Source organism: Eulemur rufifrons, chromosome 29 (assembly GCF_041146395.1).
Source record: "Eulemur rufifrons isolate Redbay chromosome 29, OSU_ERuf_1, whole genome shotgun sequence".
NCBI lineage: Eukaryota > Metazoa > Chordata > Mammalia > Primates > Lemuridae > Eulemur > Eulemur rufifrons.
The window spans coordinates 2,487,523-2,559,611 of NC_091011.1; the positions used below are offsets into that span (position 1 = coordinate 2,487,523).

A 72,089-nucleotide genomic window follows, 5' to 3' on the forward strand; every position below is an offset into this window, starting at 1 on the left:
GAAAGCTACAGCAACAGACTAGACCAAGCAGAAGAAATAATCTCAGAACTTGAAGACAAGGCTCTGAAACTAACCCAGTCAGTGACAGATGTAGAAAAAAAAAATAAAGAAAAATGAACAGGCCGGGCTCGGTGGCTCACGCCTGTAATCCTAGCACTCTGGGAGGCCAAGGTGGGCGGATCGTTTGAGCTCAGGAGTTTGAGACCAGCCTGAGCAAGGGCGAGACCCCATCTCTACTAAAAATAGAAAGAAATTATATGGACAGCTAAAAATATATATAGAAAAAATTAGCCGGGCATGGTGGTGCATGCCTGTAGTCCCAGCTACTCGGGAGGCTGAGGCAGGAGGATCCCTTGAGCTCAGGAGTTTGAGGTTGCTGTGAGCTAGGCTGACGCCACAGCACTCACTCTAGCCTGGGCAACAGAGTGAGACTCTGTCTCAAAAAAAAAAAAAAAAAAAAAGAACAATCACTCAGAGAAATAGTGAACTATGGTAAGCAAATCCATATAAGAATTATAGGTATCTCTGAAGGAGAAGAAGAAAAAGCAAAAAAGGCATCAAAATCTATTTGAGGGAATTACTGAGGAAAACTTCCCTGGTATTGCCAGAGATTCGGACTTCCAGATACAAGATGGTCATCGAACACCAGGAAGATTCACAGCAAATAGGACATCTCCAAGACACATTGTCATCAGCCTGGCCAAAGTCACAATGAAGGAGTAAATTCTACAACCTGCAAGATGAAAGCAACAACTAACCTACAAAAGAAAACCCATCAAGCTAACAGCAGACTTCTCAGCAGAGACTTTACAAGCCAGAATGGATTGGGGACCCATTTTTAGTCTTCTTAAACAGAACTGCCAGCCAAGAATTTTGTATCCTGCAAAACTGAGTTTCATAAATGATGGAGAAATAAAAACTTTTCCAGACAAACAAACATTAAAGGAATTTGCTACTACTAGATCTGCCCTTCAGGAAATACTCAGAACTGCATTGTACATGGAACAGCACAGTAGACACCGACCAGCGTAAAAACACCCAAAAATTAAAGCTCACAGCTGTTATAAAACAACAGCACAATAGGGAAAACAAAACAACAAGGTATCATCTAACATGCTGAGCAGAACAGTATCCTACATATCAATACTAATACAAGTGAGAATGGTAATGCCCCACTTAAAAGACATAGACTAACTGGATGGGTGAAAAAACACACCCCAGGTATACGCTGTCTCCAAGAAACACATCTAACTCACAAGAACTCACACAGACTCAAGGTAAAGGGATGGGAAAAAATATTCCACAGAATGGCAACCAAAAGAGAGCAGTGTAGACATTCTCATAATAGATAAAATAGACTTTAAATCAACGACAGTACAAAAAGACAAAGATGGTCATTATGCAATGGTAAAGGGAGCAATTCAACAAGAAGACATAACAATTCTAAATATATATGCAATACATACGGTGGTGTATAAAATGTGATATATGTATGCAACATGGAGTACTATTCAGCCATAAAAAGTATGAAATAATGTCTTTTACAGCAACTTGGATAGAACTGGAGACCATTATCCTAAGCAAAGTATCTCAGAAATGGAAAAACAAATACCACATATACTCACTAATAATTGGGAACTAAACATTGGGCACACATGGACACAAAGAGATGTAAGGGACATTGGAATCCAAGAAGGGGGGAAGGGCAAAATCTTACCTATTGGGTACAATAAACTCTGTTCTGGTGATGGGCACACTAAAAGTGCTGGCTTAAACATTACGCAAGGTATCCATGTATCAAAAACATTTGCATCCCCTTAATACTTTGAAATTTTTTAAAAAAGCAAAAGGGCACTGAAATTCAAATAAGGTGCATGGATGCATTCCTAGTATTCTGTCAATTTAAGTTCATTCTTTCTATGGTTATTGAGGACTGTGACATTTTAGAAAGGTGGGAGAAGGGTATACAGGAATTCTTTGTAGTTGTAGTTTTTCTGCAACTTTTTGTAAGTATGAAATCATTTAAAAATAAAAAGTTAAAAAGTAGTGAATCATTTTTTAAAAGACAAACACATACAACAGCACTGGAAAGAACAGTAAGTGACTGCTAGGCACACGATAGTTACTTAATGAAGGTGGCCGTGGAAACTCCCATCAGCTGCAGCGCTGTGGAGTAAGGCTGAGAACCCAATCAGTAGCACGCAGGCACGCTGTGGTCCACATCAAACAGCCTGACAACCCGGAAAGAAACAGGAAGATGTATTAACCATTTGGAAGGGGCGAGTTGTCCAGCCAGCTCCATGCTGGAGTGCAGAGGTGAAGGCTGAAGCTACAGGAGCCCCGAGGTCAAAGCCCCATGCAGAGAATGATGCTTCAGAAGCGATGACCCGAGACCTCCTTTCAGATGACATTGTGTGGCTGCCTGATGAGGCCTAGACTGCCTGTATGCAGGCTGCTGCTACGTGTGTGGAAAGGAAACACCTATCTTGTTCAAGCTATTGTTATTTGAAATCTGTCTTTTTCTGTTAGCCAAAGCTGATCTTACCTCTGTTGCCATCTTGCTTGCTCAAACACCCGGGCTCTGACTAAGTCAGAAAACCATGCCCCCTCCACCACTCCAGAGTGGTTGGTTCTCTGACCTCACAAGACCAATCTGTATCATCTCCATTCCATACCCCAGGCCCCCAAAGTCATGAGGCTAGACTTCTGGGGAGGCGGTGCACATCACTTTTCTGGAGGTGCTGTGATCACGAGCAAAGTCCCGGGGAAGATGGGAAGAGGCTTTGCACGGCATTGAAGGCCCTTCCGCTGCTCCCAGTCCATCCCCCACAACTCCCCCTGTCTGGTCCTGTACTTTCCACATGCTGGTCCCTTGCACGTCCCTGCATTCCGCAGGCTCTCCGACACCTCTGAGCCTTTGACATACAGTTTCTTTTGTCAGGAACATTCTCGGTTCCACCTCTTCATCTACTCAAACTCTTTTATTCTTCAGGTCTCTGCTTAAATATCTTCTCTTTCCAAAAGCCTTCACTGACCTTGGAAGATGGGGTTAGATGCAACTCTAGTGTGTTAATATCTGCACTTCATCTCAAGCCACCCCAGTGTCTATCACGTGACATCGCATTACAGTTACTTGTTCGCTTGTCTTTCTACTCCTCTCGACTAAGGGGTAGGGACAGTACATCCCCAGAACCTAAGGGAACACCTGGAATATAGTGTGATTTCAATGACTACTTGAATGGGTGAACAGCGGACTGTATGAAGACATGTGTTGATCATGGCTTATCCTGGTGGCGTGATGTTGGCTAGCCCGTGACATTTCTAGCCTTCTCAAAGCTGTAGCTATTGCTGGCCTCTGTGAGACCACCCAGAGCCCACTGAGCCCAGCTGCAGCACTGTTTCATAGCAACGAATTCGCTGGTCTGCGTCCCGAAGAACTGGTGAGCTTGGGAACGGGACGCCTTCCTGTGAGCCATGATGTCATTCATCTCATCCCCACTACTCGCACCATCCGCTAGAACAAGTAAGGCCAGTCACATGCACTGCTGTATCCCATTCAAGCTGTAAGGTAGAAAAAGAAGCAAGTGTTCACATTATTAGTGGAAACAAAGGAAAAATAATGGTGCTTTAAAAGAGGTCGGACATTTTAACACCTCCAGTTCACACTCAGTACTGCAAACCCTGCTTAGTAAAGTAAGACAAAACATGTCCTATTAAAGGAGCACACAAAACATTTGCATTTGAATGAGTACAATTCCAAACTGTCAGTACTACAAAGAGGCAGCTGTGGTGTGGAGGAAAAAGTTTTGGACAAGGAACGGAGATCGGCCCACTGTGCCTTCCAGCAGCCCTGTGATTTTGTCCAACTCCGCCAGTCTGGGCTTGGGTTTCCTCTTTGGTAAATGAAATGTTGGACTAAATAACCTTGAAAATCCCAAGCCAACTTAAAATCTCTTTTCTCTTCTCTGCAGTAGACATAAACGGCAGTTTCCAATCATCGTCCCCCTCCCCACCCAGCCCTCACCCAGCTGAGCCTGGTGGTCCAGGGAGTGCATCTGCAGGGAAGGTTTAGTCACCTGTATTTCCCCCAATGCTTCCCAGGTAACTGGCAGTGTCTGGACGTACTTTTAAGCCTAGAAATCCCTGGGCATAGGGGAGAGGGTAGCCTTAGACTGATCTTATTTAAAGATCATAAACATCTGTAACAGTTCCTCACTGTTTTTGCTTCATGCAGCAAAATCTTCTTTTTTAGGAGCTGAGGAGTCAGAGAACAGTGGGTGTGTGGTGCTGCTGTGTCTAGGTAAGGGTTCCCTGTCTCCAAGTTCTCTTCATTCCAATTGGGCTCCCCCAGGGATGGCTGTCAGCACCATTCCTTAGTAGGCAGGGTGTATTTCTTCTTGGCATTTCTATGATTATTTCCTTAAACTGTTATTTTAAGCTATTCTTGACATTTTACCTTTCAAGTATAAAAGTCTTGTGCTCCGAAGTAGTAATAGTCATGACTTGATGAGAATCTTCCATGGGTAAATTTCTGGGATGGAAACTGTGTGTACAATATTATTTAACTGTCAAAATGTCCCTTTCAGTGAGAGATTCTTATCTTCATTTTACAGATAAGGAAACCAAAGCTAAAATAATATAAATATCTTGCCCAGTGTCAAATAAACAGTGGGCTGAAATTGAAACCCAGGCCACTCTGACCTTTGTTTTTCACTCACTCCCCTCCTTCTGGAGGCCAGGATTTATATTTTTCATTTCCATGGTTTTTATTTCCAAATTCTCATACATTCTTTATATAGAAGTATTTGTTAGCATTTTTTATTTCATGCTGATAATCTCTAATTTCAGCGTAATGTGTGTAGAGCCTGTGAACACTGAAAAGGTCCTGGGAGGCCTGAAGGAGAATCCTGAGCGCCCTGCTGACCAGGGACCGCATCTCCCGCTGTGACCAGGGAGAGACCAGGCGGGCGCTTCTAGAATGAAGATGTCAGGAAGGAGGAGATAGGAAAAGATTTTTTTGTTTCACAGTATTAAGGAGGTACAAATGTTTTTGGTTACTCCTAGGCTTGATGGCTGGGCTCAGAAAGCAGTGGTGGGTGAAAAGCCTGGAGAACAGAAAGGCCCCCGGGCTCGTAAACGGAAAGGTGGATGATGCTGGTCGCGACGCTGAATCAAGGAGACAGGCAGCGTTTGGTGGTGGCTGGGCCGCTGCAGGGAGCTGAGTGGGAGGAACTTGCAGGACAGTCAAGGGACACATGTCCTGTTTTATATGTGACTACACAAGTTATTCCGAAGTTTGACTTAAAGCCTCTATTTAAGTGAAATTTAGAGCTATATGACCAGATGAGGTAAAAAAATGTAAAGTATGAGAGGAATGGTGGATGGACTGCGGAAGATCATTGGTGTTTAGGAGGCGACCAAAGGACAGAAAGTCATTAAAAAGCCCAAGAAGCAACTGGAAGAGAGTGGAATAAAGACTGGAGAAGGTGATGCTGAAGAGAATTTTAAGGACAGAGTAGTCAAGAGCGGAAAATTTCAGAGAGTTTAAGATTGAGCTAAACTAATCATTAGTTTAAGAAAATCGCTTTAAAATTATTACAACAGAATATGTGACTTGTGGAAACACATGTTGACCTAATTTGTGCAATTTCTCCATTATATGAAATTTTTCAGCTCCTAAGGGACCCGAAGCACAGATGTTACACAGGTGGAGAAAAATGGTTCCAATAAGTGACATGGTAGAGTGTGCTAAAGGTTTGTTTTGTTTACCGTACAGTTTTTATTGACATTTTAAAAATAAGTTTTATTCATTTTACAAGTCAATAATATCTTTTCCAAGGATTTATATTTGTCAAATTAGGGCAACTAAAACACTGGCTTAATCTCCAGGGAAGTGTCTTATAATGAGAAATCCTCAAGAGACCGATGTGGTCAGTGCTTGACGAGTATTTTACGTGGTGGTGTTAATCATATTCCTCAGGCTTGAGATCATCATATACTTTTCTTTCATTTAACATTTTTCAGTTTTCTAATTTAGAAGCATCTCCCAAATTGGTCACGATGTGGTAAGCATTACCAGCATTACCATGTCCACCTTGTCACAGTGGACAGGACTTCATGAGCACTCTTGCTGCCAAAACCAATCCAGGCCAGACTGTGATCTTGGTTTGAGGTGAACAAAATAGTCAGAATAAATAAAAAAGATTTTCCTTGGTAGTAAGGGCAATTGGAACATGTCTCCCCCCAAATCCAATCTGTGTCTCTGACAAAAATGAACATGAATTTTTTGTTCTGATACCAAAAAGTGATTTAAGAGACAGCACATGTCAATTGGATAGAGAGAATCCCGTACATAGCCAGGTGCTGTGGCTCACACCTGTAATCCTAGCATTCTCAGAGGCTGAGGCAGGAGGATCACTTGAGCTCAGAAGTCCGAGACAAGCCTGGGCAAGAGTGAGACCCCGTCTCTAAAAAATAAAAAAAAAGAATTCCATAGATGAAGCTGTGGACGGCACGAGGTTAGCATAGGTGTGTATTTAAAAGCAATGGTAGAACCCCAAAGAGTTGGGGTCACGTGGGTGACTGCTGCTATTCTCAGTTACAGGCTGTAGTACACTCAGACACCCCCTCACCCATCAGCTCCCAGTCCACTAACAAGATGTAATTTCAAGCAAATATGATCTTTATTTCTGAATTTCAGTTTCACTTTTATCATTTACTGTACCATTACTCATTCTGTTATTCTTTCATTCATGGAGCAAATATTTTTGGTTGCCTTTCTCTGTTCCTGGTACTATTCTAGGGGCAAACAAGATTAAGTCCCTGCCCTGATGGTGCTTATGTTTCAGTGAGAAGAGGCAACGCTGCCTGGCCCTAGAGACTCATTTCCTCCTACTTGTGGTAGCTCGGCAGAGAGCTGACTGTGCAGATCTGCAGTAGTCTAACGGAAGGACAGGTTGTCTACTAGTTGCCAGGTCCTGGAGGATCTTCCTTTCCAGCAAGGCCCCTTCCCCAACCAGGGAACCTGTGTCATCTCACGGATATCCCCTGAGCCCACTCCTTCCCCCAAATACACACCATAAGCTTATAAAGCGTCATGGGCACACCGTCCCTCCTTGCTGGTAGCTTGGCCGTGGTGCATGCAGACCATCTGTGTCCTGCCTAAGCCCCAACAAGTAACAAGAGTTAGGGAGACTGCACATACTCTGCTACTTCTCCGAATGTTTTTCTCCAGCAAACTCTATGTCTGAACTCTATGGTGCTGCAACAAATAAATAGGTAATTTCTAATAGTGCTTAGTGCTACGAAGGAAACAAAGTGGTGCAATGGCCCGGAGAGGGACTGAGGCTGGGCGGTGTGCGGGGTTGGGGGGCTGCTTTAGTCAGGACAGCTGGAAAGAGCCTCTTGGAGGAGACAGTGACAGAACTCGAGCGGGAACCGTGAAAGGCCGGCAGCCCAGCACAGAAGGAAGATCCAGGTGCCGCAATAGCAAGAGTCCAGGCCTGGGTGTGGCACGAATGTGGGAGAGGAGGCCACAGACCATGGCAAACCAGGGCTGCTCCTCCGGTGGTGACTTTGAGGTAATCAGGGGAGCCGAAGATTAGGTTTTATTATAACTATAATAAGAAGCTACGGGGGCAGCTAAAGTGAAGGATTATATGATTAATAAATGCATTTAAAAGCTTAACCCTAACTCTTGGGTCTGGAGAGTGGCACGGAAAGGCCATGAATGGAGGCAGACAGCCCAGCAGGCACGAGGGGCAGAGGAGCAGACTGGCCAGCCCACAGGCCTCCGGGTGAATGCCAACCGGAGGGACAGGGAGGGGAAGGGGTGACCCTGGATAGAGAGAGATCGCAGTCCTGTTAACACCTGGTGTCCATGGCCACACAAAATCATGCAAAAGTAACCGTTGACAAAAAAAGAAGGCAATAGGAAATGGAAATTAACAAAGACCAGAGAGTCTCCCGTAGATGGGAAGTCAGAAAGGCCAATGTTTGCAAAAGGCAGGTGATTCTGAAATATTCTAGAGAAGCTGGTAACTCTCCAGGCTGTGACAGGCTGCAGCCCTCTGCAGGCTCCTGGGAAGGTCCAGGAAACTAGCGCTCCCTGCAAAACTGTGGTGGAATATTCTACAAACCTGGATGTAAGAGGGGAACAGGCAAGATAGCCATGGCTTGTGAGAAGCAAGCTCGCAGACATTCACGAAAGTGGACTTGGGGGTCTGCCCTAGCATGTACTCAGAGAGTGGGCCTTAGTCCCAAGATTCCAGGCACAGCACAAAGTAGAAGTGGGAAGCAAACTAATCGCACAGTGACATCCCACGTGTCAAGCACTTTACACACATCCTCTCAGCTAATCCTCAAAAGCAGCCCTGTTCTCTGGAAGAACAAACCTAAGCTCAGAGAGTCTTGGTAACGAGCTCAAGGCATTCTGACTAGAAGTCGGGAGAAGAACCAGGCTATGGCCCAGAGCTGCCCACTCCACGAGCCATGCTCTTCCCCCAAGTCACGCAGGACCTCAGCCAAGCCACCCAGAGACTCAGGGACACTGCGGTGTCCAGCCTGGGCTGCCTGCAGCCTGCCTTGAGCACGCGTGGTCTAGGGATCTGCTAGAAGTTAGACCACACATGTGGGCTTTGCCTCCGCTTCCCAGCCACGGTGGTTGTTCGGAACTCTGTCCTCCGGTTCTTCAAGCCAGCAGGATGAGGTCTCCTCTCTGAGCTTCCGCCATCCACGTGGCACAGACTGGCATCTGCCCTGAGGGTACAAGTCATATAAAGAGGAATCCACTGGGCGCCTTCTCTTCTTCCGAGTATCAACCTCCCTGCACGATCTGCCTGCTTTTCTTCTGTCTCCGTCTTCATATAGTTGTTTTACATTTTGAGTGCAGAGACTGTAAGTATTTTAAGGAGCGTTAGTCTGATGGTCACAACTTTGTCATTACTGAGAAATAATGTTTTAAACAAAAAATTCGGTATCAAAAGGTGGTTTTTAGAAATACATTCATTGTCTTTTCACCTTTTTGTTTTGCTAGGATGAATGTTTCTTGGAGCTCACTAATAATCTGGTTACAGTCTCCTTTTGTAAAAGGTGTTGGTGCCGCGCTCCAGGGGCAGGAACCGGTCCCGGGCTCCCCGCGGTGACAGCGTTGGCTGCGGCCCCGCCCCGCCCCGGGGGCGGCCGACCGTGAAGTGCACGGCCCTGTGTGTGTGTGTGTGTGTGGGGGGGGGGGGGGGGGGAGGGGCGGTTTCTCAGACAGTTCAATTGGGAGAAACAAATGAGAGTAGACGTGAGTCTTCCCTAAATAAAAAATATCTTACTGATTGCGAACTGTTTACCTTTTTGACTGTTATTAACAACAGAAAAAAGCTGTTTAAAAGCTCTTGAGGTGTTTAGAGGATCTATGGCATAGTTATTAAATGCAGACAGTGATTACGTTTATTGGGCAAGATTCCCCAAAGCGCGTGGAACAGAACGTCCCGCGGGCAGGAGCGTCCGCGACCCGGCGGACCCGCGGGTGGAAACGGGCGACTCGGGCGCGGGCCGCACCGCGTTCCCGGAGCAACGTCGCCATCTCGCGTCACTTCTAGGTACTTCGGACAAAACTATGAAAACCTGCGTTTCTTGGCACACTTCGGAATGTTCTCTAACAGAAGAAATTTGAAATTTTGTTTCAAAGTTCAAACAAGAGAACATAAATACTTATACACCCTTTTGTAAAAAACAACCACATGGAGGCATAACTTTCATTCAATAAAACGCACCCTTTTAAAGTGTATCAATTCAAGTTTTGGCAAATGCATACACACCCAGTCAACCCCCAACACAACCAAGATGTAGGACATTTCCATGACCTCCCGGAAACACCCCTGGGCCCACGTACAGGTCGTCCCGCCTCGGCCCTGCGCGGGCCATCGCGGATCCGCTTCCTGTCCCCGCACAGCGCTTCTGACTTCTTAGAACCTTATATGATGTAATTATGGTACAGCACATACTCTTTTGTATTTCTGTAAATATGTGCTTTTTTCATTCAACATGACATGTTTGAGATCTATTCGTGTTGTTACAGCTAACAATACCTTATTCATTTTCACGTCTGAGTACTACTTCCTGGTATGAATGTACCGCAATTATATCCCCATTCTCTGGGTGATGGGCGTTTGCGTTGTTCCCAGTTTTTGATTAGTATGAATAAGATTGCTATGAGCAAATATGCATAACCAGTGTGTATAAATGTTCTCGTTTCCTTTGGTAAATACCTAGAAGTAGATTGCTGGGTCTTTGAGTAAGTACATGTTCGACTTCATTAAAAAACAGCTAAGGTATTTTCTAAAATAGTTGTATCATTTTATATTCCCACAGCAACCAATGAAAGTTCCAGTTGAGCCATATCCTTGTCAGTATTTGGTATCATCATTCTTTTGAATTTCATCCATTCTAGTGAGCGTGCAGTGGTAATGCATGATGATTTTAATCTGCATTTTCATGTTAACTAATAATACTGAACATCTTTTCACATGCTTATTGGCTATTTGTATGTATTCTTTGTATGTATTCTTTGGTTAAATGTCTGTTTAATTTGTTTGCTTCCCTCCCTTTATAAAATTGGGTTGTATTCTAATCATTGAGTTATTGGATTTCTTTATATATGATCTACAGAAGTCTTTAGCCACGTATATGTATTGTTATTTTTTCCTACTCTGTGGTTTGCCTTTTTATATTCTTCATAGTGTCCTTTGAAAGGCAATCATTTTTAATTTTGATAAAGTCCAATTTATCAATTTTTATAGTTATAGATTTCTTTTACCTCAAAAATCTTGTCTCTACTGAGATCACAACAATTTTCTCCTATGTTTTTTGCCAGCAGTTTTATGGTTTTAGTTTTTACATTTCCATCTATGATCCTTTTTCACATTAATTTTTGTGTATCATTTGAAGAAAGTACTCTGGTTTATTTTCTTCCATATGGATATATAACCATACCAGCACCATTTGTTGAAAAAGACTATTTTTTCCCCGTGAATTACCTTGGCACTTTTCTTAAAAATCAACTGACCATAGTTGTATGGGCTGACTTCTGGACTCTCTGCTTTGTTCCATTTATCTAGTTATTAAATCTTAGGCCAATATGACACTCTCTTGCCTGCTGTCACTCTGTAGTCAGTCTTAATGTCCTCCAAATTAGTCCTTGATTTTCAATTATTTTACTTAGTCCTTTGTATTTCCTTATTAGTTTTGAGATCAGATTGTCAAGTTCCACAAAATAGGTAGCTGAGATTTTCATTGGCATTTCATCTACCAATTGACGTGTCTTTTTTTTTATTTTTAAATTTCAGAATATTATGGGAGTACAAACATTTTGGTGACACATATTGCCTTTGCACCAGCCAAGCCAGAGCTACAAGTGTGCCCATCCCTGAGACAGTGCCCTCTGTACCCATTAATTATGATCTTACTCATCCCTTCTACCCCCACCTGCCAGCATCCGATGAATATTACTTCCATGTGTGCACCTAAGTGTTGATCAGTTAGTCCCAATTTGGTGGTGAGTACATGTGGTGCTTGTTTTTCCATTCTTGTGATACTTCACTTAGTAGAATGGGCTCTGGCTCTATCCAGGGTAATACGAGAAGTGCTAGTTCACCATTGTTTTTTGTGGCTGAGTAGTACTCCATGGTGTACATATACCACATTTTGTTAATCCACTCAACTCATGTATTGATGGGCACTTGGGGTGATTTTAGGACTCTATTTATTTATTTTTACCTTCCCCTTATGGATCACGGTCTTGTACTTCCTGTTTCCCAGTGTCTCAAACAGTTATTTCATGTATTTGGTGCAGTTTTGTTATTTTTTATATTGGGAAGACAAATCTTGTTCCAGTTTCTCCTCCACAGCTGGAAGCTGAAGTCCTTTGTATACTTGTGAGCAAACCAGTGATCTTCCTTCATTGAGGATATCCTGGCCTCTCCGACAGAGCTCCTGACGGCACTATCAGTCTCAAATGTGATGAGTTATGAAAAATAAGATGGGAGGAGTTATTGAAATCCACTGGATCAATACCAGCTACCTCCGAGGACACTGAGCATTGCAGCCAGATGATCCTCTTGCGTGGTGACTAAGTTACATCCTTCCTGGGTACTTAATTCTTAGACTGGAGTGAAACAAACTGAGGGTGAGGTATTAAATTTCTCATTTCTAAAAATGGCTAGAAAATAACCATCCAGGGGGCCAGTAAGACGTGACAGAAAAACACATAGATAAAGTGGAAAAAAATTTTCGCTTGGGAGTTAGGAAGCTTGGTTTCCTGACTTGCTTCCATTTCTGTCTATAAAAATAGGCAATTGAACTCTTTACCCTGTAGTAATCCTTCTGGCTTGCTCATTTTTGCTACTGTTTTGTTTTCTCTCCATTGTTCTTAGCATTATCCCATGTTGGTTGGTATAGCCACAGTGGATTAGAACAGTTATCTTCTCAAGGGTTAAATTACTCCTATTGTACCAATGACACAAAGTAGCTACTAAGAAGTGAGTGGAAGATAAAAATAGAACATATCAAAGAGCTTCTTGTAATAATGTAGAGATCTCTGTATTTTCTAGTTAAAAAGAACTTCTGGGTTAAAAGGATCACAGGACCTGATAGTTTAATCTCCCATCTTGTTATTACAATGACAATGATTGTGAAGTAAAACAGGAGCCCAGAATTCACCTCCTGTAACATCAAATGTAGTAAAAAATAATTGTTAACAGCGGCAAAAATTTCAAGAGCAAGAACCAAATAAGGAAAAGCATGCAACTTCATGGCATAAACTTTAATCAATAGTGAACTAAGAAATTTAAAATAAAAAGAAAATTCTGGCATGACTTGGCATAGCTCCTAATGCCCAGAAACAGAGTGAGTAAACTGTTGAGAATTTCCATAAATATTTCTTATTTGGAGAAAAGTAGTCTGAGTGGTTGAGCAGGAAACCTGGGCAAATTCAAAAAGAAATCTTCAAGAGCAGAAGTTTCTACAGCAAGATAGTCTGAGACCAAGGGTTTGCCATCACTGTTAACTGTGTGTACTTTGAGCCGAGTGAATCACAGAAGGGGGCACTGGGTCAGATTTCAGAGGAGAAACAGTATCCATATCCTTAAGCAAAGGAAACACAGTTGGAGCCAGGCTGATGCCCTTGCCTGCATCCTCAGGCTGCAGAGAAGTGAACAGAACCAGCACACAGCTTGCAAGCTACAATTCTAGGAGGCAAACAGCATTCTGAAAATATGCAAAGGACACTGAGGGGAGTTCAGCCGCACTACAGAGAGGAAAGGGAAAGTTGAACAAGCTGCCCATGTTCTGCATATGCAAGAAGAAAAAAAATGACATGATTATAGTATTCTCTTCATTTTTGAGTTTTAAACTTTTTATTACAAATATTTTTAAAGGATCATTTAAATTTAAATTATACAAATATACTACTGAAAGATAAATACATAGCGAGATATAATAACATACAGAAGACAGATAAAGAATCTAATACAGTAGGTAACTCAAAGAAACAGAAGAAAACTCTGCACAACTACTTTTTGTGACAAAAAGACCATAATAAGGACATGAATTCCATAATATGATTTCTCATCAGTGAACTAATTTAAGAAATAGAATGGAATAAAATGGAAGATTGTACCACTAAAAGAAAAATTGAGAACCAAAATAACATCAGAGAATAAATTTAAAATAGCAAGAAATAGAATAGTTAAAAGCTGAATTAATAAAATGCAAAAAACCTTGAGCTCATCACAGTAAGTACAGAAGGAACAAGAAAGGTAAAACAATCAAGAAAATATATAAAGAACAAAGAAAAGCTAACAAAAGGATAGTCTCCTTACGCAGATACCCCAACAGATCAAACAGAAAACATTAACAGAAGAGGTAAGAACACATTTCCCTCAACTGAAGTAAGAATCTAATAGTCTAGGGGGAAAATGATAGAGTATTACTTTTCACTGAGGCAGATCCTATCTGTCATTGAATTTCAGGGCTAGAGAAAGAATTCTTTAATCACAGGGAGGGAACAAAAGATGGAAAAATTTGAGCATCAGATTTCCACTTAGGAACAATTAGTGCTAGAATATCATGGAATGCTTATATTTCAGCCAAGTTGTAAAGAAATGAAAGTGATGTCCAATTTTATACTTATCCAAGTCACTAAAGTATAAAAACAAATATATTCAAACATGCACGAACTCAGGAAATACAATGTCCCTAAGCCCCTTAAAAAAAAAAAAAAAAAAGAAAATGCTTGACAGTAAAATTTAACTGACAACAAATAATTTTAATAATGAAGTTTAAAAACCGTGATCCCTTTTCCTAACATGAGTTTTCACAAAGCTTTCTTCCTAAAGGATTAACTCTACATTGCAACAATAGAAATTAACATTTCATGATGATTTTCATATTCCTATGAAATTGTGTGTGTCCAAAAATTATACTTGCTTGAACTTTTAATATTTCTTTTAGGAAAACAGGAAGGAAAAAAAGGCAATAAAACCTTGCTCTTTGTATGAATTTATGAGGGCTGCCTTAACAAAGACCCACAGACTGGGTGGCGTGAACAGCATGTTTATTCTCTCACAGTCCTGGAGGCTGGAAGTCTGAGGTCAAGATGTCATCAGGGTTGGTTTCTTCTGAAGCCGCTCTGTACACATTGGCGTCCAGATTTCCTGTCCTCATAAAAGGACACCAATTATATTGGAATAGGGCCCACCCCATGCCCTCATGTTGACTTAACTACCTCTTTAAAGACCCCGTCTCCTGATGCAGTTGCATTCTGAGGTCCGGGGTTAGAGCCTCACATGTGGATGTTGGGGGACACAGTTCAGCCTGTAACATCCTCCACACCTCAAATAATATCTAAAGAAAGTATGGCTGGATGCCATCGTGTTTCATTACCTAAGCCCCAGGGACGGTGATAAAGGTGTCAGAACCACTTGCCTTTTTTAAATAAGTCAATTTGTTATAACAAGGTGTGTGGTCTCACCCATCACTGTCAGCCGCTGTGTCTTGGGAGAGGTGCTGGATGCCCTGAATCTCTATAAAAATAATTCCTGGTCATAGAGAAAAGAGTGCTGGGATCTCAGAGTTGCTTAGCATTCTATAGACAGAGCGTAAAGGAAGCAGTGGGAAGATTCTCTAGTTTTTCCCCATCTCCAGGGGTCTTATAAGTTATTTTAATTTTTTACTGATAGGCTTTATTTTTTAGTGTAGTTTTAGGTTGACAGAAAAAAAGAACAGAAAGTACAGAGAACCACCATAAGCCTTTCCAGATTCCCTCTGTGTAGTTTCCCCTATCGTCTAACAGTAGTGAACATGTTACATGTGATGGACCAACACCCACATGTTATTACTAACTGAAGTCCATGGTTTACATTAGGGTTCACTCTGTACGTTTCCATGGGTCTTGGCAAACGTATTGTGTGCTGTGTCCACCACTGTAGCATTATACAGAATAGTTTCAACTACGCTAAACACCCCTGGGCTACCTGTTCTTTCCTCCCTCCCTCACCTCTTGGGGGTGGGGGGTCCCTGGCAGTCACTTATCTTTTTATTGTCTCTGTAGTTTCGCTTTTTCCAGAGTGTCACATAGCTGGAACCATACAGTATATAGCTTTTTCAGACTGTCTTCTTTTATTTAACAATATGAATTTAAGGTTCTTGTATGTCTTTTGATGGCTTGATAGCTCCTTTCTTTTTAGCATATTCCATTGCTTGGGTTTATCACAGTTTGTTTATCCACTCATCTGTTGAAGGACATCTTGGTTGCCTCCACATCTTAGCAAATTTGAATAAAGCTGTTGTAAACATTTGTGTGCAAGTTTTTGTGTGAGCATAAATTTTCCTGTCATTTAAATACCAAGGAGTGCAGTTGCTGGACAGTATGGTGGACTATGTTTAGCTTTGTAAGGAACTGCCAGCCTGTCTTCCAAGATGTCTCTACTATTTGCATTCCCACCAGCAATGAATGAAAGTTCCTGTTGCTCCACATCCTTTTCTTTTTTTCTGATAGATGTTCTGAGGATTAACGCTCCACATCCTTGCTAGCACTTGGTGTCAATATTTAGGATTTTAGTCATTTTAATAGGCTTGCAGTATTATATCACTGTTGTTTTAATTTGCGGTCCTCAGATGACATGTGATGTTGAGTACTTTTTCATAAGTGTATTTTTCACCTGTACACCTTTTGTGAAGTGTCTGTTCAGATCTTTTGCCTACTTTTTAAATTGGGTTGTTTTATAGTTGTGTGTTATGAGTTCTTTGCATATTTTGGATGGGAGTCCATTATCAGATAGGTGTTTTGCAAATATTTTCTCAGTCTATGGCTTGTTTTTTTGTTCTCTTAGTGTCTTTGATAGAGTGGAAGTTTTTAATCTTAATGAAGTCAGACATCAGTTTTTTCTTTCATGGATTCTGTTTTTGTTGTGTCTAAAACTCATCACCAAACCAAGGTCACCTAGGTTTTCTTTTATGTTATCTTATAAAAGTTTTATACTTTTTCATTTCACATTCAGATCTGTGATCCATTTTGGATTAATTTTAATGAAAAGTGTAAGGTATGTGTATAGGTGCATCTTTTTTGTATGTAGATGTCCAGTTGTTCCAGCACCAATTGTTGAGAAGACAAAAAGACAAAGTCCATTGAATTGCCTTTGTGCCTTTGCCAAAGATCAGTTGGATGCATTTGTGTGGGCCTATTTTTGGGCCCTCTATTCTGCTCAACTGATCTGTTTGTCTTTTCTTTCACCAATATCACACTGTCTTAATTACTATACATTTACAATGTGTCTTGAAGCTGAGTGGTACCAGTTCTTCATCTTTATTGATCTACAGTAATTGTGTTGGTTAGTTTTTGCCTTTTTATAAACTTTACAATCAATTTATTGATAACCACAAAGAACTTGCTGGGATTTTGATAGGAATTACATTGAATCTAAAGAAAAAGTTGAGAAGAGCTGACATCTTGACAAGTCTTCCTATGCACGGACATGGAATATCTCTCCATTTATTTAGAGCTTCTTTGGTCATTCATCAGAGTTTTACCTCTTACAGATTTTATACACATTTTGTTAAATTTATACCTACATCTCAGTGACTCTCTTTCCTGCCTTTTTCCTTCCTTTCTCTCTCTCTCTCTCTGGTACTAATAAAAATGGCATCTTTTATTTCAAATTTCAATTTTTTCATTGCTGCTATCTATGAAAACTATTGACTTTTGTACACTAATGTTGTATTCTATAAATCTCATTATAATTGCCTATTAATTCCAGGAGGATTTTTGTTGATTCTGTGGGATTTTCTACATGGGCAACCATGTCATCTGTGAACAAAGACAATCTTATTTCTTCTTTCCCAATCTATATGCCTCCTGCCCTTTCTTGTTTTATTGCATTAGCTAAGACTTTCAGTAAGATGTTGAATAGGAGTGTAGGGGTATTACAAGTTATACCTTGTTGTTTTAAAAGAATTAAAGTGGGCTTTAATAAAAGAATCATCTCTAATTTAGGCAATTTTCCAAAGGACTTACAGAAATTGGAAGGGGTCTAGGGAGGGAGGAAGTATGTTAATTTTCTCACTATAGATAGGTGCCAATGTTACTATCTGTTAGGTTTGTTCTGGGTGGGAACCTGAAAAGTATGTATAGGATGGAATGCAGTTAATGCAAAACTTAGGCTTGTAGAACAACAGCCGCAGGAGTCTGGAGAGTTGGGGCTTGTAAATCTAAGAGACAGCTGCACTGGCATTCCTACCCCCTCCCTTATCTCTGTAGGATAACACAGATGCAGGGGTCCCAGAAATTGGTTGTTTAAAAAAAAATGTATTACAGTGACTGTTCTGGCCCAGGTTCTCACTCCCCCAAGGAACCCTCTGTAAAACCCAAGGCTTTCGCCTCCACCTGTCTGCACCCAGATGCTCAAAATAAAACAGCATTTTGCTCCACACGAGCCTTCGTGTCTCTTTCTCTCGGCTCCAAACCTAACACCATCTAAAATTAAAACATTTTTAGAATAAATCTTATAACTTCAATCTTTATGTTTTTCACAATTTCTTAACCTGAGTTATAATTAAAGGAGCAATATTGCTTGTGGAAAGCAAATGTTTATCTTACATTCAGAACGTTAGGAATTCTTACATTTTCATTTCAGTTCATTTCTCTCCTGTTAAACCCAAATAAAATAAATTTAATCTGAGGATGAGGGTACATAAAGAAAAAATAAATTTATTATTTTATACATAATTTTAATATGATCAAATTTTATTATGTATATTTTTCTAGGTGTTTACATAGATATCCTTCTGTCTGCATATACCATGGAGAACCAGAGTGAAGTTTACCTGTGAATGAAGGTATGTACTATGTGAAGAATTGTGGTTGACTTTTTGACATTTTTCTTTGTACTTATCCGTATTATCTCAATCTCTAAAATAATCAGAATGTATTATTTTAACTAAAATATTATTTCAAAAATATAGTCATAAATTCTTTAAAAAGAGGCACTCAACAAGAAAATTAAGAAGTAGCCCTATGTCCATACGGATGAAATTTGCTCTAAATACACACTCTATAGTTAGTTAGATATTGACACTAATGTTGGTTTACACATGTTCTGCCCTCTGAAGCAATACTGCATAGTTTGGGGAATTAGGTATAAATCGCTGACTTAGCTTCCCCTTTGTCCCTAGATGAGGGATTAAAATGCCACACCAACCAAAACTGCACAGAACAAATCCTAATTATCATTCAGAACCCACTTTTCCAGGCAGTCCAATTGGCAGAACAACCTCCCCACTCCCCAATTAGGAACTCTTACTTCACATTCCTTAAGAATTTAGGATAGTAACATATCACCCTCAATTACTAATAAGAATTTATAATATTATCAAATATGATTCATGTTTATAAACATCAGCCTGTTTATGCAATCAGGATAAATGAATGCATCATAAGATGCATATATTGTCATCGGTTGATATGCCTTTTAAATATATTTAATTCATAGATTCCCCTTTTTGTCTTGCAATTTTTTTTTAAACTAGATATTTGTCCTGTAGAGTTTTTCATAATTTTCATTTTGCTGACTGCACACTAGTGGTGGTGTTTAACATGCTCTCTGTCCCTATATTTCCTGTAAATTGATGAGTTTTGATAGGGCCTAGGGTCAACTACTATCACTGTAATCGTTTTTGGCAAGGGTACATCATAGGTCATGCTATGTTCCGAGGCACACATCTGTGTGCTTTTTGTGATGTTATCAGCTATTGAGGAGCATTGCCTAGAATTATTATGGGTTGGCAGATGATGGGTCCTTCTTCTGTTACTGTGAAGTATTATTGGGACACAGTCACACCCACTCACTCACATATTTCCTATGGCTGCAGCAGGCTGTGTTTCCATTTACACACAGGACCATAGGGACCCCAGCCCTAGAATATTTATTATCTGGCCCTTCACTGCAAATGCTGACTGACCTGACTTGTAACCTAGATTCATTAATTTATTACAAAATGGTAATATTCTAACTACATCATTTCATTGCTGTTATTTATTTTAGCTAAAATAAATTTATAAAAAGAAGTTACCCCACATCAATGATTTTGTTAGCCAGTATGGGGGAGGAATGCTTGATTCTTACCCACTATCGGCCAGTTTTCAAAATAATCACACTTTCTCATTTTCTTTATGTTCTCCAAAGAGGAATAAAGTTTTTAGGTGTAAATGATAAATGCAAGGATTTAAATACATTCATGGTGTTTCAGTGCATTTATCATCCTTATTGATGGTCAAATCGTTCCCCTTTTGGCCAACAGGAGCTTTCCAGGTTAGCTCTGAGTCTGCTGTGTAGTAACAGTCCAGACTCAGCTTGTCTGTTCCTGCCTCAGACTTGGACTCCTCCATTTCTCCGGGGAGATCTAGTTTCTTTTAGAAAACAGTATTTAGAGACCATAATCTGGGGGCCAGGAGCTCACTGCTACTGGATTGATCATTGTTTCTAGGCCTTTTGAGTGAACAGAACTAGGAAATCATGTTTGTTATTTGTTTTCAGATAAAATGTCTCATAGATTCATCATGCCATTTCCAATTCAAACCAGGGATTACAGGGTTTTAATTTAACCATATCCATCTTTTATCTACTTCCCCTTCTAGCCTCTTTGAAAATCCTTGTTCACAATGACATCAATATAATTACTCACTTACTTTATCTCATAACACAGTCTCAGTAACAACAACAATCCTAGTAAAATATGATTGCTGAAAACTATTTAAGACTTTTATGCTTTTCTTTTTGTCCTCATACCATGAACAAATTACTGTGTTTTAAAGTCATTTGGAGCAGTTGCTCTGTATTTCAGTAATTTTCAATTTTTAGTAATTGCTTTCAAAAAACAAATAATTTAAAAAATAATCGTATAAAATATACCAAATGAAATATATTCAAGTTAGTTTAGCTTCTATCCCTGTCTTAACTATAAGTAGTTATGTAATTTTAAAAGTTTATGTTTCCATTAAAAAATAAGCATACATATATTTATCTATATGAAGTGAGAGATTTTAAAAATGTAGACCCTTTTTTTCCACCTTCCTTTTAATTTTTTTCACTTAACAACATGTGCTGCAGCTCACTACCGGGAGGCCTTCCTTATTATAGTTTATACTACTCCATTGTGTGGATGTTCAAGGCAAAAAGAACATGTTCAATTCACAGATAGGAATTTTAGGAGAGAGACCTTGGCCAGAGACCCGGACTTGAGAGGAATCTACTCATAGGAGTTGAAGCCCCAAAGTCAATCAAAAGTCTAAAATGTGGGAAGAGAAGCAGTTTGAGAGCGGAACCCCAAAGAACATAAACGTTTAAGAAACTGCTAAAGCCTGGCTGACTGCTTGGTGACACGGCTGCCCGGTGACACGGTGCTGCCCACCGAGCGGGCGCGGGGCGGTGAAACGCGGGCCGAAGGGGAATGTTGTTTTCCGGACTCCAAGTTCTCCCATGACCCTTCCCGCCGTCTCCTTCTCTTCCCTCCTCTCTTCCCTGGGTGCGAACATACACTGGAGGACTCCAGGGCCCGAGGAAAGAGCCGCGCTTCACGCTGCGAGAAGCCCGAACGCTGCGTGACCGTGACCGTGACCGTGACCGTGTGACAGACACATCCTGCCTCGGCGCCAGCGGGGACCGCGGCCTGGTGAGAAGCCGGCGCCGCGAACCAGGCCTGGGTCTGTGCCTTGGAACTTGTCCCGCTGTGTCCCCACGGCCCCAGGAGGGAAAGAAGTCCATTATGGAGACTCAGACAAGTTTTTTGTTTTTGTTTTAAAGAAAATTATCACAAAGTAAAGGGAATAGGGAGTTTCAAGAGGAAGTAGTGAATCAAAACCGTTTACTGAACTTGACGACACAGGGTCACTGGTGGATAAGTACATGGTATCTAAATCTCTCAAGTCATCCTCACCACCCTATTCCACTTACTGTGTTTTTGGCAAAATAAGATAGAATAACTTTTTGACAGTACTTAAAAACCCGTCTGTTTTCAAAAAGGATTTGAGGGAGTGAAGAAAACTTTGTTTGACCTGATTACATTTTAACACTAAAATATTCTTGTCTGAAAGACTATGTTTGTATCTATGTCCAATCTTTGATTTTTCATGGGGACCTGTTAACACTTCCATATTTTTATACCACTCCAACTATGAATCTGTTATGCTTAGTGTCTGAGTGTCAGCTTCACTTTTTAAAAAATACGGCTCTTTCCACTTTGCTGTGATACTTAAATGAAGTAACACACACCAATAAGACAAGCACTATGGAGTCTTTGTTTCTCTATAGATCTTTTAAAACATTTTTTTGCTTCAAGCATAGAATCAAGAATTTAAATGGAACATTAATTCAGATTCTTATTACAAATGACATTATTAATATTTCACTGATATTTTTAAATTGAGGGGCAATTTAAAATTTCTACTATGTATACAATTTATATTCATCATAATTTATGTAAAAACAAAATTTTAAAAACTTGATTTAGTGATCTGCATATAGACTTTTTTCCATGTTATTATACAAATTTTTCAAATATTCAGAAATCATTTTTGACCCATGGATTATGAAAGAATTGTTTAATGCGCACCCTTACGCCTACAACTAAGAGTCTACATTTAACATTTACTATATTTGCTTTATCACACATTCAACCATTCTGCTATCCAACCATTAATCTATCCGTTTTTAAATCAAAATAAGTTGTAGATACCTGTACACTTCACTCCTAAATATATCAACAGTCATATCATTTAACTTGAGTTCAATATTTGCTTACAGTGTTTTATTTTTTGTTGTAGAATACACAGACCTTAAGGGCATCATTTGATGAGTTATGACAAATGCACACACTTGTTGCTGTGAACTGAATGTTTGTGTCCCCTCCACAAATTCCTATGTTGAAGCCATAATGTGATGGCATTTGGAGGCAGAGTCTTTGAGAGGTACTTAGGTCAGGAAGGTGGAGCCCCTGCGATGGGATTTGTATTCTTATAAGAAGAGGAAGAAAACTAGTCCTTTTTACTCCCCTGCCGGCAACGTGAGATCCGGTGGGGAAACAGCCATCTATAAACCAGGGAAAGGGCCTCCACCAAGAACCTGACCATGCTGGCACCCTGATCTCCCACTTCCAGCATCCAGAACTGTGAGAAATAAGTTTGTTGTTTAAGCCGCCCAGTCTGCCGTATGCTGTCACAGCAGCCCAGGCTGACTGAGAGCCCCGTGCAGCTGCAACCCCTGTTAGGTGACAGAACATGGCGTTCACTGCAAGTTCCCTCACCCCCTTCTCAAGCTGTACCCCCAGAAGCAAACACTGTTACGATTTTTCCACCATACGTTGGTTTTACCTTGTCCAGGACTTCTTGTAAATGGCATTGCATTGCATTGCAGGCACGCTTTTGCTTAGGTTTTTTTCACTCACCATAATGTGTTTTTCGTGCATCAGTGTCATTGTAAATTGTTTTTTGCCCTCAATTATGGAGTAGTACTCCATTGTGGGACTATACCTGTATGTTTCTTCATTATAACATTAGTTTTTTGGTTTTTATGAATAAAGCTGCTATAAACATTCCTGTACAAGTCTTTTTGTGAATTCATTTTCATATATCTTTAGTAAATGCCTAGAATTAGAATTGTGGAATCATAGGATGGTATATCCTTAGTTTTATAACAAACTACTAAACCTTTACCAAAAGGACTATGCTATTTTACACTCCTACAAACCACGTATGAGAGTTCTCCTTGATCTATATTTTTGCAGATTTGGTGTTTAAAAATTAAAACCATTAATAAATGGTTTTAACTATTTTTGGGGGGTATCTGAAAATTTGATATACTTTATTTTCATTACTGTTCAGTTCATTTTATAATTTCCTTTGTGATTTCTTCTTTGACCCATGGATTATAGAAGTATGTTGCTTAATTTTCAATACTTGGGAATTTTCTAGTTATCTAGATGTTATAGATTTCTAATTTAACAGTGGTAAGAGAAAACAATGTATGATTCAAATCTTTTTTTAAGACTGCTTTTTTTAGAGCAGGTTTAGGTTCACAGCAAAATTGAGAGGAAGGTACAAAGATTTCCCATATGCCTAACACATGCACAGCCTCCCTCATTATCAATATCTCCCACCAGAGTGTACAGTTGTTACAACATTGACACATCAGAATCACCCAAAGTCAGTAGTTAACATTACAGTTCACTCTTGGTGTTGTGCCTTCCATAGGTTTGGATGAATGTGTAATGACATGTATCTGCATATCTGCAGGAGGACGTGTCTCTGAATGGCCTTGGCCTACCTGGCTCTTCCCCCTCCTGCTTGAAATTCTTAGGCAGAATTCAACATTCTGCGATAAGGAGAAAATGTGTGGAAAGACCTGGCTCTGTTCTCATCTCTCCTAGAACAGGAAATCCTACAACACTTGTGCATAGTAAGCCCAGTCATGCTGGGGTATAAAACCCAGAGGAGAGGCCTTTTGGGGTCCCTCAGCCGTGTTGCAAAATGGGGCACATGAAAACTCCATCCACCCTGGGCAGCTTTCGTGAGCTCACCATGGCTTCTAGGCTTTTGTTTATCCTTGCTGCTTATATGTAAGTAACATTTACTTTGCCTGACATACTGTGTGAGTGCTCTGTTTCACAGGACTTCCACCTTGGCAGCTGGGTTTGTTCATAATTCCCCACTGTACCTGGGAACCTGTGCAGTATCCACCTTTATAGTATCATATGGAGCATTTTCGATGCCCCCAAATCCTGTGTGCTCCTTCTGTTCATCTCATCCCACCCTCAGTAACCATTGATCTTCTTATTTTCTCCATAGTTTTACCTTTCCCAGAATGTCATATGGTTGCAAAATGCAGTACACAGGCTTTTCATATTGATTTCTTTCACATGGTAATATACATTTAAGTTACCTCCATGTCTTCTCATGGTTTCATGGCTGATTTCTTTTTGGGATTGAGTAATAATCCATTGTCTGGGTATACCACAGTTTATTCATTCACCTACTGAAGGACATCTTGATTGCTTGCAAGTTTTGGCAATTATGAGTAAAGCTGCTATAAACTTCATGTGCAAACTTCTGTGTGGGCACAGTTTTCAACTCTTTTGGGTAAATACCAAGGAGTGTGATTGTTAGACATTATAGTAGCATTTTATATTTATTAAGACTTGTTTTACCACCCAGGATATGTTCTATCTTGGTGAAGTTACCACATGTACTGGAAAAGAATATGTATTTTGCAGTTCGTGGGGTAGGGTAGTGCTTCATTACAGAGCAATTAGGTCAAGGTATTTGTTGTTCAGATGTTCTATTTCCTCACTGATTTTTCTTTTTTGCTTAATTCTATCAATTGCTGAAAGAGCACTGTTAAAATGTCCTACTTGCTTATAGATTTGCCTATTTTTTTATTAATTTTTGTTCACATATTTTGAAGCTGTAATTAGAAACATGTAAATTTATGACATTTATGTCTTCCTGATAAATTGATCTTTTATCATTATAAAATACCCCCATGTTAAAGTCTATATATCTAATACCGTCTGGTATCGACAAATCCTGGTACCAAATTCTGATGTCCTGTCATTGTTTCCATTTCCATCTATTCACTTGTAATCTGTATGTCATTATATTTAAAGTGCATCCTTGCCATCAACATACAGCTCAATCTTTGTTTACTTATGTCTGTAAAATCCACTTTGACATCTGTTTAAGGGGAATTTTTAACATAAAAATTACATGAAACAAATGTAATGAAATTATACATCTAGTTTTATTCAGTTTTCCCATTTTATTATTACTTTTTGACTACTTTTTATTTTTTCATTTCTCCTGCCTTCTTTTGGGTTGTGTATTTCCTTGCATGCCATACTAATATATTATTGGCTTTTCAGTTTGCAATAATTTTTTTGGGGGGGCCGCAGGGGTTGCATTCTTAACATAGTCTAATACTGTACCACTTAAGGAGACATATAAGAATATTGTAATAATATAGCTTCATTTACCCCTTCTATGGTCAAAGGCTGTGTTATGACTATATGACATTTAGCATTTATAAAATGAATGTCTGTAAGCTCTGAATTCAAGAAGAAATTCTAGTCACTATGTGGAGATGTATCGATACAACTCATCCAAATATCAAAGGACATAATGATTCAATGTGGTGTCCCATAATACTCAGTGGTCTTGTAGTATATCTGCATGATGGTGAAGGTCATAACTTTTCACTAGATGAGATGCTAGGTTTCCCAAATATGTGATGTCAAAGCAAAACACTGCAGCCTATTAATACTTGTTTCACAGGACTATTAACTACAACATGTGTTGGATATGAAGCAGAGTGAAAACTATTTCAAAACATCATGGTCTATGCATTGTTTCTCCTCTCTTATCCTAACTAGGGAGCACAACAAAGGTATCTGAAGGACAAATATAACTCAGGAGTAACCGAGTTAGCACAGAGGTGTCAGAACTCCCAGTGCTTCTTAAACCTCAGTACCTCAAATCTCATGGTAAAATGTTTTTAAATGTAAATTTCTAAGGCCTGACCCTCCATATTGATTCAGTGAGCCTGGGCTGGAGGTCATGAACCTACATTTTTAACACATTCTCCATACATTCTACTGTAGGTAGTGTAGGCACATTATGTATGCCTTAAATTTAAAAGTCACTTTTAAACTCTGAAAAAAATGAGGTGTGTTTGACTAATTCTTCCCTAATTTCAGTCCATGTGTCATCTCCTTAAAGATCTATAGTGCCCATCCGAGGTAATCCTGTCTTTATTTCAGTCTTTTTCCCTCTCTCACAACACCGTCTTTATTTGTTGCATAGCGTTTACTTGCAATTATTTACTTGTTTACTTCCCTCTCTACATTCTAAATCCCCTTATTAGACCATAACCTCCAAGAGGGTATGACATGTTTGGCTTCTTTACAGCACCTAGTAAAGTCTGAAGGTACTCAATATTAATTGTCAAAACAGTAATTTATTCTAAAAACATAAAATCATACGTTGGCAAGCTCACCCAGATGTCTGGGTTTATATTATCAGAAAAACACATGAAGTCATAGCACCTACAGTGGTACCCTTTTCTCTAAGGAAAACCTGGTTCAAAAATGGGTGAGGACAATACAATAAGATAGCCTGAGAGATCATATTCACATAACCTTTATTACAGTGTATTGTAATAATTGTTTTATTAGTTACTTTTGCTAAGCTCATACTGTGCTAAATTTATAAATTAAACTTTATCACAGGTATGTATATACAGTACAGGAAATATCAGTATATACAGGGTACGGCACTATCCGAGATTTCAGGCACCCAGTGGGGAAAAGGGGGGAATACTATATACACATTCATTTATTTACTTTTTAAACCGCAACCAAAGCTTATAATACATTTTAACTACTTCCTCAAAACAGACCTAGCGTTTGCCACGCCAAAAGACGCGATATTCCCATGTTTGACAGCGGAAGGCCACGTTTTGGGGGGGGTTGGAAGACTACCATAAATTGGGTCGTAACATATTGTTTGTAAGCCTCACTTTGATCAACACTGTATTCATACAAAAGTCTGTACAGAAAGGAGAAACACGCCCCTCCCTGGGCCGCAGGAAACAAAAACTCTTATGAGAAATCCACCAGCCAAACAAACGGAGTCCACTTGTCAGACATTTACCCAGCGAGCTGCTAGCAGCGAGCAGGCGCCGCGCAAGGGCGCACGGGGCTCCCGCTGCGAACGCGAATAGGGTGAGGCCGGCTGGGTGGAGTTCCGGGACGTAGCCGGGCAAGCGCAGGGCGGAGGCCACGCCCAAACGCTAACAAAAGCCGCCGCCGGAACCGCAAGCCTCTGCGGGCGTCTTCCGGGAAGCAAGGCCGAGGCGCACGTCGCGCTGAGCCTGCGCACTGAGGTCTTCGCGTAAAGAACCAATTGGACGGGCGGAGTGGGCGGGCTATTGCCAGAGCCCCGTTTTCCGGTTCCGGTGGGCATCAGTCAGTCTGTTCCTGTGCTACGTGTCTTTGGCATCTTAGGTGGCAGCTGGACAGGTGAGGGTCTTCTGCGGGTGGGCACGGGCAAACGGGGCGGCCAGGCCCTTGTGACTCGCGGAGGCCGTCTCCCCGGGCGGCTTTCGCGGGGCGGTCGGTGGCAGAGACCCTTCGCTCAGGTCCGAGGCCAGGGTCCGGCCCCTCCGGTCTCCGACTACGTATCGGCACGGCCTCTGATGGAAGAAAGACCCAGGCGGGGCCGCAGTCACCCGAGGGAGAGGGCATCGACGGCCCGTGTGGTCCTTCAGGGCTTAGCGTCCTGGCTGGGGTTCGCCTTTCTCCTGCTTGTCGTCCTCTGCCCCTCCGTGTGGACTCTTACGCTCTGGGGCTTCCAGTGTCTTCTGTGCTGTAGTCACAGACGGTGGCCTGCCACCGGGATCCCTTCGGGGTTGGCTTTGAGGGTGTCTGTGTGTGGAGTCCTGTCTTGAAAGAGCTGTATTCAGCCTTGGGCTTGCCAGCACTCTCGCGGTGTAAAGTGAGAGGATTGGCCTTGATTCCAGATCAAGAGATCATTGGATGTCTTTTCCTGACATTGAGTGCAGTATTTTGGATAATGTGCATTTTTTTCCTGAAGAAGGAGTCCTTAGCTTTCATTGTGACTTTTACAATTACGAAAAGTTTTACTCCTTTGGGTTTCAAGAAGAAAATTAAGTGAAATACTGAGAGAACAGGCATTCATTCCTGTGTTTTTGTCCCGGGATGTTACAGAATTGTAGTGATCTGAACCACCATCTGGCCACTATTCTAAGCACTGGAAATAGAGTAAAATACAAATAATACTCTGGCCTCATTACTTATACCAATGGCTCTCAAAACAGATTGGATGACAATTCTGTTGGATAATAGATTCCTCAAAAGAACCTGTATGATAACCTGTTTACTTAACAGATGTGTTCAAACCTAACAGTCTGGAGTTGAGCTAATAACTTCTAAGAATCTGGATCTTGCGTTAGCCAATTTTTGTGGTTTTTGAAAATTTCATCTATGTCTTTATCAATCCCACACAGTACACTGTTCTCAAAATGTGTTGTATGGGCATGTTTTGGAACACTCAGGTTAAAATCCACATTTGCCTCTATTCTAGGCTTTTGCAGCAGCACAGTTGGCATTCACTGTAGTTACACTGTACATTTCACTGTACATTCACTAATATCTGGATAGTTTAAAATACAGGAAACAATTGTATCCCAACATTGTTGGTTTCTTATCAGGAACAGTGAAAGGACTGCAGAGTGAGTAAGGCATGGATGTATTGTCAATTGTTTAACCTTTTAACAGAGATTGCCCTTTTATATTAAGAATGTGTGATTCTTTGTTAATGAGGATAATATGCGTAAGATCTGTGCTTTTCTTATTGCCTTTGATCTGATGCTTTACTGGAATTTACAAAAATAATGTTAATTTAGGCTTTGGAGTTTTTGTTTTATTTTGTTTTGTTTCATGAGATGAAATTGACCTATGTCAGGCATGAATTCATGGCCAGTCTCATTTACATCTTGATATGACTGAGCAAGTCCTTGTTATATGTTAATTAATACCAGTGAATATTTTTTTCCTTTTTTGTTTTTTTAAATAGGCCGTCATGGATCAGGTAATGCAGTTTGTTGAGCCAAGTCGGCAGTTTGTAAAGGACTCGATTCGGCTGGTTAAAAGATGCACCAAACCTGATAGAAAAGGTAATAGCTTGAACATGAGAGAAAAAATTAAATGTTAGCATTTTCTGAGTTTTTTATTTAATTAACATCTTCTTGATTAATAACTGTTGCATTACATTCATCAACATTTTTATTGGTTTATTTTGCTTCATTACTTTTTTAAAATTGTCATTTCTTCCTAAATTTTATATACTCTTTGTTGTCTAAATTTTTCTGTTTTACAGATTTCCAAATGGCATAAGATTATTTATTTCAGCCTTATTGTCTATGTTAGATTTGAGTTAGTCATATTTTATCATTTTAGAGTTTTTAGTATATTGCATATTTCTACTTTGGGAAATCTTTAGAGTCTTCCCTGCTCTGCTCCCTCCCCAGCGAACAAAACTTTAACGTGATACCAGTTAATATAGTTGTTGCCAACCTAGAAAGTTTATTTTGTTATATCACATGATTCATGTGTTAAAAGGTACACCAGAATTTGTATACTTTTATTATTCATTGACGGAGTCAGGAATATAATAGAGAATATATGTAATATGTAACTAAATATGAATAAATGTAATAGAGAATAGTCCTTGCTCTTACGGAACTTAGAATCTATCAGGGAAGACCATCATAAATAAATGATTGCAATTATATTTTTAGTTACTGCTGTGGTAAGTATTATGGAAGGTAACTAGAAGGAAGTTTGACAGCACTTAATAGGAGGACTAACCATGTCAGGAAGTCAGGCAAAGCTTCCCTGAGGAAATAACATAAAACCGAAACATTATCAGGCTCTGAAGTCTTTTTATAAAATTGCGCTTAACCCAATTTGACTTTTTAAGCCTTATTTTTGTCTTCATCATAATATTAATGACACTGGATCCATTGTTTATAATGTACCAAAAAAGTATGTTTCTGCTTTTATTATATGTAACAATAAAAATTACATTGCATTAAATAATTTTTAAGAGAAATATTTACATATTCCTTCTATTCATGATCTTTTTTTTTTTTAAATTCTGGTTTTTTGCTAAGAAGATCAAACGTTTCCAGTGCTTATTGATGAATTCACTAACACAGACATACACTGTTACTTCTGTGTTTCCTTAAATATCAATAAAATATGGAAATTTCAAAACCTAACAAGTTGTTTACTATCAGTAGTTCACTTTTTCTTTTTTAAAAAAGTATATATCTACTTATCAGGAGAAATGTATGCCAGTCAGTTTGTTTATGTTACTGATGGTTTTTTCCCCATACTTTCAGTGACAGTATAAAAAAAATAATGTGAGTTTCTGTTTTTAAATGCAGAATTCCAGAAGATTGCCATGGCAACAGCAATAGGATTTGCTATAATGGGATTCATTGGCTTCTTTGTGAAATTGATCCATATCCCTATTAATAACATCATTGTGTAAGTAAACTTTGTGAAATGGACTGTTACCTAAGATTGAATGAAACTTGAAACCATGTGAGTTGACAGTTAGCCTGCTATTCCATTACTACACAGATATGTCTCTTGACTTTTTAGTGCTGTTCAAGTCTACTGATATGTTTTGAGTACCTACTAATTCAAAGTGCTTTTAGATCTTTACAGCAACTCTGTGAGCTAGGCACTATTTTCTATAATAAATAAAATTTTACAGGGTCAAGAAAGTATTAATAATTTAAAGGCACTCAATATGTCACAAAGGAAATATTCAATGACAGACCCAATATTCAAATCCAAGACCTCCTTATGCTGCATCTTATTGATTTTTAAGGTGTAAAGGAAATGCTCCCCATTTAAGAATCACTTTTGTGGTAGAGTTCTGTCTCTGGATCAGATCGTGTAGATTCACATCCTTTTTCTTGTCAGTGGCTGTCGTGGCCATGAGCAATTTGCTTAGCTTCTCTGTGCCCACTTTATTCAATGGGGATAATAGTTCTTATTTGGATTATGACTGAAGTCATGTAAAGCCCTAAAAATAAATTTGGGTAAGAACTTAAGTGGAAGTTGTTATTGTAATGAGCCATTGATACTGATATGAAGATATCATAACCTTTAAGTATGTTAGAGAGGAGAAGAAAAGTCTGAGAACATTGAGATCACTTTATTCTTTTCCAAATACTTTTGCTTTTTTAAATTCATTACAAATTACTGGGATACCTTATGGCATTGAGCAGTTAGAGTACAGTCGGGTAATTCAGTTTAGTATAAAGACTTGGTATGAGTTTCGGAAAATTTACACTGATTTTGTATTCATTTAATCTCTCAGCCTCATCTGCCATTTGGAGGTAGTAATATCTATTAGGCTTATTTTAGGGAATGGTAAAGTTTGAAGCGATGATTTTAAAAAAGCTTTCTAAACTATAAATCTCTTAAATAGTAGGCATTTTATCACTGATACTGGTGAAGCTTGTCTTTTCAATGACAAGTGACTGAATGCATATTGTCAGGAATTTCATAAGTAGGTTACCATAGTTACTATATTAAGCAGAAATGCCACAAAGTGATATTTTAGGATCATGAAGAGTTAGAGCTGGATAGGACTCAGTCATTCAGAATTCTTTTGTCAGTTCAGGAATTCTTTTATTTTACTAGTGAGAAGTGCCAACTGTGGAATTGTGGAATTGTATTTAGGAAACCCGAGACTGTCTCTGGGCTCCAGTTACCGAATCTGTGGAAAGAAGGGGTGGCTTAGTCTCTGTCAGGTCCCTTCTTCTTCATAGTCTGTGCTTCTGCTCTTCTTTCCCATTCCTTCATGGACAGGTTTAATGGATATGAAGTGTTTCTTTAAATTGGTATGAAATTAGTTTCCTGTGATAATCACCCTTCATTGTTCTCAGTTTTACCCTCCAGATCAAAATGTAAGCCTGTCTTTTCCATTTTTTTGATATACAAGTATCTTTCAAATTTTTTCCCCAGCCTTCACTTAGCACTATATTTTTGTCTCCCTTGCCAGACATCACTGTCTGCCTTCAGTCATACTTAGATATACCTGTCTTTCACATTAGATTTTGAGTTCTGAGGCAAACCTGTTTGATTATTTATATCATGTGTATCTCCTATAGAACCTAGTCCACTTCCCTTAAAAGCATCCCTTAAAAGCAATAAGTGTTTGTTTAATTAAGTGAACATCTTACAGTCCTTTGCCTTTTTCTAATGGTGATCAGGGTAATAATAGCTAACATTTACTGGGAGCTTTTCTATGTGCTGGGAACTGTTCTTGCTGTATGTGAGTCAAGTCATTTAACCCTCATGAAGAAACTGAGTCACAGAGAGATTAAGTGATTTACTCAAGTTGCGCAGCTAGTAAGTGATAGAGCAGCATATAAAACCTTTTGGAAACTAGTTGCGTAGAAAACTATTCTTCTAGTTAAAAAATTGTTTCAGTATTTGAGTTGAAAAGTCTATCTTTAGATATTTTTTACCTTAAAGGCCAATTAAAACATTTTGTGAGAAAGGCTACGGAAAATTTACCCTTTTCATGTTACGCCATGACAGCCATAAAACAAAGAAATCTTTTTTTCCCTACTTGAAAGAGCACAAATCACTGTTTAAATCATTTTGAGATAATAGCAAGGGAAATATAACCACAGGCTTCTTTTTCATTAGATTGAATTGTTATCACATTTTTTTCTTATGATGATTTTTTTTCTTTTTTTCTTTACAATTATAGCAGTCAAAGTTAATATCCACAGCATCATAATTTAAAGGAGTTATGCATTTGCTGTGTTTAATTACAACAATATTATTTAATAACATAAGCACTTAAAAGACTTAGCATTAAAGTATATATTCAGGAATAATTTTATAATTTTCATCTAGTATTGGCATTATTTTTGTTTAACATTGTAGTATTAAAATACATATCTGACTATACAATTTTAGTGTTTATGCTTTTCAAACTTAGAAGTTCTTCTGTGGAAAAAGTAGTTTTTGTTTTTATGATTAAACCAGGTTTTTGAATGACTATATTAAGATATATTGGTTGAGAATCATTGTGCTTGTGTACAGTCTTTATTTTCAACTGGTTTGTTGACTGTATATGAAATTGAAAAGCTTCTCTACCATCCTGTCATGTAATTCATATTTTTTTGTCTATGTTCAGAGAGACATTATGCCAGACTGTTCCAAAATGGCATTTCCCAAATGAGCATTGTGAATTTTAAAATACACCTGGTTCAGTAGCCACATCATCTCTAAGGACCTTTTCAGTTCCAAGATTTTAAAGTTCAATGTGCCTTTCATTTATGCTATCTTGGGATAAAGTTAGGTGATTCTCAAATAATTATCTTGAGTCCTTAAAATTATATCATATTGCATTTCAAATAATTATGAAAATCTTATAAATGCTCAGAAATGACCATTTTTCTTTCTTTTACAGTGGTGGCTGAATACGTTTTGGAAGAGTGTTTTCCATCTTAGGGATTGGTGAACAAGTGAGGGTTTGAGAAGCTCATGGAGTAAACATTTGCCTATAGAGTTTGTGTTTTTTTCTTCCAAGGTGTTTTCTATTTCTAAATTAAAATAATTTTGAAGTAAACATCTCTTTTTTTTCCATCATAGATATAAATATCACATTTTCATGATAGGAAATAATAGATTCTTTCCTTATTTCTTTGAGTGTTTTGGTTTATAGGAGAAATTAAAGGGCCTGGTGAAATATTACACTTTCTGAGTACTCTTGTATCTTAGTCTGTTTGTGTTGCTATAACAAATATCTGACACTGGGTAATTTATAAGTAATAGAAATTTATTTCTCACAGTTTTGGAGTTTGGGAAGTCCAAGATCAAGGCACCAGCAGGTTTGGTGTCTGGTGAGGGCCGGACTCTTTGCTTCTAAGATGGTGCCTTAAATGCTGTGTGTTCACATGGTGAAAGAGACGGAAGGGCAAAAAGGGCCAATGGCAAACCCTGTGTGAAGCCTCTTTTATAAGGGTCTTAATCTGTCCAGGCGTGGTGGCTCACACCGGTAACCCCAGCACTTTTGGGAGGCCAAAGTGGGAGGATCACTGGAACCCAGGAGTTTGAGACCAGATGGGGCAACATGACAAGACCCCACCTTTACAAAAAATTTAAAAATTAACCAGGCTTGCTGGTGCATGCCTATAGTTCTAGCTACTTGGGAGACTGTGGCAGAAGTATCACTTGAGCTCAGGAGTTTGAGGTTGCAGTGAGCTATGATTGCTCCACTGTACTCCAGCCCAGGCGACTGCGAAACCCTGTTTCAATCAATCTGTATATACACATCTATATGTAGAGAGAAATTCTTAGTCTCATTCACAAGGGAGGAGCCCTCAAGACCTAGTCACTTCCTAAAGGCCCCATCTCTTAGTACTATTATATTGGAGATCAAACTTAAATGTGAATTTTTGAGAGCTATAAACATTCAAATTATAGTATCTTTTTTTTTTTAACAATTTTTTTTTTTTTTTTTTTTTTTTTTTTTGAGACAGAGTCTCACTCTGTTGCCTGGACTAGAGTGCCATGGTGTCAGCCTAGCTCACGGCAACCTCAAGCTCCTGGGCTCAAGCGATCCTCCTGCCTCAGCCTCCCAAGTAGCTGTGATTACAGGCATGTGCCATCATGCCCAGCTATTTTTTTTTCTATATATTTTTAGTTGCCCAGCTAATTTATTTCTATTTTTTTAGTAGAGACGGAGTCTCACTCTTGCTCAGGCTGGTTTTGAACTCCTGAGCCTAAATGATCCACCTCCTTGGCCTCCCAGAGTGCTAAGATTACAGGCGTGAGCTACCTCCCCTGGCCAAGTTATGGCATCGTCTATCAAATAAATGTTTTTCCTGTGGTGGAAGAGAAAACAGCAGGTAAAAGATGGTAGATGTAGTGAACTCCTACTACAGTTTGAGGGTAGGGTATGAGTTTTATCCATAAGTAATTAAATTGTGAACAGGTAGTCAAAGTTATAGGAGTTTAGGTGCTACTTGAAGTAGCTTCCTGAGGATCACGGTTAAAACTTCATAGTCAGAAGTCCTCTCCCTAGATACACTAGTCACTCTGTCATGAATGAGCATTGGAGTTCTGAATTTATGAGGAATTCACTGATAATTGAATCTGAAATGAAAAGGGGACTTATCTTTCTTCTCCTTTTAAAAAACAGTAATTTAAATATAAGACAGTTTATTTCCCCTTTAACAGTACATTAGTTTGTTCATTCAATATTTATTTAGTGAACTTTATTTTCCTAGTTCTAATATGTTTTTCAAACTTGGTTAGAAGCACACATTTGGATAAATGTTTTCTGATTTTTAGTGAATAACGTAGGCAAGTATCTAATTAGTATGATTGGGTGGTATTCCTCAATTTTGGGATCCATGATTCAGAGACTAAAGTCTGTTTTCATCATGATAGTTACAGATTTTTCTGCCTGGTGTTGAAATGTAGACATTGTTTCAATCTTGAATGAATTGATGTCTTCAAAGAAATAAAAATAGAGTGAAACTTTGCCATCTCTAATCTTAAGGAGACCATATGGCCACATTTTATAGATAGATATTTAGCTCCTTAAAGGCCCAAATTGTGTGCTTACATATGTGTTTGTGCTTATATATTTGTATATATATTTACATATATACACACATATATATACACATATGCAAGTATATGCTCATACATATGTATTTATTAAACATGGTATAAATTATTCTAAAATGTGGACTGACTTTGCTGGCAAATAGGCATTTTGTTGCAGGATAAAATGATTCTGAACATTCCTTTTTGATGTAAGACAATTATAAATCCCTATTTATAGCATACATTTGGGCTGTTTATTTTGATAACTCGTTCTTGACAGATAGGTAGATAAAATATTATGTATTTTGTATTTATACATGTAAATAGTAAATAACAAGGGTTGACCAAGAACTCTGATGATAGACCAGCATAACCTTCACAAGCAACAATTGAATTTCTTTGGTAGAAAAGAATAAATAGGTTTTTCTTATTAAATTTTCTCCTAGTCTATACAAGAGCTGGTACATTGTGTTGTAAAACAGGACTCTTAAACTTAAGCATGCATACGAATCACCTGAAGGAATTTCTTGAATTTTTTTCTGTTTTTTAAATACCTATTGTGAAACATACCAATGCCCTTCTTTTGACAATTCTTCCTTTTCTGTGAATCCTCCTGTTAATATTTTACAAGCAAGTCTTTCCTTGGTGAGCTGGTCCACCAGACAAAAATCTATCGAACAACAAAAAAACCAACAGAAAGACATCAAGGAGGGAGACAGTAACAAACAGAGAATGGCAGAGCCTTTACAGGGGCGGTTGGGAAATACAGGCTGCTTCCCATTGCCCTTGCTGTTAATGCTGGAAGGCATTGTCTTACTCTAAAATGCGTCCTTGCAGCATTTGTCTCCCATTTGTTAGGCTTTGCTTGTAAAGAAAGGTGCTTGATTTAACCTGAGTGCAGGAGATGCCATGTTTTTTGTGCTTGCAACTAGCACCTTTTGTCAGAAAGCTTTTGCTTAAAATGATCTGTGTTCTAAGTTACATAGTGGTTATTATTTTTGCTCTAGAAGAAGTGGATTTCTATATTCATTGGATGTAGCTATCTCCTATTTTCCAGGACTTGTTCTACCTATAACCTCTCACTCCATGGGCACCAGTGTGTGCATTTCCCTTAAAATTTTTTAGCTTGCTTAATTTTTTTAAATCAACCTTTTTAGCACTGTTTTCTAGGCTTTGTAGAATACATCTAGAAAAGGCTTCTGGTGTCTTGATTATGTGATTTAGAGATTGTTAAAATAGAACCTCAGACAACTCACTAATTACAATTTAATCAAAATGTATTTGCATGCTCCTCCCATCCTCCCCATCTCCCCTCAGAAAGTCCTTACTTGATTGTTTCGTGAGGCACTCAGGAAACACTTCTTGGATCTCTATGTGAATAGTATTTATTACAAATGCTGACTGACTGAGTAGAGATTAGATCATATGCTTTAAAGGGTTAATGATACCTTTATAGGGTTTTATGGTTTTCAAACTATTTCTTCTCAGGTTATCCTCACAATAATCCTGTTGTTAGGTTCGGAGCCCAGAGAGAGAGACACGAAGCCTCATGGTGCGGCCAAATGCTGTTTATTTTGAGCATCTGGGTGCACGTGGGTAGAGGCCAAAGAGCATCCATGAGAGAAAAGATGAGAGCCTTGGGTTTTATAGAGGGTTTTTCTGGGGCGAGTAAGTGGGCCAGAACAGCTGCTTGTAATTAATTCTTTTTCAAACAACCAGCTACTGGGACCCCTGCCCAAGTCATGTCCATCCTTCAGCTCGGGAGTGGTCCTTATCAGGAGAGAGAGGGAGGGGTAAACTTTGGTCCCTATGGGGAGGGGGAAGGAGTCCTGGCTGCAGCTGTCGGTGAGATTTACAGGTCTGGGGACTCTCCACACTCCTGCGGCTGTTTTGCAAGCCTAAGTTTTGCATTAACCACATTCTGTCCTATACATACTTGTGGGGTTCCCACCTGGAACAAACCTAACACCTGTTTGACAAGTAATGTAGACACTATATTCTTCAAAATATATGCACAGTTTAACTACTTCTCATGCCCTCTGCTGCCCCTGCACCATCTCATCTGGGTGTTTACTCTGATTAGCTGCTCCACTAGAACATGAATTCCACAGACGACAGACATTTTTGTCTGTCTGATTTACTGCTATACTCTGTCAACTGAAAAGAAGCCAAACTCTGTAACGTAATTTGAAGAGGTTTATTCTGAGCCAAACTTGAGGACCATGACCTGGAGTCACACCCAAGAGGCCTTCAGCAAGTGGACTGCTGTGGTTGGGTTATAGTTTGGTTTTATTCATTTCAGGGACACAGGAATCACATGTAAAGTCATAAATCAATACATAGAAGACATACATTGGTTTGGCCTAAAAAGGTGGGGGATCTCAAAGTGGGGGTATTTGCAGGTTATAGGTGGGTTTAAAGACTCTGACTTGTAATTGGTTAAAAAATGAAGCTTTTGTCTAAAAGCTTGGAATGTTTTAAGGAAGCCTGTTAATCTGAGATTAGCTACGGGGCCATGTGTTTGTTGTGTAAATTGAGAACCTGCAGGTTTGTCTTGCACGGCCTTAGGCCTGTTAATGAGTTATAAAGGATGTCCCCAGGAAGGGAAGGGGGCTGTGATGAGGCATGTCTGACCTCCCTCCTCATGGCAGGCAAATCAGTTTTAGGGTGTCCCTTTGGCCAAGAGGGGGTCCATTCAGTCTGCTGGTGGGGGGGGAGGCTTAAGATTTTATTTTAGTTCACTACAAGTGCCTAAACCAATGTCTACACATTGTAGCTACTCGATAAATATTGCTAAGTGAATGACATTGAAGTGTTTGCTGGTTTAATCATTCCTTGTTTGTAAGTACAGATGATTATTTAGACCACTGGCCTAGTATCGTGCAACCATTGTACTCTAATACCAGAAAACGTGTATGCATGTGCGTGTATGTGTCCATACAGACATATATATCGCACACACACACCCCTGCATCACAGTCGTAGGTCCTGGTTTGCATACTCCTCAGCTCTTCAACTTGGGACTCGCAGTTCTGGGCTTCTCACTTGCTGTGCCTTCTCCCTCCCGTTGGCCTATGTAGAAAATCTCTTCCTGCATTGATGGCTATATAATTTTTGGTCTTTTCAGGTGCGATTACTTTTAGTCATATATCAATACAATTTAGCCGGGCGCGGTGGCTCACACCTGTGATCCTAGCACTTTGGGAGGCCGAGGCGGGTGGATCGTTTGAGCTCAGGAGTTCGAGACCAGCCTGAGCAAGAGCGAGAACCCGTCTCTACTAAAAATAGAAAGAAATTATATGGACTATTAAAAATATATATAGAAAAAATTAGCCGGGCATGATGGCACATGCCTGTAGTCCCAGCTACTCGGGAGGCTGAGGCAGTAGGATTGCTTAAGCCCAGGAGTTTGAGGTTGCTGTGAGCTAGGCTGACACGATGGCACTCTAGCCTGGGCATCAGAGTGAGACTCTGTCTCAAAAAAAAAAAAAGAAAAAAAAATACAATTTATAAGATTCTCTTCTCTGCTCAAGGGCCACACATGATGTTCTGAGGGCCACTTGCAGTCAAGGCTCAGGACTGGTTAACCTTGACAGAAAGCACTTACACTTGGAGAAGATGATTCTGACACTGGCCAGGTTAGCAATGAATGATCTCCAGGATGCCTTCCAGGGTTTATGAAAAAAAGAAACCTATGTGAAACACCAGAGAAACTGCCTGTTCCTTTAACTCTTCTGGCATTTTTCTCTTTAATGAGACTGAAAGGCCCTGCCCCTCCCTGTCATAAGAACACTCATAGATGTGAGTACATGTACATGCATGTACATATGCATGTGTATACAGAAAACTTCATGGAACAACTTCATACTGCATGTTGTGCCTTCTTATATTTTCTGTTAATTGTATTCTGTTTCAGTTTTTAAAAAACAGAAGCTTGTACTTTATGAGGCAGAGGGGCAAACAGTTACTGCTTTCTGCCTTCAGAGGACTGAGGGCTTCGATCAAGAGCTTGATCACTGGTGACCAGCATGGACTGAACATCAGTTCTCTGAATGCTCAGGACCAAGTCAGCCAATAGGGCCTTTGCATGATGCAGGGCCTGGTGGGAGAGTCTTTGAAAATAGATGAGGTCAAATTCCTGACAACTTGCAGGATAGAGCATTAGAACACTTTGATTTTTATTAGTTAAAAAAGGGAACGTGAATTTCTTGCATCCTAATTTTATGGTCTAAAATTCATGCCTAGTGTATTCTGTGGCTGTGAATCTTTGCACCTCACACACATGCATTTTATCAAACTCATAAGGAGCAAAGCTTTCAAGTCGAGTGGTACAGAGGCTTACACATAACAGCAGCCTTCTGCTCTGTCTCTTCATACGCCCACTCTGCAGAGCATGCTCTTATTATAGCTGTTTCCTCTGGTAATTATCCTAATCTCCAAGTCATGTATTATTTCTAGATGCATGTTCTTAGATAAACCATCGATTTCCTGTTATGATAGGTGATGCTTTAGCTCACTTTGATACCTGCCACTTTTCATCCCATTTTCCTGACATAGTCAAACCACTATTCCTAATTTCTCTAACTAGACGCCACCCTTGTGACTTTAATGATGTGTGCACACCTTTTTTCTTGTTCTAACAGCTGTAGCAATCAATGCCTGACTTCCAACCTTGAGGATGAGGGTATTTGTGGACTTGGTTTCTCTTCAGTTGGCTTCTCTCCATCACCTCTCAGCTCTTGTTACCTGAACTTTTAATTATTCACTGTAAGGCTTGATAACATTTACTTTCTGTCATTTTTTGCTTGTGTATAGGTGGATTCTAAAAGGTAAAAATTAGTATATGGTGTTTACATTGCTATGACAAAGTAAATATTACTAATTTCCCAGCCAAGCAATGTGCTATGATTATATTCCTTTTTTGATCAGCTTTATGTATTTTGGGTGTTTATGTTTTTGTTTCTCTCTCTTTTTTTCCTTTTATCATTGTCTGCCTTTATCGCTGTCTCTCAAGAAGTAGCAAATGTATGGGCTTTGCCTTTTCTGCAGCTCTCTCAACCCTCCCTCCTGAAGCCCTCTGTCCTCCACCGTCTGTGTTAGATGAGTTACTTTCTTGACCTGATCCCAGCTGTTATCCTGGGATCCATCTTCCCTTGATTTTCTGGGTTAGATATAATGTTTCCTAAATTCCAGGTCTTTCGCTTTTTTGGCTTTCTCTCTTATTTTGCTGTAGTATATCACCAAATAACTTCCTAAATAAAATGTGTAAGAGGTCAAACTATCTTTAGTCTGGTAGTTGAGCAGCTTAGCTGCATATTCAAAAAACTAGGTTGTAAATAACTTAAATATTTTCCCCTGAGAACTTTAAGATGTTGATAATTCATTGCCTTTGCTAATACAACGCTACTTATAAGAACTATATTTTCAGTCAGACTCTAAGTCTTTGCTGATGGATTTTGTTATTTTTATTATGAGTGTTATTTTTAGTTTAGCTTTTAGGGTCTTTCCTTTGATAAATTTCACAAAGAATTGCCTTAATGTGATTTGTTTATTGTGCTCAGTATTTACTGGGCTTTTTACGTCTGGAAAGTTACCTCCTTCAACTCTAGGAAATTGTCTTTGAAATATTCTTGTCTTCATTTTCTCTGTTCTTTTTCTGCAACTCTAGTTGGTCAAATGCACTTTCTCAGTTAATTCTCTACTGGTTTTCTAACTCCTGAGCCTGGAGCTCTTTTTTTCTGGGAGAGTTTAATTTAATCTTCCAACCTCTTATTTAATGTATTATTGTAGTAACCATTTTTAATTTCTAAGAGCTCAATTTTTTGTTTTTTTAATAGCATCACATCATTGTTTCATGGATGCAATAACATCTCAAATCTCATTGAGAAGATAATTTTTGTTTCTGATGTTTAAAACATTTATGTTTTCATTCTTTGTATTATTTTCCCTCATCAGTAGTTTTGTTGTTGTTGTTCATATGTAAGAATAAGGCACAGAAATAGGATGAGAGTTCCTTGGGCCGGTAGTTACCTGTTTGCTGTTAGCTTCGTTCCCTGCCCTCCCCTGCTCTGTGCTGTGTTGCAGGGGCTGACCCTGCCAACTCTGCTCCACGCTCTTAGAAACTGGTGCCGCTATGGGGAGGCGCTGGCAGGAGGAGGAGAGAAGCCAGCGTATTGCTTCTGTCCCCTCTTGGCTCCAGGTAGCATTTCCAGCAGTGCCTGCACCTCCTTTCTGGTAGGTTCCTGGGCCCTGCTGCTACCGGGTGGCCGGGGCACCAAGCCTTGGGGAACACCACCACCTCCCTTCATTCCTCCAGGTCTAGAGATGTGAGGGGTTTCCTGAGTTTGCTAATTTTGGGGTTTTCTCTTCGTTCCCTCTTTGCCTTTTTAACTTTCTCAACACCTTTGAAACTAGCTTCCAGTATCGCATTTTCTGTCTGGGGCTACATAAAGTATGTTCTCTTTTCTTGACTGGACCCTTACGGACATATCTTTGGAGCTTGTAGAATAACAAAATTTACTTCAGAATGATTGGCAAGTAGCTGGCCACTATGCTTGCCATCCTCAAAATGCCCAAATGGGAAGTATCTTTCTGGGGAGAATCAATGTTTTAGAGCAAAATACTTTATTGTTATTTTTTCCTGGAGAGAAAACACTTGTCTGTCAGTATTCTCTGCATATAATGAGGAAGGGGAGTAGGACTTTGTTTATTTCCAGCATTATATTTCAACCTGGGGTATGTATTAAACTTGTTTTCATTATATATTATCCAGTAGTTCTTTCCATTTACAGTATGAGGTGTCTGTATTAGGTGGCACTAGTTAGAATCTTATTTTAGAAAGACCACAGTAGGAGCAGTGCGGAGGACATATTGAGTGGGGAAGTAATAGGGAGTAATGCTAAAAGCAGGGAAAATAATTTGCTGTCTAATGTCCCTAAGGGATGATGAGATGCTCCTGAATTAAGAACACTAGTAGAAGGAAGGAGGAGGTTGAGATATATTAATAGATTACAGAGAACTGAGAAGCTTAGAATTGGAAGACAGTAAAGGATAAAGGGGGACATAAAACACCTTCACCACTTAGCAGTTGTGTTGTGGATCAGTCATATATTCTCTCTGTGTCTCAATTCCCTAATCTGTAAAATCGGGGGATTGTAAAGATTACATGTGAAGTGCTCGGGAGAGTTCCAGGCACACGGATAACGAACATTACTAATATGAGGAGCAGGGTAGCAGAGGACTTTGGAGGCAGACTGGGAGAAATCCTGGCTCTGGCTCTTAGTAGCCGGAAGGACTGAGGCAAGTTTTTAGTTGTTTTCTTACCTGTAAAATATTGGGAAAATACGTGTTGCGTAGGGTTGTAAATATTCAACTGGTTACGTCAAGAAGTTCATTTCACAGTGAGGTGAAGAAAGTAATTGTCCAATAAATAGCCATTTTTATTTATAAATGGATATTAATCTTATATGCAAGATTGTCTGCAATGTGACAAAACATTTTAATGAATAATAAAACAAATGCTCACGTATCCTCTATCCAGTGTGAGAAATCAAATCATATAAGAAGCACTCTCTGTGCTTCCCACTTCTATGTCCCTCCTTTTCTCTCACACAGAAGTTATAACTCATGGGTTTTCTCTAATTTTTCTTCAGGTTGTATACTTCATGTATGTGTGCATGGACAACATATTGTTTAGGTCACCTGTTTCTGAATGTCATATAATTGCAGTCATGTCATTCATATTTATCTGTGACTTGCCTTGTCACTCAAAATAGTATTTTTTAGATTTATGTAAGCTGATACATAGCTATAGTTGCTGTAGTTCATTTTTCTCAATGCTGTATCACATCCCATTGTAAAATTATTCCACAACTTTTTTATTCATTTCACTATTGATGGACATCTGAGTTGTTTTCAGTTTTCATTTACTGTTAATAATTGTTCTTCTTCTAAGTGTTCTGCTAAGAACATGATTATGGTTGTCTTCTGGAATACCTGTGCAAGCGTTGCTTTTGGTCTCATACCTAAGAGTTAAACTGCAGGGTCAAAAGTACGTCCATGTTTCGACCTCGGTGACGTCCATCCTTTTCTGAAGTGAATATGCTAACTCCTATCACAGACGCGAGAGACCCTGCTCTGCGTTCTTTGGGTGTTATGTTTCAACTATCTCTTTTGGTTTTTTCCAGGGGTTTTCATTTATGGTATTTTGGGGTGAAGGAATTTTAATGTTAGTATTTTTAATATATCAATATTTTCACTTAACATTTATAACTTTTGTGTCTATTATTAATATTGTTGGATTCTTACAGGATTATCCACTCTAATTTTCACAGACCAGTGCTTTCCAAACTTTCCCAAATACAAGACTCACCTGGGCATTTGTCAGAAATACGGATCCTGGATCTACCTTGAATCTACCAAATCAGAATCTGTCAGTGGTCCCCAGCCTTTTTGGTACCGGGGACCGGTTTCATGGAAGATAATTTTTCCACGGATGGGGAGGGGGGAGGCGGGGGTGGGAGGAGGGAAGCGAAGCTCTGTGGCCTGGTTCCTAACAGGCCGAGGACCGTTGGGGACCGCAGCTGTAGATGATGGGCCGTGGATTCTGTGCTTTTTAAAAATGCCCCTAGGTGTTGATTTTTAACATCAGTCAAGGCAGAAACGTTGCCCCACCCTGGCAGCTCATCCTTCCAGCTAGAGCTCAGGGCAGGAGGTCACTAGCTGTTGCACTGTGACTTTGCAGTAGATAAAAGCCATGTGATCGGGTAAGTATAGCTCTCCTGTAAGTGTTCAGTAACATGGACAGCCATATCCAGATGAGAATGCTTTTAAAGCAATTACGACCGCACAATTATCACACTGAGCTCATTAAATTCTCTGCTCAGGTGACCATGTAGAATGGGGCAGAGGTCAGGGAAATAAATATCTTTGAGTTTCTGATTCTTTTTTAAGGCAACTGCCAGTGCATTATCTACTCAAAATCTTTCCTGCCTCTGAGGAATTAATTCCAACTGACAATGGGTCATCCCCTGCCAACTTTAAAAATATCCATTTTACTTTGTATTTCAATCCCAACGGACCTGAACATTAACTAGGCATCAAAGTATTCCTCCTTCGTGAATAATTTGTATATAAATTGTGGGGAATCACTCAAACAATATAGTCCTGGTGAGGTTGCAGTTGCTAAAAGTAGCAAGTTTGTAAGAGAAGGTTAGGAGAGGGATGGATTTTGGAGGATAATCAATCAGGAGTTTGGTTTGGGGCATGCTAGTTTGAAATGTTTATTAGAGGTGTTGAGTGGGCAGTTGGATCTACTGGTGAGTAGTTTCCAGGATGTTCCTGCCAGGGATATGCATTTGGGAATCACCCAGGTCAAGGTGTTCTGTAAGCCTTGAGAAGGTGTGAGATCATCAAAGGGGTAGGTGTAGTAAGAGGAGAAAGGAAGTCCCACCACAGGTCCTGGGAGATGCAATATTGTGTGTCGGAGGGGAGAGGAGAGACAGTGAGGGGAAGAGCCCGGCTGGGGCAGGGCTCCCAGGGGCCGGTGACCAGCCGAGCCAGAGCTGCGGAGAGCTTGTGTGAGATGGAGATTGAGATCTGACACTCAGATTTAGCCATATGTGGTTATTTGTTTCCTGAGGGCCTGTCTGGAGCACGTTCAGAAGATAGTAGGGTGGAAACACAAGATGAGGACTATGCACAACTCGAGGTTTTTGTGGAGGTGGTAGTTGAAAGGGCTACTGGAGTCAAGAGAGGGTCTATTTTCAGTCTGGGAGGAGTAACGATGTGTTTTATGGTGCTAGAAATGGCCCGAGAGGGGGACCCTGACAATCCAGGGCTGCGGAGACGGGGCCTACTGCTCGAGTGGCGGTGGGGTAGCTCATCCCTGCTCGTGAGGGAGGGTGTGGGAAGAACTGGACTTTTCCCAAGTGAGGAAATGAAGGAAAAAAGAGGTCATTTGGTTGCAGGTACATGTCAGAGAGTGATATAATGGTCCACTGTGGAACTAAGCTGAGCAAGAAGGGGAGGACAAAAGTTGGGTGAGTCCCGGTGGGTTAAATAAAGGTTTGTTGACATTAGCGGACTAAGGGGACAGAACTGGAAAGAGAATTGGTGTCTGGAAAGTAGAGAGCTGGAGCTCAGATTACCGGGAAGTGGTAGTTATGGTAACGTAACTCTGGGCCTTGGGAATCGTAGTAACTCAGGTAACCAAGGTAGGTTGAAAATCAAGATTCTTGGAGGTGAGGAAGTTGCGAAACTGGGAAGCCAGTGTGTTGCAAAGGATTGTCTGTGGCTTTTCAGTCACCAAGAATGACAGTAGAAGTAAGTTTGGAAAGAGTGGCAGCGAGCCGGGACCTGTCTTCCCGGGCGGGCGAGGTTGGGCAGGAATGACTCGCAGTGACTGCCCCGGCAGGGTGGCGGGTGCTGCTGGCGGAGGACACACATCCAGGCGGGAGGGTGGGCGTGAGAGGGGCGTGATCGCCAGGAGAGTCCGTGCCCCGCCCCAGCCCCAGAGCGGGAGGGAGAGCGCGGGAGACCCCCGCGGCCAGGGCCGGGTGGTGCTGGGGCCGCGGGGTGAAGCCGACGCTCCGGGACAGAGGCGGGACGCCGGACACTGGCCGTGACCGGCCGTGGATTCCAGGGCAGTGTGGAAGGGTCTCAGGAGGTTAGGAGACGAGAGACGGAATCGGAGAAAGGGAAAGCCTGGTGAGGAGTGGAGAGCAGCCTGCCGGCGGGGCTCGGGGAGTCTGCGTGTTCTGAAGTCGGCTGGAGTGAAGGGCACGGTGTTTTTGCCCCTGTTTTAATGAGCGTGCTGGCAAGGCGGGGCGTGCACGGAGCACGCGGGCGTCCCTGCACCTGCCGGCGGCACGAGTGTGCGCAGGAGCCGCCTGAGGACCTTGCGGCAGATTCGGGTTCGGGCGGTGCGAGATGGGGACCGAGATTTTGCCTTTCTGCGGAGTTTGCGTAGGCTCCCAGGCCGCGCTGATGCTACTTTGAGGAGCAAGGTAGAGGAGGGAGAAGGAACATCAGAGTGTTTATAACAAAACTTCCAGGGTCCTTTGCATACACTGGGTGGGGATGAGAAGGGTTTCGTTAAGAAGCATGTGTTGTACAGGAAGCTTTAAAGATGCACTGGATTTCAAAAGGCAGACACTGGAGGGAACCTGAATGTCTTCTCAAACGGTTTAGAAATGTTTTGCTGCTCAAAGTTTCCTGGATTTCACACTTTGCTTCAAGAGAAGGTATTATAATAATATCTAGAAACATTCAACTTTGTGCTTTTCATTCCTGATCACCTGAGAGTTACCCTAGCCAGTCAGGGGCAACACGTTGCTTATAAGAGAAGGGATTGGTGCGGAGTGAGTAAAAAGGGCTATGCAAAGTCAAAGCTGAAGTTTTTTTAAACTTATGAAATAGAGTCTTTGAGAATCAAAGGTGAGTGATTCTGGAGGATAGGCAGGCACAGAGCAGTGTTGGCTCGACAGTAGAATTAGAAGGAACATAGGAATATAGAGGAAGGAGACCACCCTCTGTCTTCACCTGCGCTTGGGTTTGGGAAGGAACAGTTGGATCCCAGAGGAGTTGGGTGGGGGATGGGGAGGAGGAGATCTGGCCTGGTGGGAAGTGGGGCCTGGAATGAGGCTCCCTGCTAGAGGCCAGCACTTCTTGGACCACACCAGGGAAGCACCCAGGGATGGCTAAGCACTCTCTGTAGACCATTTCATTGCAGAGAATGAATTTGAAGGGAACAGCATAAACTGTTCTGGAAGAAAATCCACATGGCTCGACCTCCTCTGTGGGGTGTGGGCCTTCCATGGATGGCTGCCCGCATGCTGCCCGTGCACCAGCCAGCAGGCGTTTGCCTCTTTGTGCTCTAACACTCCGCTCATCCCTGCGTGGCCTGCTCGGTGAGGACAGCTTCATTCTGCAAAGGGCCTCCAGGATGGGGGCCTTGTACCCTGTAGGGGCGGTAGGGATGGGCAAAGAGTGGTAACACAGGTATTTGGGTGGGATTGGACAGTTGTTATAAAATTAATCCCTATTAACATATTAAAAGGAGACAATTTTATAGAGTGTAAGTTCCACAATAGCAGAGATCTTTGTTGTTTTTGCTGATGTATCCCAAGAACATAAAATAGTGCCCGACCCATAGTAGGTTCTCAAATATTTATTAGTGAATGAATACAAATGGTTCCTATATTAATTCCTGTATGAAGAAGGTGTTACTGAAAAATACCTCAGTGAATTTTCAGCCATTCTAGATTGTAATGAAAGGTCATCCCAGGAGAGTAGGAGAGGGGGAGTGAGGTCGCGCATCCGTCCTTGTCGCCACAAACCATACATGTAGGGAGACGTGAGGCCGGTCAGGGAAGTGCAGGCAACTTCAAATATATGGCACATGAAAGCTTTCCTATAATGAAATGAAAATCATTTTAGCCAAAACATTCCTACTGTCATAGTAAGCAATACTACATCAGTAGCCACAAAGATCTCAAGGGGCTAGGCGCTAAGTGAAGCCAAGGAATATAAATGAAGATCATCTGGAGGTTGGAGACAATACTTTGTGATACTTAAAGAAGACAGTAAGAGCTCAGGAAGGGCAGAAGGGCCTGTGCATGCAGCCCAGGACGTTTCGCAGAGAGGGGCTGGAGTCCTCGTCAGGCCCTGACGTTCTCCCGCCCACAATGTCCGTGGGTCTCAGTGGCTGGGCAGCGAGCATTTTGCAGAGACTTCTGTTGCCTGGAGCCTTCTCCCTCTTCTTTCTGCTGGCTGTCTTTCTGGTCTCAGTTGAAACGTCACTTCTCCCAGAAGAACTTTCCTGACCAATGGACTAAATGATGCCCTTTCCTGTGTACTACTCCAGTACTCTTGTTTCTTTTAGCATAACACTCAACATAATTTATTATAAACGCAAGTTCAGTTGTGTTTGTGTGATTTCCCTGCTCCCTGGGTGAGTCCTCTGTCCCTCTCATTCCCTGTTGAGTGCCGGTGCCCTGTGTGGGGAGAAGCAGAGAAACAGCACACGTAGGAACCTCAGAGTGGCTTGGCTTCCGCTCTCAGTTCCCGTGGCGCCCGTCTAGGTCTCTCTTGCTCTTCCCACTACCCTGCAATTTCATGGTCTCTCCTTATAGCTCACTTGAGCTGGCACAGGTGGGTCTCTCTTCCTTGTAACTGGAGAGTCCCCAGTAAGGCAGCTCATGAATAGCAAATAGGTACTACCTGTGGATAGTTACGTAATTTCTGTCTGTTCCACCGGTATTCTGACACTCTGTTAAGTGAAATGCGATTTTATTTGAGAGTGTTTTGCTAGACACGCTCTTACGGTAAGTGTGAAGTGTACAGTAAGTGGTGCCCTGCCCTCTGCTTCCCCCACTCCCCTCCCCACCCGCCCACTCAGCAGACGGGAGGTGGGGGCGGTGTTCCTCGTGCTCATGGCCCAGTCTCAAGCATTCTCCCTAGAACCCCAGCTTCTGCGCTCACTCTGCTATAGGACATTACCCACTCTTGTTGTCATCCTCTGATAACTGAATTTTTTGTCTTTATGTTTAAAATTTTAATCCTACAACTCTGAATACCAAGTCTAAAAATACTTTTAATTTACAATGGGTAAAACATGCTTCAATTGAGGCCTAAGGATTATTGGAAATGGCCTTGTCCCTGCCACACTTCCAGTACACTTAGATTAGGTTCTTGCTTTCTATAATGCGTCACTGAAAACCAGGCCACCGCTCCAAGCAGGAGAAGAACCAGTCTCAGTGCAGCTACCTGGGGACCCTGAGTTTCTACAGGGCACTTGGCTGCTGGTGACATTGTCCATGAAAGGTAAGGGTCTTGGCAGTTGTGAAAATCCTTATTTTATATAATGTTACACACCTTTTTATAACTGAGGCATATATAACTATGTATGACAGAAACTATTAGTCTGTGGTCTCAAAGGAAAATACTTACAGACATCCATATATTTTGGTTCTTGAGTCAAATCCAGTGTCATTAAAACCACATTGTCATTTGGGGGAAAAAGTGGTCCCAGTGCTCAGGCATTCCTGGGCTCCCTAGAATCCTGTAGAGTCAGTTTTCCACCATTAGGGTTGAAAACCTGACATTGTCTTTGATAGAAGACCCTCTCCTCACACCATTTGTGCTGTAAACTGGGCTTTGGTTTCTCACAAAGTTCTCACTCTGGCAAGAGAGAAATCTCTGCCTCCTCTTCTCATCTGTTTGTCACAAACACGTCCTTTGTCAATACGGCCTCCTTCCCCGTGTCTCTTTATTGAGTGGAATATGTGTTGTGGTTCTAAGATTTACATATATGATGAGAAACTTGTGAATATTTAGTGGAAAATACTATTTTCTTTATGTTACTGAGCCTACATCAGCGAATTGGAATAATCATCCTTGGTTTACACTTGGTTAGAAGACTCTTTTGGTACTCAACACTTATCCTTGTTAAAAATTTAGGTTTGGTTATAGTTAGTGAATATAGTTTTGTTTTAGGGGAAGATATGTTACTTCTTTTCATGATTTTATAGAAAGTATAATTATTTGAATTTAATTGAGTTTGAGCCTCAAGAATCACTGTGTGTAGATTCTTAGCTAATAACTGAAGTACCAATAAAATTCCTAATATGTATTATGACACTATGGATAAGGGACAAAAAATTTGTATAATCCTTCATTATTCTTCTAGTTGTTTAGTGCTGCATGGCTGTATTGTTCAAACCAGCAGAAAAGTATCAATGTCTATTGCTCTATTGGACTAATAATAAGTTTTCTACAGCAATAAAAACTTGTCCACACTTTGAAGTCCATCACTTAAGAGCCATCTGAATTTCATTTATGCAGTGTTTTCTCAAGTTACTACAATATTTTTACATTATTTGCACATTCATTTTTCCTTTCTGTGATATATGCAGATGAAGACATTTATTACAGAATTCAATATATTTGCTGTTTGTTTAATAGCCAGTTTCACTTAATGTGACCTTTACTTGACAAAAAGGAAATAGAGCATCAATAGATTCTTTCATCAATAGGATATAATTACCTAGGTGATGACTTAATGGAAGAATAATGTCGGAAGAACTAATGTTGGAAGAGCTACTTTAAGACCAAAAGGCAGTTTTATTCGAAAGCACATACAGAAGGCAGGGATTTCATTAACCTGTGCTTAGCAATGAGCAGTGGCCCTCTTTTCTCCTCTTTTCTTTTATTTCATGCTTAGTCGGCAAGATAAATGATATGAATGATAAATATACTTCATTTCTATACAATTAAATGAACAAATTTTCGGTCTAGAGAAAGCGTCAGTTCTTCATTTTCTAGCAGCTGCAGAAGCACCGTGGTCGCCAGCAATGGAGCTGCCGCGCGCTCTCTGTCCCGCGCGGTGCGCCGCGCCCCCCCCCCCGCCCCCCCGCCCCGTTCTCTTCCATGCAGCCTGGCTTGTCTTTTGCACAATTCTGTTGAAATGCATGGAAATGGCTTTATTGCTTTGATTTGGACGTTCATAAAATAAAAATTATAGTCCTATAATACGAAATGTGTTATTTTATGTTTGTCATAAAATAGGTTAACAATTTAGAATTTGTTCCATTTTCTCTATGACCTACAGCCAGAATTTATGAAATGTCAAAAGCATGAAAAATTATAATCTTTATGGTGATTATTGCTGAAGGCTTTGTTTGGCATCAGTGGTGGAGTGGTATCATTTTAAAATGCCAGATTTAAAGACCCATGTGTAAAGAGCTGAATTCATTTGAATGTGAAAAGAAATCCCTTAGTGAGTTTCCTCAGTCAGAAATCTATAGTTTATTATTCAGGATGTTATACAGAAATTCCACTGTACAAAACCAAGATGTGATGCACATACAAGGAAAACTAACCTAAAATTCAGCAAATGAAGAAACTAGTTGACAAAGTCAAAATGATTAACTGTACACCTTTTAACCCGAGAAGAGACCAGTCTCCAAATACCAATAATCTGAGTTTTAGAATCAATTTTTAAAACATTCAGTATTGCTTACATAATTTTTTTCTTTTAGTCCTGTCAGCTTAAAGACAGTCATTATACCTTCTAGAATTTTTCCCTTAAAAATTGTGATGTAATTTTAAGGTAAATGACCAGTGCTCCTCCATGGTCTCTTTCCATAGCATAGTCAGCTACTGGTCGTTAGCTAAGTGTCTCAATTATTCACTAGGCAACAAACCATCCCAAGATTTAGTCACCTAAACACCAAAATTTATTATTTCTCAAAATTTCATGGGTTGCCTGGGGCTCAGTTGAGTGGTTCTCCTGATGGTCTTGTTTGAGGCCTCTTGTGCAGATGCATTCGGCTTAAACCTTGACTGGGGCTGGAATATCCAAGGTGACCTCTCATTCTACAGGACTTCTGTCCATGTGTTCTTGTTCACTGAGTACTCTAGTCTGGACTTCCATGTATCCAAATGGCCAAGCTCCAAAAGAAAGTTGTAATTCTTTTAGGGTGTAGACTTGGAAGTCCCGGGACATGGAGTCCCACTGTCTTCTCTTGGACAAGACAAGTCACAGGACCAGCCCAGATTGAAGAGAGGGAAAATAGATTCCATTTCTTGATGGGATTAGAAGCATGCTTATACAAGGAGAGAAAGAATTGATGGCTGCTTTCATTAGACAGTATCTGTTATCCTAGGGTGGTGATATTTGTCAGTTATAAAACATTTGCCAGGCTGTATACAAGATGGAGATAGAGCTAATAAATTGACATAGTTCCTATCTTTGTGACAGTTACAATGTTGTAGAGAAGATTCACAATTAAACAAGTACGTAGCATTTGCATTTTTGGCACCATGGCAGATAAAATAACAGAGACAAATTACAAAACTGCAGAATAAATTTTGATCAAATTTTCAGACGCATAGCCAGGAAATTTCAAGTGACATAAATAAAGAGGATATTCATTTAAGCAAGTGGGTAAAGTGATGCTGTGGTGCATGTGAGGTAGCAGATAGGGTATAAGCTTTATCCTGTATGTACATAGGATAGGCAAGGTGGAAAGTGGAAACTGAGATTGCTGTATCTTGCATGTAGCAGGGCTAAAATTTCTAGGTGAGCAAAAAAGAAGCTTATTTTTATAAAAATCCAGTGAAACAGTGAAACGCTAAACCTGAGCAACATATGGGCATGGACAATAATTTATGAGGTAGATGAACCAAAGCTGAAAATTAACACACAAACTGGCTATATTTATAAAATTCTAAAACCCTTGTGGTATCAGGCAGAAATTAACACAAATCTTCTCTGTAAGGACACGTCAAATATAGAGCATGTAGAGTGCCCACAGTAAAAATGGTTCCCCCCAAATTTGAGCTCACAGTAAAAACTTAGAGACCCTGGGTGGCAGTTTCTGCAGCTATGCATCAACATTTGTGGGTTTTCCCCTGTTAGAGACTCATTGTTAACATATTTTCCATCCTCTTTAATGCTGTGAGACTTGCTTGGCCAATGAAATGTGCTTGGAAATGATACGTGCCACTTCCGTGGACGCATTTACCTCTGTGTGCTGTTCTTTGCATTTCTCTTGCTCCACCATGGTGGTTGATTGTGGAAACATGTTGGTCACGAATAGCCACCTCAGCCCTCACCTGGAGACACTGCTGAGGAGAGAAACTTGGACCTGTAGTGAACAGATACGAGTTTTCAAAACATTCAAATTTGGAGTTTATTTGTTTTCATGGCATAACTCAGCATATCATAATTGATAAACTACACAAAGAAATGATCCAATTTAAGGGAGAGTTAACAAACAAAAAAGCATAAGTATTGTGCTTAAAGAACTTCAGATAAAAGACAATCTAGAAGTATCAACCAGGTAATATTACTTTATTTGAAAATACTAATTATTTTTAAATAATTATAAATATAAAAGAAGAAATAGGCACTGTAATGAAAGAAAAAGACATCATAAAACACAATTTAAACATAGCAATAGAATTTCTAGAAATACGAAAACATAGTTATTTAAACTGAAAACTTGTACATTCACACAAAGTCATCAGGCATGTCTGGGAACAAGACCAAGTGACTGATAACCAAGAGTAATGTCAGACAATGAAAATAGAACAACAAGTGGTTCAGACATTGAACTTATCAAATAAAGACTTCATAATAACTGTGGTTAGCTTCCTGTCAGTGTGGAGCGGTGGGCATTTCTCCAGACAGCTACAACAAGTACTCCAGGTGGGTCGGCAAAGCCCTACCACGGAAGTGGGAATACGAGTTGAAATGAAACGTCCACCAACACAAAGTCTGGCCTCCACCGCATGCTGACAGCGTGGAAGGGGCGGCAAGATGTGCCGTGCTCTAGTCTCGAGCGCGTTAAGTGCTGGACTCACCAAACTAGAACCATTACTGTGGTAATTCCAATAGTGAGCTACATTAGAACCCTGGTGAAGAAGAGCGTTGTGCTGATGAGAGTGCTTCAGCACTCGCCAAAGGGTCTTCTTAAGCTCAACTAGGTGTTCAGACTTGCAGGTGACCACGGGCTGCTCTTGGCAGCATAAACGCAGGAAGACGCAGGACAGGAAGCAGAGCCTGTCGTCAGCGCAGCGACAGGTACTTCTCTTCTGCGGTATTCCTTGCAGCAGCCCACAATGTCATCTGGCAAAAATATTTTTGGTCCCAGGTAACACCTGAGGTGCAAAGAATTGGGATACTTATTGATTGAGTTGAGTGAGCCCCTGGCTTGAAACCCTCTTGAAGCCCAGGAGCCGAAATCCCTTGTAATACTTGCACAGATCGTCTTCCAGGGAGTCTGCAAGGCGGATGTCCAGTTACAAGAGTCACTACACTCCGAGAAGCCTGAACATAGGGTTTTCTAGGTATTTATAATTCTCCTAGTCAAAATCATCTTTACTATTAATATTTAGGAGTTAATTTTTTACCATAAGCTGTGTTGCCTTGAAACTAGCAGACATCATACCTTTATTATGTCTCCAGGGAATCAATCTAGAAATTTTATTGAAGGTCAAATTCTCATGCAGAAAGGGGAAAAATTGTTCACTGTTACTTATACTATCTCATATCCTCAGTGATACTAGCCCAGCTTTTCACTATCCTTGGGCCACAAGAAGGGAACAAAGTTGATTTCAAACTAGATTATAGATGGAAAACTCCAAAATTCAATGAAACTAAAACTAATATTGACACTAAAACTTAATATGTACAAATCAAAACTGAAGCTACAAATATTATCTAAAATATAAGATACATAAACTCCTTAAACATAGATTCACAAATTTCTTAACTCATAAACTCAAAACAATATTGTAGCCCAGGAATGAAGTAGGCAATAGGAGAACAGTTTAACATTAGAAAATCAATGAATGTGGTTTATTTAAATATAGGTCAATGAAAAACAATGTACACAATTTTCCTAAATTCAAAACTCATTTTTGAAAAAATTGGTACAAAATTATCATGGTAAAGAATATAGACCTTTTTAAAAGAAACATATTTAGTAGTGGAAAAGATAGCATTTTCAATAATCTCAAGCTCAAGTCAAGGATGCTCTTCATTCTTTTTATTCTTTTATAATTATTGCAGAATTTCCAGAATCCAATAAATTAAGAAACAGAAATAAGAGTTATAATGAGGCCGGGCGCGGTGGCTCACGCCTGTAATCCTAGCACTCTGGGAGGCCGAGGTGGGCGGATCGTTTGACCTCAGGAGTTCGAGACCAGCCTGAGCAAGAGCGAGACCCCATCTCTACTAAAAATAGAAAGAAATTACATAGACAGCTAAATATATATATAGGAAAAAATTAGCCAGGCATGGTGGCGCATGCCTGTAGTCCCAGCTACTCGGGAGGCTGAGACAGGAGGATCGCTTGAGTTCAGGAGTTTGAGGTTGCTGTGAGCTAGGCTGACGCCACGGCACTCACTCTAGCCTGGGCAACAGAGTGAGACTCTGTCTCAAAAAAAAAAAAAAAAAAAAAAAAAAAAAGAGTTATAATGATTCTAAAAGGAACATTATAAGTAACATTATTTGGCTCATATCCAACTGGCAATCACAAGAGAATAAGGTGAAAAACGACACATTAGTTAAACAAGAATTCATTTAAACAGGGACAAAAATATAGAATACTGTGTAAATCTGGGAAGACTAACTGCTCTAACAAACCAAACAGACATAGACTCTCAGTTGGTGAACAACAGGAAGGTTCACCTTCCCCATCGTGATGCAAATGAGTTTTTGGTAGGCAGCATTTCTCCTGGTTTATGGACGTCCAGACTCCTTCCCTCCAGTCACTTTGGCAGTGCCAGGGCCTGGAATCTCCCATGGGGTCTTCGCATCCATCCAGGAGACAAAGGAAGACAGAAGGAGAATCAGAGACTCAACTACTTTCACCACATCCTGCTGACCAAAATTCAGTCTTGTGGTCCCACCTTGCATCAAGGGAAGCTGGGAAATGCAGTCGGCCTCTGTGCCCAGGAGGAAGGGGCACAGCATGGGTATTGGTGAACCTGAGAACATCTAGTAGGAAGCTAAGAAATATGTGCACCAGGTAGAAGAAAGCTGTGGAACTGGACATAGGAACATTAGGGAAGGGTTAAGTAAGGGAGAAATACCATGATCTTGGATAGGAAGACCTAATATTATAAAGATGTATTTTCTCTTCCTAAAATGTAAAATAATATAAAAATATTAAATTTTAATGTAGTTCTGGTAAAAATACCAACAAAAATTAAGTTTGTTTTGATATTTAAAAGATTATCCTAAAGTTCACCTACAAGACTGCATTGGAAAGGTAAGCAGAGATACTTTTGCAAAACAAGAAAAAAAGAGAGTGTATTTGACTTTTGGGGCAAAAAAAAAAAAAAAATCTAAGGGCAAACATAAATAAACATATAAAGTGCATGAACAAAAGGATTATGAAATCAAATGGATAACATGGAGACCGAATCTACTCACTAGATGGTAAATATGGCATAACAAAGCAATAAGAAAAGGATTATTTAACAATTATTCTATGAAACTTGTTGAAAAAGGTTGTCTTTCTTCCCATCACATACACAAACACAAAACCAGATACCTTACAGCAGGTGTCAGCATCCTGCTACCCGAAGTCCAAACCCAGCCCATTACCTGGTTTTGTAAATAAAGTTTGTTTATGGCTGCTTTCCCAGGCGGAATTGCCACAGACACCCTATGGCTCACAGAGCCTAAAATAATTACTATTTGGCCCTTTACAGAAAAAGTTTGCTGAATGCTGAATTAAACAATTACAATTATTGAAAGAAACTATCAGTGAATGTTTACTTGATTTGGAATAGGAATTTCTCAGTGTAACAACTAAATAAGAAAGCGCAAATACAGCGTGGTATATATTGGGCATTTTAATTCATTCAACAAACAAAGTTCTAAGTCAGATGAAAAACTGGGAACGTGTTTGCAGCGATGATGTCCACACCCCTCTCACCCTCTGCGCATGCCCCCTGACTCTGTTGCGCCTCCCAGCGAAAGGCGGACTCTGTTCCTGCTCCGCGGAATTTTGGCTGGCGCTGTGATTGCTTCGAACAAAAGAATGCGATGACAGTAAGACCTTGTCATTTCTGAGCCCGGACTTCAAGAGGCCGCGCAACCCGAAATCTGTAGGCTGTCTATTTACTCTAATGATAGTTTCCTTGGCTATGCAAAAGCTTTTTAATTTGATCAGATCCCATTTGTTTATTTTTGTTGATGCTGTGATTGCTTTGGGGGTCTTCTTCAAAAATTCTTTGCTTAGGCTGATGTCTGAAAGCGTCTTCCCAACATCTTTTTCTAGAATTCTTAAGGTTTCATGCCTTAGGTTTAAGTCTGTTATCCATCTTGAATTGATTTTTGTGAGAGGTGAGAGGTGGGGATCCAGTTTCAATCTTCTGCATATAGCTATCCAGTTTTCCCAGCAGCATTTATTGAAAAGAGATTCTTTTCCCCAGTATATATTTTTGTCTGTTTTGTCAAAGATTAGATTACCATATGTGGATGGTTTCATCTCTGGATTCTCATTCCTGTTCCAAAGGTTTATGTGTCTGTTATTGTGCCAGTACCATCTTGTTTTAATTACTATAGTCTTGTAGCACAGCTTGAAGTCTGGTAGACTGATACCTCCCAGTTTGTTCTTTTTACTTGAGATTGCTTTGGCTATATGAGGTCTTCTCTGGTTCCATACAAAGCATAGAATTATTTTTTCTAGATCTGTAAAGAATGATGATGGTACTTTGATAGGGATTGCATTAATTCTGTAGATCACTTTAGGTAGTATGGACATTTTAACGATATTGATTCTACCAATCCATGAGCAAGGTAGATTTTTTTCCATCTGTTTACATCTTCTACAATTTCTTTTCTTAGTATTTCATAGTTCTCCCTGTATATGTCTCTCACATGTTTCATTAAATATATTCCTAGATATTTAATTTTCTTCGAGGCTATTGTAAAAGGTATTGCATTTTTGATTTGAATTTCGGCTTGGCTGTCATTGGCATATATGAATGCCTGATTTGTGTGTATTGATTTTGTATCCTGAGACTTTACTGAATTCATTTATCAATTCTAGGAGTCTCTTCATTGAGTCCTTGAGGTTTTCTAGGTACAATATCATATCATTGGCAAAGAGTGAGAGTTTGATCTCATCTGCCCCAGTTTGGATGTCCTTAATTCCCCTCTCTTGTCTAATTGGTCTAGCAAGACTTCCAGTACTATGTTGAAGAGACATGGAGATAGTGGGCAACCTTGGCTGGTTCTGGTTCTAAGTGGGAATGGTTTCAATTTTTCCCCACTCAGTATGATATTGGCCATGGGTTTATCATAAATGGACTTGATAATTTTAAGGTATGAACCATCTATGCCTATTTTTTTTAAGAGTTTTTATCATAAAGGTGTGCTGTACTTTGTCAAATGCTTTTTCTGCATCTATTGAGAGAATCATATGGTCTCTGTTCTTGCTTTTATTTATGAGGCAAATTGGATTTATAGATTTGTGTATGTTGAACCAGCCTTGCATCCCTGGAATAAAGTACACCTGGTCATGGTGAATTATTTTTTGATATGCTGCTCAATTCGATTTGCTAAAATTTTGTCAAGGATTTTTACATCTATATTCACGAAGGATATTGGTCTGTAGTTTTCTTTTTTTGTTGTGTTTTTTCCTGGCTTTGGTATCAAGGTGATATTGGCTTCATAGAATGAGTTAGGAAGGATACCATCTTTCTCAATGTTGTGGAATAATTTCTGTAGTATAGGTATGAGTTCTTCTTTGTATCTTTGGTAAAACTCTGAAATGTAGCCATCTGGTCTGGGACTTTTCCATTTTGGGAGATTTCTAATTGCTGCTCCAATTTCTGAGCTTGATATCGATCTATTCAGAAATTCTATTATCTCCTGGGTGAACTTAGGGAGGTTGTATGTTTCCAGGAATTTGTCCTTTTCCTCCTCATTATGTAGTTTTTGGGCATGTAGATTTTTATAGTAATTGAAAATAATGTTTTGTATTTCTGTGGTGTCTGCTGTGACTTCTCCTTTTTCATTTCTAATTGAGTTTATTAGAATCCTTTCCCTTCGAATTCTTGTCAGCCTCGCAAGAGGGAGATTTTGTTTATCTTTACGAAAAAACAGCTTTTGGCTTTGTTGATCTTCCATGTAGTTCTCTTGTTCTCAATTTCATTTAGTTCTGCTTTGATATTATTTATTTCTTTTCTTCTACTAGGTTTGGAATTGATTTGCTCTTCCTTTTCCAGTTCTTGGGACTGTTTATTAAATTGTTGATTTTTGAACTTTCTGTTTTTTGGATGTGAGCATTTATTGCTATTAGTTTTCCTCTCAGGTATGCTTTTGCTGTATCCCACAGGTTTTGATAACTAGTGTCTCCATTATCATTTAGTTTGAAGAAACTCTTGTTTCCCTCTGTATTTCCTCCTTGACCCGATAGCTATTCAACTATAGATTGTTTAATTTACATGACTTTTTGAGGTGGTGCGTCTTTCTTTTGAACTGAACTCTAATTTTATACCACTATGATCAGAGAAGATACACGGTATAATTTCTATTTTTTTGAATTTGTTGAGGTCTGATTTGTGGCCCAGTATGTGATCAGTTTTGGAGAAAGTTCCATGGGCTGATGAGAAGAATGTATATTCTGCTTTATTTGGGTGAAATGTTCTGTGGAGATCTGTCAGACCCTTTTGTTCTAGAGCTCTAAGTCCATTATTTCTTTGCTTATTTTCTGTTTGGAAGATCTGTCCAGTTTATTCAGTGGGGTGTTGAAGTCTCCTGCTATTGTGGCGTTATTGCTTAGCATGATATTTAGATCAGACAAGGTTTGCTCTATGTAACTGGGCACTCCTGAGTTGGGTGCATAAATATTAAGAATTGTTAATTCTGCTTGTTGGATCTTCCCTTTCACCATGCTGTGAGAAGCAAGCTGCAGTTGGTTTTGGGTCCTGTAACCAGCTCTCCTTCCTCTGGAGAGGCACTCTAGTGCCTCAGGTTGTGGGTGGGTTCCTGGGACTTCCAGGTGTGTCCTTATTCTCCATCTCAGTGGGGGCAGGTGGGGGAGTGAGGTTGGGCGGGGCTGGGTTGGGTGAGCCTGCCCTCAATCTCCACAAATGCTGTTAGCAGCGGTCAAAGATCTGTTCTCTGCTTCTGGGCAAAGCTGCCAGGGTGGGGCTGAAATGGCCCCACTCAGCCAAAAAGTCTGTGTGTGTGGATGGGGCTGTCTGAGACCTGCAGTCTGGAGCACGCCTCGCTCCTTTCCACCCTCCCCTATTCCCCGGTTTCTCCCAGGCTTCCACTGGCAGGCAAGACCTCAAGCCAATAGATCTCCCTTGACTGTGATGCAGGCCGGGAGGTTCCCTGCCCAGGATCACAGCCTGAGCTGGGAGCACCTCCCTCCCATGGGAGGAGAGTTGCCCCTCAAGCACACACCAGCCAGGACCCACTCTGATCTGCCCCTGAAGGCACACACACCTCAGTAGACTAGTTCACAAATATTCCTTCTGTGCCCCTGGCAATGCTACGGAGACCTGGGAGTACGGGATCTGGCCTGCAGGCCTGTCCCCCGGGCCCAGAGATCAATCCCTGACTCTGCCAGGAAGAGGAGTGCTGGTCTCAAGTCACCCACGGGGCACCCAAACTGGATCCATGTCTCTCCACCTTGGGATTTGCCCCACTCTGCTGGAGTCTCCACACAAGAAGCAGCTGGGAGGGCTGGCGGGTAGGGAGCTCACAGTATGGGTACCCCTCAGTTCACTGTAAGACCCCAAAAGGAAAGGTCCCATTCCCTGGGGATGTCTCCAGTGGTGGCTAAATTGTCTCTCTCAGCAGCTGTGGGTAGGGAAGGGAAGAGGAGAATGAAGCAATATGGCGCCTGCCAATTGGCTCGGGTCTGCGGACTGGGAGGTGCCCGAGGGAGCTGGGAGCGGTGACCTGTCTGCAAGAGGCTCTCCACTCACTGGCGGTGGCCGTCTCTGGGCTGCTGTCAGCAGGCCTCTCTAACAGCTCAGGAGCCCACCAGCAGTCCGAGACACAAGGGAGGGGAAGTTTAACCGCTCCATCTGCCCTTGTCTCTGGCCTCCAAGCCTCTTGGGGTTTAGACCCTGCCAATGCCTTTCTCCTTCCAGTTCTGCTCTGCAACCTCCTCCCGTGGAATCTCCTGTAGGTTCAGGCACCTTCCCATCCAACCCTCATCTGATCTATGTTTGTCTGCCTGTTTGTATTTTTCACTTTCATCTAAAATCTTTCCTTCTTGAAGAGACACTCTGGTTGGCAGTTTTTCTCATCCAACATCTTCTCTTCTCTCTCTTTGTTTTCTACATTCACCTTTTAAAAATCATCAAAACTACCAATCTTTTCCTTTGAACTTTCTTTCTTTGATAATATACTTTAAAAAGTCTTTACTTCAAGACTTAAAAATATTTGATTATACCTATCTACATTCTTATCCTTACGTGATCTATTTTTTCCCATTTCAATTTCTGATCTATCTAAAATTCATTTGGATGAGTATTCTAAGGTAAAAATCAAATCTTAATTTTTCTCTACTGTTAGATAACTATCTTTGTATAATTGGTCAATCCATATTTCCCCCAGTGATTAACAATGACACCTTTATAATTATAACAATCCATTATGAATTTGGGTGTTATTTCACTGTCCTACCTATTCCCTTGCCAGTGCCGCACATTCCAATTTTCATAGCTTTGTCCTGGGTTCTGATGTTAGATATGCATCATGCTCATGCCAAGAATCTTTACCTATTATTTTCATATTTACTCCTCTCACTGTCTCCAATCTGGCTTTGCCTCACTTTTACTGAATGACTAGGCATCTTGCATATAAAATGTCCGCCACATCCACTATGCACAAAACGTTGGAAGCACCTCATTCACTGTGACAATGAAAATTGCCCACATGAATTTCCAAAATGCCTCCTGGGGGTCCCATTTGAGATCACTTAGTTTAAGCATCATTTCATTAAAAACTGTGAGGTAAGTCCTTCTGTTACATGTGCCAGAGCATATTTGAGCTGTCTTTTTAAAATATTTAAAAGTTTAAAAGACCTTACACCTTAGACCTGGAGCTGAGCCTGAGCTTGGGCACAGGTGTTGGCCGTGAAACCTGGACCTGGGATTTTCCAGTTTCTTGACCTGAAACTTGAAACTTTGACTTATACTTTTCACTTGGCATCGACACTGGTGCTAGACCTGGACTTAGACTTTGGAGCTGGGTGTTGGACTCTGTACCACAGTTTGATCCAATTGGAGATCTAAAATTTTCTAAAAATGAATATTTTTATTTACAAAATTTTTATTTAATTTTATTTAAAAAATTAATAATAAAAAGATAAAAGGGGTGCTGATTGGTTTTTGTGCCTCTTCAGCGTAGGTTCTAAATTAACCTTAACCTCTGCTGAAGTGGTCCAACTAGTAAACGTTCATGGCTTTAATCTATATTGGAGCTCAGATTACTATTATATTTGGAGATCTCATACAATTTAAATAATTTGTTCTATGCCTGAGGACCTCACTAAGTTTAAATAAGATACACCTGTACTTTTAGAGGAACTGCAAACATAAACTTGAAGAAACATAGGTATGCCTCCCCCGAACAATGGAAACTATTGCCTTGTGTCTAAATTCCCCACAGTCACAGTTCCAGTTGCTGTAAGATGTCCCATAGTGAGTATGAACTCTTTGACCCAATGAGCAATAAGTTAAGATTAAATTAAGTCTTTGGCACTTATATTTGGCTTGACAAAATGTTAGCCTGTGGGCTTTCCCCCCAGGCATCTTAATTGTTAACACAGCCCTTAATAAATTAAGTCAGGACCTTCAAGGATCAAAACTCATTATGTAAGTCCTATTTGGGCCCAATTTAGCCCGTTCTTAAACTTAGAAAAAAATGAATGGTACCTCACAATAAAGTATTTAATGCCATTAATTATTGAATGCCTCTCTTTAGTATCCCCAAACCCTGTGTTGTTGAGATCACTGACTTTAACCAATCAGCAACTGGTGAATACTTTACAGTAATAGGTTTTGCTAGTATGTTCTGTTCTATGCCTATTTCAACAGGTACCAAATAGAACAGTTTGCCTTCACTTCAAGGGGACACAATGCACCGTCACCTGGCTGCCCATGGGGCGTGTCAACAGCCCGACCAGCACACAGCCTTTGCAGGAAAGAGCTCAACTTCGTCCACCTTTCTCCAGGAGCATGGGTGTGGCATTGCACGGGACACCCTTCTCCTAGGAGATTCACTCAACACACTTGTTCAGGACATACACACATTCACAAAGGAGCTCACAAAGAGATGTCCCACGCATAGCACAAGGCCACCTTAGTGAACTTTTTGGACATTATTTGGTTAGTTGAGGGCCACTTTATCCCTGACACTGTTAAGAAACAACTATGGACCCTGTCAGTCCCCACAGTGTTAGAACAGTTTGGCATCTTTTAGGCTTTTGGGGGTTTTGGAGGCAACATATTCCTCATTTACAATTTTACTTAAGACCATTTATTCTGGTGCTTGCTAACTGGCCCACTTTGAATGAGGCCTTCTACAACAAAAGGCTCTAGAATCCGTCCAAATGGTAGTATAACAGGCATTCCCATTAGTGGCCCCAGAGACTCCTTCGTTCTAGAGCTTTCAGTAACCTCCTTTTCTGCCTTCGGGACTCTGAAGACCACCTGGGAAAGCTATGAATTGCTCATGGGCTCTGCCCTCCCGGCCGCGAGCCACGTACCGTGAGATGCATTGCTGGCTGCATACGGGTCCCTCTGGAGCTGGGGTCTCTCTCCTGCGTGTCTCTCCGCACCATTACGCCCTGGGTCACGGAGACAGCACCCCGCAGGTACCGCATGTCCACTGAAACCATGCTAAAATAAAAATGACTTTTTTTTTTTTTTCTTTTTTTAGGATGAAAAAGACCTAGGCCCTCTGGCATATACCCTCTGCAGGAGAAAGTGGCTTCCCCTTGTCCTCACTACTTTGCCATATGGCACTGGAGGAAATCACGTCTCTCCTGGACTCGTTTGTCCCCTGGAGACCCTGAGTAAGTAAGGGGAGCTGATAGCTTGATGGCCAGCACGGCCGACATCGCACATGAGGCGTCTGCTGGAGAGCTGCTGGCCACCCCTCACTCAGCGTCTCGGATAAACGGGACGGAAGGTTCCACACAGCTGGCTGAGCTTCAGAAGTCACCTGGGCGCTGAAAGCCTGCCCCACAGCCAGCCCTACCTGCACATTTTTACAGGCTGGTGGGCACCGTCTGGCCTGGCCGTGGGGTCCAGCCAATGGCAACAATAATTCCTTCCCTAAGACCACCGTTTTGGGTTAAAGAACTCTTAGAGTTTCTTGCCTCACAGCTGTCCAAAATATAGACCAGGGTCACATATGTCTTAGCACAGAGCATTCTATAGTTCAAGTGCTCCTTATCCCCTTCAAAGTTTGAGGTATTATTGATAGTGACCGAGACTCTCATTTCACTTCTAAAAATACGCAATGTTGGGTTCTTGAACATGGCATTCAATGGGAATTTTATCTCCCTTACTGAATGCAGGCTATGGGCCTCATAAAACATCTTAATGGCTGACTTAAACAAGTTTAAATTCAATTATGTGAAATATGATATATTTCCGCCATTAGTCATTTATCAGGGGTGAATTGCAATGAAGAGTCTGACTCTGTTTTTAGTGTTTGACTACTGGCAGCTTTCAAGCTGTTCCTCTCTCTGCCCCTTACCCACAGTGTGGCAAGTTAATAAGAAAGCCCAGGTGTTCCCGCCCCTGGCACGGGCAAAGTGCTCAAACCATGCAAGTCCTGGCCCGCGCTCAGCCTGGCCCCATCCTAACACAGTGAAACCCCAGGCCGCTTGCCCCTCCTTGCTCTCCCAGCCTCTCTGAGACTACCCAGGGTGCCTTTGTTGCCGTCCCCAGAAAGCCTCAATGTGTGAGTAAGAAACCTTTTATATCCTCTTGGAGACTGTGTGGCATTATCAGCGTTGATATCTGAACCAAAGTTGATACTGTGTTCACTCAAGAAAACCACAAGAAAAGGTGCAAACTCCAGATCATAGTTAAAGCACAGTACCAGAGTCCACAAACCAGAACCAATTTTAATCCCAAATTCTGAACAAATCCAGGTCCAAGGACCACTTTCCATTTCAGGCTCAGGTTCAAGTCCAGGGTATAAGATCATTGTCCAAGTATGAGATTTGATGTCCAGGTCCAAAGTTCAGATCCAAGGCCCCAAAGCCAATTCTGAGGTTCAGGTCCAGGTCCAATTTTTATGCTTAAGGTCAGGTTTGATGTATGGATCAGAGCAGGGTCCAAGATCTAGGTTCAGGATCCAGGTTGCAGTCCAATTTCCAGGTCCAAGTTCAGGTCCAGGTGGAAGATATAGGTCCAAATACAAGGTCTACATCAAAGATCCAGGTTTGAGGTTTGCACCCATGGTTCTGTTACAAGGTCCAATCTCCACTTCTGAGGTCTAGGTCAGGCATGTGGTTGAAGGTCCAGATCCAACATCCATGATAAAAGTTGGTTTAGGTGTGGATCTAATGCCAAAGCTAAAGTCCTTGTCAGAGATGAGAGTGCTCCTTCCAATACCCCACACAAAGTCCACATCCAATGCAGAAGTTCAAACTCTAGAGCAAAAGTTCTGGCCTAAGAGCCATGTCCAAAGTACAGTTCCCACACCAAGTTACGTGCACAAGGTCAGGTCCAATGAGCTGAAAAAATCTGGTTACATGGACCAGGTCTAATGTCCACATTCATTCACTACCTTTCTACTCATTATCTACATCTTCCCCAAGCCCACTCAAAAGCTACACTGTTTGTCCTGCAAACTCACTGCCTAACCGCTCCACACCCAGTCATTACCCACCCACCTACCCAACTCCCTTTAATTACTCACTGGAGGGCTAGAATGTTAGAGGTAGTTACCCCCTAAGCACACACACACTCATTATCTACCCCACCCCAGACACACTCATTTACCCCTCGTGCCCCATTCCCACCTAGTACCCACCCCTCCCCCACACGGCCCCTGCCCACACCACTCGCTGCCTCCGCACCTCACACCCACTTGCCGCTCACATCAGCTTCACATCCACTCTCTACCTCCCCACTGGCCATCAAACACCTGTCCCATTACCTACCTGCACCCACTTCTAAGTTATCCTAAGTGTTCCCTATGGATAATTATTTACTTATTTAATAGCGCTATCTCTCTATCTACCGTCCATCCATCCATCTTAGCACTTTAACTGGGAGTTAGGAAAGGGCAAGTCAACTTTGTTAACTACTCATCATCTTAAACCAGAGCCCCTATCTTGTGCTTGGTTATTTAAAACTGCTTGTGACTGAACCATGGAGACTGGTATCGTGGCGAGTTCAGGGTCCCACGCACAAGCACTGGCTCTCTTTCATCTCTCTCCCATGTGACTCTCACGCACACGCACTCTGCACCTGGGCATGGCTGTGGTCTTATGATTTGCTGGAGATCCTCATGTTGGACATATTGTGGCCACAGATTACCAATAGTGAACTGGTAATTTCATGTTGAAAATTATTTACTATTAAAAAACATCATTTTGTCATGTGATGAACTAGGTTAAAAACAAATAATTGACAAAAATACATTTAAATTATGGGTTATTTCTTTGCTCTGTCCTATGACATATTGTTGAAGTGTGTTGTTAAGAATTATTCAGAGGCATGATATCAATTAAGGGGGAGTGGAATAGCCAGGCATGGTGGCTCATGCTCTAATCCCAGCACTTTGGGAGGCTTAGGCGGGAGGATCACTTGAGGCCAGGAGTTTGAGACCAGCCTGAGCAACAGGGTGAGACCCAGTTTCTACAAAAAAAAAAAAAAAAAAAAAAATTAAAATTAAAAAAATGAGGGGGTAGAAGAACCCAGGCAGTCTTTCTCCCTTGTCCCAGGAACTGAAGTTGTTTCAAAGCAAAATAGCTTGACCCAGATGTTAAAAATGGACTTTCCTTTATGACCTTTCCCTGGCTATCTCAGAATAACTTTGCTGAGATCCCATTTACTTGTTTCTTGAAGGTTCTTTTGGACCTCAGTAAATAAAATTTAGACAAGTTTTGGTTGAGAAAATCTGAACTATTAGACTACAATTTATCGGGACCGTAAAAGTCCTCCTCTTCAGCAATCACTCTGCCTCAAAGATTGTGCAATGGAGTTGGTGGAAAGGGGTTTTCAAACATCAGTTGTATAAAAATGTTCATCTTTGAAAGGGCTTCAAGTCATTGTGTTCCTGACTCCCATGTAGCTGTTTCTCTGCAGGAAATAATGTTAGTAAAATCTTTCAGGTTTGATAAACCTTTGATTTTATTTACAGAACCTAGAACATAAAGCTTTCACTGATAGAATGACAATGTAGAAGAAGGGGTCGTAAGTCCCTCACACATATCAATGGATTTTACAAAATTAGTTTTATTTAAAATATGTAGTCATTTTTTTAACTAAGGAAAAAAGAGAGAAGACCCAAATAAATACAATCAGAAATGAAAGAGGAGACATTACATCTGATATTGCAGAAATCCGAACGATCATTAGAGACTACCATGAGCAACTACATGCTGATAAATTGGAAAACCTAGAATAAATGGGCAAATCCCTACACACATACAACCTCCAAGATTGAACCAAGAAGAAATCCAAAACCAATAACAAGTAACAAGATAGAAGCAGCAACAAAAAATCTCCCATCAAAGAAAAGGCCAGAACCTGATGGAGTCACTGCTGAATTCTACCGAGCATTCAAAAAAGAATTAATACCAATCCTACTTAAATTATTCAAAAAAAATCAAGGCAGAGGGAATACTCCCAAATCATTCTATGAGGCTTGTAACACCCTGATACCAAAATCAGATAAAGACACAAGAAAGAAAGAAAACTATAGGCCAATATCACTGATGAACATAGATGCAAAATCCTCAACAGAATACTATCAAACTGAATTCAACAATTCATTAAAAAGATTATTCATCATTATCAAGTGGGATTCATCCCAGGATGCAAGGATTTTTCAACATACACAAATCAATCAATCAATCAATATGATACATCATATAAAGAGAATAAAGGACAAAAACGATATGATTATTTCAATTGATACTGAAAAAGCATTCAATAAAATTCAACATCCCTTCATGATAAAAACACTCAAAAAACTGAGTAGAGAAGGAATTCACCTCAACATGATGAAAGCCATATATAACAGACCCACAGCTTGTATCATACCGAATGGGGAAAAACTGAAAGCCTTTCCTCTCAGATCTGGAACAAGACCAGGATACCCACTTTTACCACTGTTAGTCAACATAGTACTTGAAGTTCTAGCTAGAGCAATCAGATGTGAGAAAGAAATAAAGGGCATTCAAATTGGAAAGGAAAAAGTCAAATTATTCTTGTTTGCAGATGATATAATATCTAGAGAAACCTAATGACTCCAAAAAAAAACTATTAAAACTGGTAAACAAATGCAGTAAAGTTGCAGGATATAAAATCAACATACAAAAATTAGTAGCATTTCTATATGCCAACAGTAAACAATCTGAAAAAGAAACCAAGAAAGTAATCCCACTTATAGTAGCTATAAATAAAATGAAATACCTAGGAATAAACTTAACGAAAGAAATGAAAGCTTTCTATAATGAAAACTATAAAACATTGATGAAAGAAATTGAAGAGAACACACACACACAAAAATGGAAAGGTAGTCTATGCCCGTGGATTGGAAGAATCAATATTGTTAAAATGTCCACACTACCCAAAGTAATTTACAGATGCAATGCAATCCGCATCAAAATGTCAATGACATTCTTCACAGAAACAAAAATAATAATCCTAAAACTTATATGGAACCACAAAAGACCCAGAATAGCCAAAGCCATCCTGAGCAAAAAGAGCAAAATGAGAAATTACATTACCTGTCTTCAAATTATACTACAGAGCTGTAGTAACCAAAATAACATGGTGTTGGCATAAAAACAGACACATAGACCAATGGAACCCAGAAATAAATCCACACATTTATAGTGAACTTATCTTTGACAAAGGTGCCGAGAACACACAGTGGGGAAGGACAGTCTCTTCAATAAATGGTGCTGGGAAAACTGGATATCCATATACAGAAGGTTGAAACTAGACCCTTACCTCTCACCATGTACAAAAACCAAATCAAAATGAATTAAAAACTCAAATCTAAGACCTGAAACTATGAAAGTACTAAAAGAAAACATTGGAGAAATGCTTTAGGACATTGTTCTGGGCAAGGACTTCTTGAGTAATACCCCAAAGCAAGGAAACCAAACCCAAATTGGACAAATGTGATCACATGAAGACAAAAAGCTCCTGAACTGCAAAGGAAACAATCAACGAACTGAAGAGACAACTCACAGAATGGGAGAAAATATTTGCAAACTCCCATTTGACAAGGGACTAATAACTAGAACATATAAGGAGCTCCAACACCTCAATAGGAAAAAGCCAAATAAGGTGATTAAAAAATAGGCAAAGAATCTGAAGAGACATTTCTCAAAAGAAGACATACAAATGGCCAACGGGTATGTGAAAAATGCTCACCATCATTAGTCATCAGAGACATGCATATCAAAACTACAATGAGATATCATCTCACCCAAGTTAAAATGTTGTTTTGTTTTTTTTTAATCAAAGACAGGCAATAGCAAATGATGGAAAGGATGTGGAGAAAGAGGAACCCTTATGCATTGTTGCTGGGAATGTAAATTAGTGCAACCACTATGGAGAACAGTCTGTAGGTTCCTCAAAAAACTGAAATAGAACTACCCTAGGACCCAGCAATCCCATGGCTGGGTATATATCCAAAGGAGGGGAATTCAGTATATCAAAAAGATACCTGCATGCCCATATTTATTGCAGCATTATTTACAATAGCTAAGATTTGGAATCAACCTAAGTGTTCATCAATGGATGAATGGATAAAGAAATTGTGGTACATATACATAATGAAATATTATGTAGCCACAAAAAGAATGAAATCCTATCATTTGCAACTACATGGATGGAAGTGGAGAACATTAAGTTAAGTGAAATAATCCAAGCACAGAAAGAATAGTCTTGCATGTTCTCACTCATATGTGGGAACTAAATATTAAAAACAATTGATCTCATGGAGACAGAGAATAGAATGATGGTTACCAGAGGATGGGAAGGGCAGCGGGGTGGGGGGGATAAAGTAGGCATGGTTAGTGGGTGCAAAAATATTGTTAGATAGTTAGAATGAACAATATTTGATAACACAGTGAACTGACTATAATCAACAATAAGTTAGGGTATACTTTAAAATAACTAAAAGAGTGGAATTGGAATGTTCCTAACACAAAGAAATGATAAATGCTAGAGGTGATGGATACCCAATTACCCTGATTTGGTTAATTCATGGTGTATGCCTGTATCAAAACATCACATGTACCCTGTAAAGATATGCAACTATTATTATCCACAATAATTTTTTAAAAAGATATAGTCATTTTCAGAGATTTACCAGAGAAAATTCTAATATTAAGTGATGTATATCACAGAATGTAAAATAAAAGCTGAAATATTCTTTTCAAGTTAAGGGGAATTGGTTTTCTTTGTAAGTGTTCCAAATAACATGGCATAAGCCCTCAGACTGGACAGAATAGATCAAAGTCAATTGCTTTATCCTGCACCTGTTTGCGTCTCTTTGTGTGCCCAGTAGTTTTGTGATTCAGTGACTCACTCGTCTGCTTGGGATTCATTCACGACACACCTGCTCCAAAGTTTCATCTTTGAGTTTCAATGAGCATTGTCACTCCAGGTGTCTCCCAGAGCTCCTCAGAGACTCATCTGCCTCCTAAGCACTGATTGAAAACTAAAAATATGAACTTTTCAATTTTTTGAATAGTGATTTTTCAAGAAAACTATAGCACACAATTTCACATTGCTTGTAATTATTTTTGGTCTACCATTTACAGAGAACACACAGTTATGCAAATTTTTGAAAATACATGCTTTCAAATCTCGTGAATTTCTTGAATTATTTAAAAATGATTATTGAAGTAATATTTTTTCATTGACAAGACGCTGAGATAACAGAGAGTATACAAAATATTATAGCCACCCTAGAAAATTAGAAATTATTCACTTGGGTACAGGGTGACCCACTGTCCCAGTTTCCCAGGGATCAAGGGTTTTGCTAGGATCTTGGATTTTCAGCGGTAAAATCAGAAGATTGGCTTCCCATTTTCCTCCGCTATGTGTCCTTCCTCCATCCTGTCCCTGCCCCTGCCCACCAGGCATTGTCATGAGGAAACTAGTTCTCAAATCAGTGCTGACCAAAGCAGAAACCAAATCATGGTCCTCAACCCACCCCTTAGTGGGATCCAAACTTAAGTGTTGTTGACACAGACCTCCTGGCTGGCTTTGCTCTGCACATCTGCACAACATTTGTCACAGCAGTGTTCAATTTTTTCCTGCCCGATTTGTCTAATAATTAAAGTATATCCTAATTTGATTCTAACCTTTATGATTGGACTTAAATTTTGGTTTACCTGCTTAATGATCCAGTTTCTGCTGGAAGTAAAATAAAATCTGTACTCCATCTAGCTTGCTTAGAACCTAAGGCTCTGCACAATTCCGCCAAGAATTCTGCCAACCAGAGCTCTGTGCGTCCTCCCTGGATGCCTCCTCTGCCAGCTATGGGCTATGGTCTTGCTACGGCCTCACCAGTCCCGGAAGCCAAGATGACTGGTCCTGTGTGTCCCCCAACAGTT

General features: G+C 40.3%; 1 protein-coding gene across 2 annotated transcripts; it reads left to right on the forward strand.

The window, feature by feature from the left end:
* Positions 1–27,444: 27,444 nt before the first annotated feature.
* Positions 27,445–33,779, forward strand: SEC61G (SEC61 translocon subunit gamma). 2 transcript variants are annotated; one of them, XM_069462080.1, is made up of 4 exons: positions 27,445–27,609; positions 29,186–29,285; positions 30,561–30,663; positions 33,620–33,779. In XM_069462080.1, the coding sequence occupies exons 2-4, from the start codon at positions 29,192–29,194 to the stop codon at positions 33,627–33,629; spliced, it is 207 nt and encodes a 68-aa protein (XP_069318181.1). In that variant the 5' UTR covers positions 27,445–27,609; positions 29,186–29,191; the 3' UTR covers positions 33,630–33,779. The 2 variants fall into 2 exon arrangements, with proteins under 2 accessions (XP_069318181.1, XP_069318182.1); XM_069462081.1 differs by lacking the exon at positions 27,445–27,609 and having other exon boundaries at positions 29,185–29,285.
* Positions 33,780–72,089: the final 38,310 nt, after the last annotated feature.

What these genes read in the sequence shown, in the direction of transcription:
- SEC61G (XM_069462080.1), top strand. Translation starts at nt 29,192, where the DNA reads ATGGATCAGGTAATGCAGTTTGTTGAGCCAAGTCGGCAGTTTGTAAAG. An exon ending in CACCAAACCTGATAGAAAAG is followed by an intron (nt 29,286 to 30,560) that starts GTAATAGCTTGA and finishes TTTTAAATGCAG; the next exon opens with AATTCCAGAAGATTGCCATG.